The sequence below is a fragment of the Urtica dioica genome, chromosome 4 (assembly GCF_054948205.1).
Source record: "Urtica dioica subsp. dioica isolate 48M chromosome 4, U.dioica_male_clone48M_v1_H2, whole genome shotgun sequence".
Lineage (NCBI taxonomy): Eukaryota > Viridiplantae > Streptophyta > Magnoliopsida > Rosales > Urticaceae > Urtica > Urtica dioica.
In genome coordinates, this window is record NC_142759.1 from 48,715,008 (window position 1) to 48,786,051 (window position 71,044).

At 38.4% G+C, this 71,044-nt stretch overlaps 7 protein-coding genes across 7 annotated transcripts; 5 read left to right on the forward strand and 2 right to left on the reverse strand.

Moving 5' to 3' along the window:
* Positions 1-685: 685 nt before the first annotated feature.
* Positions 686-2,652, forward strand: LOC149401779 (RING-H2 finger protein ATL5-like). Its single transcript, XM_089612353.1, has 3 exons — positions 686-1,170; positions 1,651-1,748; positions 2,011-2,652. Exons 1-3 carry the CDS (start codon positions 1,012-1,014, stop codon positions 2,417-2,419), a joined length of 666 nt encoding a protein of 221 aa, XP_089468479.1. The 5' UTR covers positions 686-1,011; the 3' UTR covers positions 2,420-2,652.
* Positions 2,653-19,730: 17,078 nt separating this feature from the next.
* LOC149401780 (uncharacterized) lies at positions 19,731-21,055 on the reverse strand. The gene is made up of 3 exons (XM_089612598.1): positions 20,851-21,055; positions 20,707-20,757; positions 19,731-20,316 (listed from the first exon to the last, which is right to left on the reverse strand). The coding sequence occupies exon 3, from the start codon at positions 20,306-20,308 to the stop codon at positions 19,844-19,846; it is 465 nt and encodes a 154-aa protein (XP_089468724.1). The 5' UTR covers positions 20,309-20,316; positions 20,707-20,757; positions 20,851-21,055; the 3' UTR covers positions 19,731-19,843.
* Positions 21,056-21,151: 96 nt separating this feature from the next.
* Positions 21,152-23,347, forward strand: LOC149401781 (Protein kinase superfamily protein). Its single transcript, XM_089612597.1, has 9 exons — positions 21,152-21,373; positions 21,787-21,943; positions 22,029-22,119; positions 22,184-22,258; positions 22,329-22,417; positions 22,494-22,612; positions 22,682-22,822; positions 22,935-23,011; positions 23,114-23,347. The coding sequence occupies exons 1-9, from the start codon at positions 21,268-21,270 to the stop codon at positions 23,258-23,260; spliced, it is 1,002 nt and encodes a 333-aa protein (XP_089468723.1). The 5' UTR covers positions 21,152-21,267; the 3' UTR covers positions 23,261-23,347.
* Positions 23,348-34,079: 10,732 nt separating this feature from the next.
* Positions 34,080-34,610, forward strand: LOC149401782 (AP2-like ethylene-responsive transcription factor SNZ). The gene has a single exon (XM_089613615.1). The coding sequence runs from the start codon at positions 34,090-34,092 to the stop codon at positions 34,498-34,500; it is 411 nt and encodes a 136-aa protein (XP_089469741.1). The 5' UTR covers positions 34,080-34,089; the 3' UTR covers positions 34,501-34,610.
* A 5,493-nt stretch (positions 34,611-40,103) lies between these two features.
* Positions 40,104-42,776, forward strand: PFC1 (Ribosomal RNA adenine dimethylase family protein). Its single transcript, XM_089613614.1, has 10 exons — positions 40,104-40,390; positions 40,496-40,645; positions 40,736-40,792; positions 40,865-40,963; positions 41,292-41,387; positions 41,724-41,808; positions 41,947-41,999; positions 42,110-42,193; positions 42,302-42,412; positions 42,513-42,776. Exons 1-10 carry the CDS (start codon positions 40,169-40,171, stop codon positions 42,576-42,578), a joined length of 1,023 nt encoding a protein of 340 aa, XP_089469740.1. The 5' UTR covers positions 40,104-40,168; the 3' UTR covers positions 42,579-42,776.
* Positions 42,777-46,626: 3,850 nt separating this feature from the next.
* On the reverse strand, positions 46,627-48,539 carry LOC149401784 (uncharacterized). The gene is made up of 4 exons (XM_089610888.1): positions 48,287-48,539; positions 48,129-48,163; positions 47,883-48,018; positions 46,627-46,855 (listed from the first exon to the last, which is right to left on the reverse strand). Exons 1-4 carry the CDS (start codon positions 48,537-48,539, stop codon positions 46,659-46,661), a joined length of 621 nt encoding a protein of 206 aa, XP_089467014.1. The 3' UTR covers positions 46,627-46,658.
* A 13,275-nt stretch (positions 48,540-61,814) lies between these two features.
* LOC149401785 (uncharacterized) lies at positions 61,815-63,286 on the forward strand. The gene has a single exon (XM_089613086.1). It carries the CDS (start codon positions 61,970-61,972, stop codon positions 63,101-63,103), a length of 1,134 nt encoding a protein of 377 aa, XP_089469212.1. The 5' UTR covers positions 61,815-61,969; the 3' UTR covers positions 63,104-63,286.
* The last annotated feature ends 7,758 nt before the right edge of the window (positions 63,287-71,044 follow it).

The window sequence follows — 71,044 nt, forward strand, 5'->3', positions numbered from 1 at the left end:
TAAAAAAGAATCTATATTAAATTCACTAGTGGACCTATAAAGCGAAACATTTCATTTAACAAAGAAAGAAAAGGAATAATAATTAGTTATTATTTAAAAAAAAATTGATCCTTGGTTTTAAGACAAATCTCCCTCCTTTTATCCATCAAACTCAAGATGGATTGTTAAAAAAATCATTTTAATTAGAGCGAAAAAGCTAACGTACTTTCATTATTGGCTAGCTTTAAAAGAAATTTAGTAATCCAAAACAAGATATAATAAATATAAATGGAGAAGGGTTGACTCAAGTCTAGGCCTTATCCAAAAGTGGTATGGTTGAGAAAGCGCTAGAGACTATAGAGTGCTAAAGAAACTCGCAAGCAAAAGGAGCCGAAGATTTGTCTGAAATTTTCACTCACTCTAATTGTTTCTCTATTCAATATTTCTATCCAAAAAAAAAAAAAAAGTAGATACCAAACCCAATAATTACAAAACGGAATCACAAAAAATCCACATATTTTTACCGTTTAGTTTCCTTTTGCCGCCAAAGCTGACAATAATCCTGAATCGTCGGATCGATATAAAAAAATCTATCAATCTATTAAATACTTGTAGTTTTTAATACTAATTTTGGGACCCACTTTAATTACATTTAACCCCACATGAATACGATTCCAAAGAGCAAGAAAACGGGTTGTCTCTTCCTTTTCTCACAGCTGCAACAACAAACCTCTCTCTCTCTCTCTCTCTCTCTCTCTCTCTCCATTCATTTGTTTCCCTTCATAATCTCTTCTTAATTGGTATTATTTAGTCACTTGAGTAACCACAAAGCGATTGAAAATTCCATTTCAAGGGAATGAAGAAAATGGGTATTCTTGTAATTGTGATTCCCCTTCTACATCCAGCTTCAAATTTGGTCAATTCCTGAGGATTTTTGGATCTGTGACCTTCTCACAATCTTCTTCTGTGTATTTGGATTTGTGGAGATTTGGTTTTTGCTTTTTTTTTCTTTTTTTTTTTTTGGGTGTGAAGATGGTTGGTTCAGGTATGAATTTGATCACAACTGTTATTGGGTTTGGTATGAGTGCTACGTTTATTGTTTTTGTATGTACAAGAATCATTTGTGGGAGACTTCGGAGAAATGAATCACGTCCCATGTTTGAGATTGAATCCAGGATTGATCTTGAGCAGGTATGTTTATTATTTAATCATTAATATATATTTTCCATGTGCATAGGACAGATCTTCAATAGATATTATGAATCCAGAACTGTTCTGTTTTTGTCTTGTGATTGATATTTTGTATGATACAACTTGACTGCTTATATTTGAATGTGCTATAGTCGTTGTGATTGATCATGTGCTTGACTTTAGTTGTACTGTTTGGAGTCAGTTCAGGACAACTAAAATGGGTCAAAAGATTTTCCCTTGTTTTGAGATATTAGACCAATCTTTTTCAAATGCAAAGCCCCACACAGAAAGAGAAGGTTGACTTAGTAGAAATTGGTTTTCTTGAATCTCCCTCTCACCCTATCACCATTGTTGAGTTGAGTGTGTACTGTGTATTGTATGATAATCAATGAACTCGGCGTTTTGTTTGGCTTTCCATGGATTAGTGCTTCAGTTTGGAGCTATGGGTGATATTAAGGTTTGAGTGTTGTTTGGTGGCAGCCAGAGCACCATTCTAGCGGCCTCGAACCGGTTCTTGTGGCTGCGATTCCCACAATGAAGTTCAACCAACAGGCTTTCAGTTCCATGGACGACACTCAGTAAGCTCCAACTTTCGGTACCTAACAATAGATGACGCTTATAATGAAAATCTATCTTCTAGGTTTGCCAATTTTTACAATGAAAATTGCATCAGGTCTGAAACAAAAAGAAGTAAAATTGGATCAATGAAAAACAGCCGTTATATATTATCTTTAATCTATCATGTCATTTGAGTTTGACATAGTAGGAGTAACTGAGGAAGCGAGATTGAAATATAATAATTTTGTTTTCTTTCTCCTTTTTTGTTTTTTTGGAACGAAGGTGTTCAATATGTTTGGGTGAGTATGAAGAGAAGGAGGTTTTGAGAATAATGCCGAAATGCGGGCACAACTTCCATCTTTCGTGCATCGACGTTTGGCTCAGAAAACAGGCCACTTGCCCGGTTTGCCGTCTTCCCTTACAAGAGTCTTTGGGAGCGAAGCATCCGAGGCCGGTCGTGTTTAGGAGAGCTCAGTCTTTCGAGGATCCCGAGATCGCAAGCGAGCATTCTCAGCACAGCCATTTTCCGCCAAATGAAAGCTCAGTAATAGCCAACAACATCAACAATCACAGTCACAACCACCAAAGGAGTAGTATAGCAGAAGAGCAAGAGGAGTCTCTACCTGGAATCCACTCTGAAGTACCAACCACGTCAAGAGAACCAGAAACAACTCAAGCTAGAGAACAATAGTATCACGGTTGTTCTAAAAGGCGGAATTCGAGAGAGGACTGGGCTTTCGAGTCACAAATATTTTAATATATAATTTTTTTTTTTTTTTTCTTTCTAGTTTTTGAGTTTTGAGGTTATTGGAATCAATGGTTAGGCAGGGTGTTTCATACTTTCTTGTACATAAAGAATTTCATTGTTGTTTGTAGAGTGGCAGACTCGAGTGCTGATTTACTTGAAACAAATTTCTCAATATATTTGTGTCGCCAATAAAACACGAAAAGAATCGAGTGTGTGGAGAGAGTGGTGGTGGAATTGAGGACGTGGTATGGATTGTCCGAGCCAATGGGGCATAAGAGGCCCATATCGTTACTAGTCCCAGGCCAAGTGGAATGAATATGGATTGCCTCGTACTAATGGACCATCGACCCAAGTGCTCGTTTTCACACATAATCAATGATGCCTAGGGCAACACTAATTAGACATAATCAGGGTAGAATGAAGAGTAAGTGATGAATTATTTGATTGGTTCGATAGTCTAGCAGGCTTTACGGTGGAGTTTCGAGAAAGGAAAAGCAGAGAGGATGTCATCACAGCATTATCAAGGAAGCTTTTGAGTTATTCGACACCGATGGCTCAGGTGTGTGTGTCTTTTTATGGTAATGTTTGGTCTTAGGATGTTGATCTGTGTATATGTTTGGTATTTCGCTGTTTTAGGCATCATCGATGCCAAAGAACCGAATGTGGCAATGAAGTCTGTGAGGAAGGGTTAGTCTATGCGATTTATGGCTTGAAATAACTAACATTCCGTTTGTTGTGTTGTGACAGGGTTCTAGGATTTGAGATGAAATCCTCTCTTTTTTATTTTCCATTTGTTATCTCGAATCAATTCTCAATGGTTGGTCATATACATTGTTCTGGGTTTTTTTTTTTTTTTTTTTTTTTTCCAGAAACTCCCTTAATTATGGATCTAATATCTATGAGTTTGATAGTGTATGGAAAAATACGAGGTACATATTACCTTGGTTATGCATCTCATCTGTTTACAGTTAAAAATGTTTTATTGGTATGATGATTTTCTCTGAATTGCTTTAGTATAGCCTTTAGGGAGATTGACTTCTAGGAAGCTACACATACAAAGCTTATCACTCAGTGCCTATGAATTCATCCTTTTTTGTTTGGAAAAATATTAATTTTTAATTTCATATCTGTACATTGACCATGATAGGGTAAAAGAGTTTAAAAGCATCTGATCGGAAGTAATACGCTTAGGTTATGGTGATTCTAGTAATATCACAATAACTCTAGATGATGCTAAAGCTATAAGCTTGATATATCAAGCCCGAGGCTTTAGTTTCTGACTCGGGTCTATAAATCAAGCCATATTTCTCTAGAATGCATTAAAGTGTCACGCTTTTCATGGGAAAGTTGGGAATCTCACTTGCTTTTTTTTTCTTCATCTTGGAGACAGCCTTTGTTTTGTTTCTTTTGACTCTGATAGTTGACTCAGGCTCGTGACCTGGTAATCAAACCAACCAGAATCGCTCTGAGAAACGCAACTTTTCGCCAACCTCCCGATGAAGATGAGCGAATTGTTAGTTATTAATTAGTCTAGACTTAGTCAACAAACTATATTAGGTTTTTAATTGTACTGTTGAAGGAATTTCATGAGTTTTTGTTTACTACTGAATAGTGTTCGTGGGTTATGGCACATTAAAATAGGATGGATGTTGAATTAGTGGGTGTTAGTGGGATAATGGGTAGAATGTTGAGGGTTTGTAGGGAGTTAATTAATTATTTTGCTATAAATATGTATCCACTGTTGTGTTTTAAACCACGAGTATCAGAGTATGAATTAATGATTTCCAAAAAGCATGTCCATTCTTCTTCTTTTATTTCTTCCTAATATTTTCTCTTTTCTATTGGTGTTTTAACGTGTTGATTTAGGGGACCATATCCAACACGAATCGGGGATCGAGATCATAACATAAGAGCCATTCTTAGATACGGTACTATAGATTATATAGGCACGGTTGGAAACATACAAAAACTATTTTTTCTCTCAATGAATAGGAAAGAGCGAACCCAAAAGGAGTTGCTTTTTGTAGAGAGAATTTCAAAATGCATACACGAGAACTCGCGTCTACACATCACCCCCACAAAAGGGAGGATGTGACGGGATTTTTTCGAGTCCTACGTACGTACAGAGAGACATAAGCGAGTATTTCTCAGGTTTAGAAACATACTCTCGACTTTTCACTCATGTTTCATTTCTACAAACGCGATTGCTTGGCTCTAAAAGCCTATTCCTGGTGTAATTGGATACCAGCGACTCGGCAACTACTTGGACCAGTTTTGAACAAGAGAGAGACACGGTGCTTGGAGTGAGCTGTCAAGGAATTCCGTAAGGTCATATTTATGTTTGTAAATGAATATTTTTCTTGTTTTACGTTCGTAATATTTTTGTGAGATGAATCAATATTTATAAAGTGTACGCAATGCGGTGAAGCAATACCACATATACATTTATGCAAATTTAGGATCCTGGTATTTATAATCGCAACAAAGTAATAAATTGGAATTTTTTTTCAATATACATTCCTAATATGCCAAAAAAAAAAAAAACTAGTTAGTATCGGAAGACATTTCAAAGCGGGCAAAACTTGGTGGTGTGTAGCCACTTGATGATGCAGTGTTGGTGAATATGGTGCGAACAGGGCAATTGAACTGCCACCGAACTCGCCTTAAAATTTTGCATTCAAACCGAGCAATCAACGTCCTATCACTGGGAACCCTAACCCTCTCCAAATCCCCAATTGACTCATAAACGACACCACGTTGTAATCGTCGTCGTCTTCATGATCATGCTGTCATTTATGAAGTCGTCGTCCTCGTCTTTGGAGCAAATGTAGTCGCACATATCGTCGTCGTCTTCATGATCATCGCTGTCATATATGAAGTTGTCGTCGTCCTCGTCTTTGGAGCAAATGTAGTCGCACATGCTAATGAACTCGTGGATCGCCGCCACGGCACCAAGCCATCAACTTCGTCTTCGGAACAAATGAAGTCCATAGAGAGAGAGAGAGAATGATAGGGTTTATTGTGTTGTAAATCAATTGGCGTATCGTATATACAGGGCTTGGTCGGTGTGTATGTGTGTCGTGAGAGCAAGTGAGTGAGAGTGAGTTTATGTGTTCAACTATACTTTTTATATACTGCTAAAGCTTGGTACACTATCACTGTACCATACTTGGTAACCAATCAAATAATTTGAATAAAATAGAATAAAGTTTTTGCTTAATCTCTTTCTCTATATAACTACTTTAAAGTTTGGTACTAATCTGAAATAGTTTACGATGTTTGCAAAAACACTGTATTTTCTACAGTAACTCCTACGTGTACCAATCAATTTATTATTGCCATATGTAGTTTATGGGTGAATTTATTAGATAAAAAATACATCTGTTGTCGTATGAAAATTTGTCTTCTTATATTTTACGTATACCATGATAATACTTCTTTTCTGACAACTAAATTTTGTTCTTATTTGGTGCATGTGTATATTATCTATTCAACCACGTCAATAAATACATGCGAAGTGATATGTATTGTTATTGAACAATTTATAAAAAAAAAAAAAATGGTATCTTTCCGTCTCATTCTCCAAACTTTAAAATCTTATCCGTGCAAAAGTCATAAAAATCTTAAAATCAACCTATTGCTCTCAATAGTAAAAAACAAATAATAGTCATCTATTTTATTGTTAGTTTTTTAAATAGAAAGCTTTTGGCGACGGTGCCTTAAGTAATTACGCACCATGTATTTACAAATATGCTATTACTATTACATGTATTACATGGACTACAATAACTTGATAGACAACAACTTTACTTAACTAATGACACAACTACAAATAGTTTGTGATAAAAATCCTCAAACAAAGATATCTTTATCAAACTCGAGCTTGCTTGGACCAAGTGGTAACACCACTCCCCTCTCATAGGACGATGCGAGATCGAATCTCGACGGACGCAATGCCCACATTTAGTATTTTCTGGGTGTGTTCGTGTCGTTCTAGAAATAGATATTTATATTTGTCTAACCCTCATATTTGTAAAAATATATTATCTTGTATCATTAATTACTTATAAAACCCTCTTTAAATATATATATATATATATATATATATATATATATATATATATATATCAATATATCAAAGGTTCGGATAATGACCGAAAATTCTACATCTTCATGTATGTGGAGTATTTACACCTTAGTATTCCATACAAAGCCACAATAGTGAATTGGTATAGGACAAAAGAGACAAAACAATCATACATGAAAATGGTTGAAGAGATTACGAAAATGCGTGTCTTAAGATAATGTGTTGATAAACTCTTTTTATTTCCTAGTGTTTATTTACTATTCTGTAATTGGTTGCAGTAGTTTTTCCTCAAACGTGGCGTTGCATACAGATATATTGACTTACAAATAGCATTAAGCTAATATTTGCATCAGCTACTAATTGCATGGATTTAATTTATATTCCTTATATTTAATTCTACAAAGACACATCATATACATACATGACACGTGTATTCACTCTTTATCATACATGTGTATTATATGCAAGAACTACTGCTTCTTTAGTCACGCACGAGTTTATATCAGGGTTTTAAATTCTGGGGGAACCAGACGGGAAACGGACTGATTCCCCCTTGTTTGAACTCTCTGGTGATTCTTGGAGAACCGGACCGGGAACCAATCAGGAACCCGGTTCCCACTTTCCAGTCCGGTTCAGTGAAAAAAAAAAAAAAAAAAAAAAAAAAAAAAAAAAAAACTGGGTATAAAACCCGGGATTCCTGCAAAAAAAAAAAATCGTTAGAAATATTTCACCCCCTAAATCACAACGAAAACATTTAATGACAACAGAATGTTGTGTTTTTACGAGGGCTCTAAAATCACGATAAATGCCTAAAAAATCAGATCTACGCTTCATTAAATAAACCCAAGTGTAACGAGTGAAACCATCAACAAATGAAACGTAGTATCTAGAACCGCCCTTAGTAGACACAGGAGCAGGTCCCCACACATCATAATGCACAAGATCAAACGGAGCAAGAAAAGACGAAACACTTTTATGAAAAGGTAAGGCTAAAATTTTTGCAAGTTTACAACCACTACAGTCAGAAATATCATGGGAGTTCAAATTTCTTAAAACTCCCGTAGAAACCAAAAAAACGCAAACGAGACGCTGAAACATGACCCAAACGAGAATGCCACAAATAAAAGTCAAACGACAAATGACTCAAACAAAAAGAAGATAAATCCACACTAGAGGCAGCCACATCCGTTACTTTAAGTTCATCCAAAACATAGAGTGCCCCCTGCTTACGGCCAGTCCCAATCATCATATGAGATCGCGGATCCTGAACACAACAAGATGAAGAATAAAAAGTGACTACGAAACCAGAATCGGTCAATTGACTAATAGACACAAGATTTAAAGCAAGACTAGGAATATAGTAGACATTAGGAATGGAAATTTGAGATGTAACAACATAACCAAAATCCTCTGATGGCATAGGGTGCCATCGGCGGTCATAATGGGTATGGACGAGTGAGGGGACAAAGACACAAAAGATGAAAAATGATTGGACTATGGTTGGAAGCACCCGAATCAAGTATCCAAATGGAGGATGGTATACCTGGGACTGACGATGAGGACAAACCTTTAGAGGAAGAGGCTGACATGGCATGAGGCTGAGAGGCAAGGAACTACTCAAACATGTACAGGTCCACAGATGGGGCAGCAACGTCGTTGGTGGGCGGAGGTGTCGGACGAGATGCCCACGGAGCTGGTGCACGAGGTGCCCATGGAGCCGTCGAACGGGGTGCCCACGGAGCCGTTGGGCGAGACTAAGGCTGGGTTGGGCGTTGTTGTTGCTGCTGCTATGGTTGTGCTCTGTCCCTGCCTAACTTCGGACACTGAGCCTTTCAATGTCACTTCTCTTTACAGAAGGCACATTTATCCAGAGGGAGTGATGACCTGGGCGTACTACTAGCAGGAGAACGGTACGGGGCAGAAAGGACAACAGGCACCGCAGGTGATGGACTCTCCTTGTCAATCTTGGACTTGAGACGAACCTCTTTGGCCACCAGCTCGTTGACCACAGAATCAACAGAAGGAAGATGACTGCGGTGAAGAATCGCACCACACAATCCCTCAAAGTCATCACGAAGGGCCATCGGGAACTGAACCAATTGCTTCTCTTCACGCCGAGAGATGTAAGCCACCACTGCCTTCAATTCAGCCGACTCAATCAATGCCAACTGATCCCACAATGATGACATGACATAATAGAACTCTTGAATACTCAAACCGTTTTGCCGAAGCGCACGAATATCCATCTCCAACTGATACTATTTGGCAAAATTAGACTGAGTATAGAGTCTCTCCAGATGTCCCCAGACTTTCTTCGCAGTCTCGTACTTTGCCAACCGAACACCGATCGAGTGGGTAACAGAATTGTTAATCCACGTGATAATTTTCGCATTGTCAGCCTCCCAAACATCGATCGAAGTTGCAAAATCTTCAGCCTTCTCATCGGTAGGCTTACGACGCACACCTGTCACATAACTCCACATCGATTTTCCACGCAAAAAATTCCTCATAACATAACTCCAATATGAGTAATTTTTGCCATCCAGTTGAACATCAATTGCCTGAAGGGAATCATCTCTACGACCCGCCATATCGAAAAACACAAATCCAAACACTCCAAAAAACGAAATCCAAACAACAGAGAGGAACCCCTAAATCGAAATCCGAAAACGAAATCAACAACGCATCCAAACAATACCAAACCGACGAACATGACTGAAATTCTGATTAGTTGCAAGGGCAAGATGTCGCACACAATGTGTTGACAATGTGTCCGACAACTTGCTTGAACACAGATATGGATAAACAACAAAACAGTGCAGAAAACAAAGTACACAAGATATGGTTACCCAGTTCGGTGAAACACACCTACATCTGGGGGCACGCTGCCAGTGGAAAGGATTTTCACTATCTTGTAGTCAATAGTACACACAAGGTTTATATCTGATTACAATCAACAAATCAATAAAACCTAGAGACTATTACTACCAGTGATCACCTAGACAGGGACTCCCCCTGAATTTGAGCTCCGTCTCAATTCAACTCTTCGAGCAACCTCCTGGCTCGGATGACCTTCAGTCTTCAGCAGTATGTGAACCTTCAATCACGAGAACACAAGAACCCAACTCTCACATACACTCAATCTGTGGAACAGTGTTTGAGAGAATACACCACTTAAAACCAAAACACACAGCCTCTCAGTCCGCCGGTCTTGCACGTCTAAGAGCTCTGAGTGTTTGATCAAAAAGTGTCAAGGCTGCTAAGGGAGAGCGCATGGCTTTTATAGCAGCGGGACAATCCTGGAAGATATCTCGGGTTTCCTTACCCGGCCACAAGCGAATATCACAAAATAAAAACTCCATCAAAGCGAATATCATGCAATGAAAACAGCAGCGAAAGATATCTTGCAATGAAGGCTCCAGCGAGGCAGATATCTTGTAATGAAGACAGCAGCGAGGCAATAACACAGTAATAAGTCACCAGCAAAGCAATCTGTCAAAACTGGAAACTTGCCGGAAATACTGTCTGCACACACGAGGAAAGATGTCAAACCAGAAGTGAAAACATAACACCCGACATCTTTCCATACCACTTGCACTAAAAAATAAAGCCAACAAAACAACGTATCAACAATCTCCCCCTTTGGCTATTTTTTAGGCAAGCACTTCCAGGATCAGTTCTCATACAAGCATCATGACCAGAGAGAGAGTCAAAATAAATGACCCTCATGACACCTCTCCCCCTGATTGCCTCAAAAAGATACCAAAGGCAAGGAACGACCAACACAGAGGGAGGAACAACAGCCTGTAAAGGAAATGAGAACTAGGAAAACAACATATCATTCAACAGAAAGTACGAGAAAGCTGTCTTACAAAACATCCAAACGAAACACATTAGTCTGAAGCACACAGGAGCAGTAGCAAAAGATGTCTTGAAAAGAGAATATTACAGACCAGAAAAGAAAGAACCGGATCAACCAACAATATCATGATCATTCTCAGTGACATAATCATCGTCTTCAGTTTCAGATTCTTCAGCGGCTTCAGAAACAGGAGACCCAGCGACTTGACCTGGCTGAGAAGAGGTAGCAGAGCTCGGGGCAATAAGGTCCTTGATAAGAGCTTCACACTTGATTTTCCTGGAGGAGAGAGTTTCGATGGTCTTTTTCAGAGTCTCAACTTCTTCAAGAAGTTCCTTCACCACTTTTCTCTGAACATCTTCTGTCATGGATCTCAAGTGAAGATTGCTCGTAGGGGCGTCAGATGTCTCGTCAGAAGGTCTGACAAGATCCTGAACATGTTTCCCTTCAAATAATTTGGGACTGAAGGTAAGAGCACCAGGACGTTTACCCACCACATCTGAACTCCTCAAGATGTTCTTGTTTTGATCAAGCAGGATCCCAGTGATAAGAGAGGGAAAACCGATGGGAAGCTTTACTGCAAAAGACTTGACATGTTTTGCCAAGTGATCAAACACAAAATCACCAAAGTCAAATGAGGAGCGAGTACCTATCTGGAATATGAGCCGAGCGAGATCTGCCGCGATGCTAGACCCATGAGATGAGGGAGCCCAATTGGCGATGCCAATGCGATACATGACGGAATATTTGACAGTAAGCTCGGCTGAAGGCAAGGTTCCCTTTGAAGGCCAGACCTTGGTCTCGTTTCCAGTGATTTCTTGCACGATGATGTCCAGAGAAGGTACCCGATCAGCTGTGATGATCTTCCCACGACCCAAGAACTTGTTGATCACATCAGGAGAGATCTCAAAGCAGTGACCTCTGACAAAGACCTTCCTGAACTCTGGGTCTTCTGGAGAATCAAAGGAAGGAGAAAGATTAACAACGAATTCCTTTACCAGCGCAGGATAGAACACCCCAATACTAGTGACAGTCCTTAGCATCTCGGCGTCGTGAAGGAGCTCCATAATCGCATCAATTTTCTGCGCCTCAGGGGATAATTCCTTTTCAGGAAAAATGGCACGATGGTACACATATCTCCACTTGAGAACACCATCTTCTTTGTGGAAGGAGACATTATCCATGGGAGCAGCGGGGATATTCTTCGGGAGCTTTTGCCCTCCTACAGACCTCTTGTTTCCCAAACCAAGAGGGATAACAGATTCTTCTTCTTCAACCACCTGGTCCTCAACAACCGGAGACAAGGGAGTCTGAGCCGACTTCTTAACCCGTTTCTTAATCATGCCCATCTTTTCTTTTTTCTTTTTCTGGACCGGGATGAGGACAGCAAAAGTGCTTTCTTCCGGAGACTTCTTCTTCTTCCTCTTCTCCGACAGAAGAGTGGCTAAGTAAACATCATCATCTCTCTGAATCTTCTTCTTCAGAGATGCGAGAATGTCCTCTGCATCCTCCTGAGCATGATCTCCCTTCCTCTTTTGCCCCAGGGAAGATGTGGGCACATCTTTCGTGACATCTTTATTCAAGCCCATCATGCCTCCAATGGCATCCTCAGGAGTAGGCTCATGGACATCAGGACGCGAATTCTTATCCCTAGAACTATCATCAGGGAGTTTAGAAGCTTTAGGGTTACCTCGAACAATCTTGTGAGGACTCTCGATAGGGGACTCTCCAGACCTAACTTCTTCTTCGAGAACAGCTTTGTCATGTCTCTTTTCTGAGGAGGAACTGCTGGAGCTCGCTTCTCCTGTGATGTCGGCGATGGAAAGGGCAGCTTTCTTTAGAATTGTTCTTCTTGCGGCAGAGAGAGATGGGTTCTCAGGAGAAACCGATGACCCAGCGATCGCACCTTCGGCCTGACCATCGGCGCGTATGCTGGGTCTCAGACCTCGAACCCTAACACCATGCATGTTGCTCTCGGCCCCAGGTTTCTTTGTGGCGACATGTTTCTTCTTCATCGTGGCTTTCTCTGAGGGAGTGGTAGTACTGATCCCACTTCTTGTGCCAACCATTTTGAATAAGATTTTTGGGAAACTGCCACAAAGATAACTGTCAAAATGGGTAAGAAAGCAAATATGGGAAACAAATCTTAAGAGCGCCGAAGAAGAATGGGAAATTTCGAAATTCAAACAAGAAATAACTTCCCCTTCTTTCTCGGGAGAGTAACCGTCTGCATGAGTGCGAACATGGCATGGAGAAAAACGACGTCGCGACTTCAAGTGGGCCTTGTTCGTTCCTAGGCCCAGAGAGACAACAATTGGCATATTAGCCCGGCAAACCAGTCGAATGGGCCAACCAGATACATGGGCCCATGAGAGAAAAAACACAACAGTAACACGAACAAGAATCAGCGAAGGATTAGCACATAAGTTAAGACCAAAAAATCCTCCAATAAACAGTAATTGCTATTGATCAATAACGCATAACCCAAGGGAAGATCTGAGATTTTCAAACCGGTTAGCATCCAAAGCCTTGGTGAAAATATCTGCAAGCTGTTTCTCGGTGTGAATGTATTCGAGTTTGATCTTCTTTTCTTCTACAAGATCTCGAATAAAATGATGTCTGATCTCAATATGCTTGGTCTTACTGTGTTGAACTGGATTCTTTGAGATGTTGATGGCGCTAATGTTGTCGTAGAATAATGTCATGACATCTTGTCCAACATCATATTCAGCGAGCATCTGCTTCATCCAGAGGAGCTGAGTGCAACTACTCCCAGCAGCGATGTATTCAGCCTCAGCTGTGGACAAGGAAACACAGTTTTGCTTCTTGCTGAACCATGAGATGAGATTGTTTCAAAGATAGAAACATCCTCCAGAAGTACTCTTTCGATCAACCGTGCTACCTGCCCAGTCAGCATCACAGTATCCCACAAGCGTAGAAGAAGTATCATAGGTATACAGTAAGCCAAAGTTAGCAGTTCCTGAGATGTACCTTATGATTCGCTTAGCTTGAGCCAGATGACTAGCTTTGGGATGGGCTTGATAGCGCGCACATACACCTACTGAGTAGGCTATGTCTGGTCAGCTGGCAGTGAGGTAAAGAAGGCTGCCAATAATACTCATGTAGAGGCTTTGATCAACAGATTCTCCATGCTCATCCTTAGTGAGTTTGATGTGAGTAGCGGCAGGGGTCCGCTTGTGAGAAGATTTTTCCAGGCCAAACTTCTTCACTAAGTTTTTGGCATACTTACTTTGGGAAATGAAGATACCATCACTCATTTGTTTGATCTGAAAGCCCAGAAAGTAGTTTAATTCGCCGACCATACTCATCTCAAACTCTGACTGCATTTGTCGAACAAAAAGATCCACCATCTTGTTTGACATTCCTCCAAAGACGATATCGTCAACATAGATCTGAGCTATCATGAGATTGCCATTCTCCCTTTTCACGAACAAAGTCTTGTCAACGCCACCCCGGGTATAACCATTCTGCACAAGAAATTGGGTCAGTCTCTCATACCACGCACGAGGAGCCTGCTTAAGGCCATAGAGAGCTTTTCTGAGTTTGTAGACATGCTGTGGAGAGCTGGGATCTGTAAACCCTTTTGGTTGTGCTACATAGACTTCCTCATTCAGGTACCCATTGAGGAAAGCACTCTTAACATCCATCTGATAGAGCTTGAATTGCAGGTGACATGAGATGCCAAGCAGAAGTCTGATAGCTTCAAGTCTCGCAACCGGGGCAAAGGTTTCATCAAAGTCTACGCCTTCCACCTGAGAATAGCCCTGCGCCACAAGTCTAGCTTTGTTCCGAGTTATATTACCATGTTCATCAGATTTATTCTTAAAAATCCACTTAGTTCCTATGACATTTACATTGCCAGGTTTAGGAACCAGCTCATAGACTTCGTTTCTTTCAAACTGACCAAGTTCTTCTTGCATAGCATTAACCCAGTATTCATCATCAATAGCCTCATTAACATTCTTAGGTTCAATCTTAGAGACAAAGCAGAGATTACCAATCATCTCCCGGTAGTTAACAGGAGGTTTTGGACGAGTCTTTATTCCTTCACTGATTTCGTCAATCACCTCATGAGCTGGATGATTTTTCTGAACTCTTCGGGAAGGAATTCTCTGTTCCGTCTCAGGAGAGGATCCTTCATCAGGAACAATGTCGCTTACTTTGTCATCAGCATCAGTCCTGACATTTGGATTTCCAGTGGAGATGTCGTCCAAAGAGATTTCAGTGTCTGTCCTGACATCTGTGTTACTAGGAAAAACTTCATCCTCATCATTAGGACTGTTAGTAACATTATGGTCATCATTTATCACCACATTTATGGATTCCATCATAGTCTTAGTGCGTTTGTTAAAAACACGGTATGCACGACTATTTCTAGAATATCCAAGAAATATACCTTCATCACTTTTCGGGTCAAATTTACGCCGAGGATCTCTGTCAGCAAGAATATAACAAACAGAACCAAAGACATGAAAGTATTTCACATTCGGCTTTCTCCCCCTCCATATTTCATAATGAGTGCTGGAAGTACCTGGACGAATAGTAACTCTATTGTGAATATGGCAGGCAGTATTGAGAGCTTCAGCCCAGAAATGTGGTGGAATATCCTTGGCCAACATCATCACCCTAGCCATCTCTTGGAGGGTTCGATTTTTCCTTTCAACAATTCCATTTTGTTGTGGTGTGATTGGAGCAGAGAACTCATGAGCTATCCCTTCTTCAGTACAAAACTTAGCAAAACTCATGTTCTCGAATTCCCTCCCATGATCACTCCAGATTCTGATCACTTTGCCTATGCTCTCTCATTTTTCTCTCTGAACCTTCTTACATAGAGCTTCAAAAACAGCAAAAGTGTTAGATTTCTCACGAATAAAATCAACCCAAGTGTACCTGGAATAGTCATCCACACAAACGAACACGTATCTCTTCCCTCCAAGGCTCTCGACCTGCATCGGTCCCATCAGGTCCATGTGAAGAAGTTCCAGAACACGAGATGTGGTAAGATGTTGCACCATCTTGTGAGACGTCTTGACCTGTTTCCCAATCTGGCACTCACCACAAATTTTTCCTTCTACAATTTTCAGGTTTGGGATACCGATGATGGCTTTCTCAGAGACAATTTTCCGCATGCTTCTGAGATTTAGGTGACCAAGCTTTTGGTGCCACAGCTTGGTTTCGTCAACTTTGGTCAAGAGACAATTGCTGTTTGGTACGGGAGACCACAAATAGCAGTTGTCACGAGATCTGTTTCCTCGCATAAGTTCATCCTGTTCTTCATTAATCACTACACACTTATCACGAGTAAAGTTGACATGCAAATTCAGATCACAAAGCTGACTAATACTAATGAGATTAGCAGTAAGTCCTTCTACCAATAAAGCCTCAGTCAGACAAGACATACCAGGATAGTTTAATTTACCTTTACCCACAATTTTCGCTTTTACTCCATCTCCAAAGGTAACATGACAGTTGGAATAAGGTTTCACGTTGGTCAGGAAGGTGTGATCACCAGTCATGTGGCGAGAGCAACCACTATCGAAATACCAGTCATTCCCGGTGGATGCACTCAGAGATGTGTAGGCAATATTGGCACGATAGGAGGCATTTTTCACTCTTCATTCCAGCCGAGTAGCAGGTTGTTGATGAGATGGGACATTCCTGTGGATGGACCTTTGCTGACGGATATTCCTCCCATACAGCCGATAGCAAAAAGGGCGGATATGTCCCTTCCTACCACAATAATGGCATACCCAACGAGGTCTGTTGACAGGAGACCTGGTTGATCCAAAATGATGATGTCGAGAAAGGTCATGAGACTTGTTGTTACCAGATGGTTGAGGCATGTTTCGCGACATCTGGCTAATCTGCTTTTGAGGAACGAACGTAGTCTGGGAAGATGAAGCTCCATGGGTATATCCAAGCCCCTTCATGTTCTTCGTAGGCTTGCCGATGGTGAGGATTTTGTCAAGGCTGTCAGTCCCAGAGTTCAGCATCCTGACAGTTTTAGTCATGTGCTCGAGTTCGCCATTCAGCCTACTGACTTCCTTCTTCAGATCCACAATCGTCTCCAGGAGCCTTGCCTTATCTTCAGTCAGGGTAAGGATAAACGCACTCTGTTTGTCTAGAATCTGGGATTCCTCAACCCATTTGGTGTGCAAGGTATTGTATGCTTCATTCATAGCATCATCAGATAGTTCTTCATCTAGAACATATTTCTGAGAGCATTCACCAAATTCATTAGTAGACTCATGAGTATGGACAGAGGCAGTAAAGGCTACAAAGTTACTTATCTGATCTGAGTCGCTTTCTTCATCTTCTTCATCCGAAAGAGTAGCGTTGTATCCCTTTTTTTGTTTCTTGAGGAAGTTGGGACACTCCTTTTGAATATGACCAAAACCTTCACATTCGTGCACTGAATGCCTTTGCCTTTCCCAGATCGTTCACCACTTTTATTATTTCTGTGAGGATAAGTGTTCTTCTGGAATCGTTGTTGGAAATTGTCCTTGACATCTTGTGGGACATTTTTCCCATTCATCTGGTTGAGTCTTTTCATGACCCTGCCATAGTTTTTTGCAAGCATAGCTATAGTATCGTCAATATCATTGTCAGAGTCTGAGTATACCTGATCCCTTTGTTCATGAACAGAACTTTTGAGGGCCATTCCTCTTTGTTTCTTTTCCACCTTAGGAAGTGAGAGCTCAAACGTCATGAGAGATCCCATTAGTTCGTCGAACTTCAACGTCTTTAGGTCATGGACTTCCTCAATGGCCGTGATTTTCATTTTGAATCTAGAGCTCAAAGCTCTCAGGGTTTTTCGAACAAGATCTTCATCAGTCATTGGTTTCCCGAGAGAATATGATTCATTGGCGAGGTCACGAATGCGAACGTTGAACTCTGCGACTGTTTCATCCTCGAGCATCGTGAGGGCTTCAAAATTGGTTGTAAGATATTGAAGCTTTTGTTCACGGACCTTTGTAGTTCCCTCATAGGCAACGACGAGGATTTCCCAGGCCTCTTTGGCAGTAGTGCAAGTATTTATCAACCTGAAGACATCTTTATCAACACCGTTAAATATAGCATTTAGAGCACGGGAGTTACCAAGGGCCGCCTCATCTTCAGTGGGGGTCCAGTCCTTTTCGGGTTTTGTGCCAGTACGGGCTCCTTTGTCATCAGTCGTCATAGGAGCTTCCCACCCGTGTATCACAGCTTTCCATGTTCGGCTATCAAGGGACTTCAAGAAAGCGGTCATGCGTGCCTTCCAATATCCATAGTTGGTTCCGTCGAGTACTGGAGGGCGATTGACAGAACCTCATTCTCGGGAATTATCCATAATAGGCAATCAGAAAAAAAATACAGGAAACCACCTAAGAGATCAAGGTGCCTGCTCTGATACCAATTGAAATTCTGATTAGTTGCAAGGGCAAGATGTCGCACACAATGTGTTGACAATGTGTCCGACAACTTGCTTGAACACAGATATGGATAAACAACAAAACAGTGCAGAAAACAAAGTACACAAGATATGGTTACCCAGTTCGGTGAAACACACCTACATCTGGGGGCACGCTGCCAGTGGAAAGGATTTTCACTATCTTGTAGTCAATAGTACACACAAGGTTTATATCTGATTACAATCAACAAATCAATAAAACCTAGAGACTATTACTACCAGTGATCACCTAGACAGGGACTCCCCCTGAATTTGAGCTCCGTCTCAATTCCACTCTTCGAGCAACCTCCTGGCTCGGATGACCTTCAGTCTTCAGCAGTATGTGAACCTTCAATCACGAGAACACAAGAACCCAACTCTCACATACACTCAATCTGTGGAACAATGTTTGAGAGAATACACCACTTAAAACCAAAACACACAGCCTCCCAGTCCGCCGGTCTTGCACGTCTAAGAGATCTGAGTGTTTGATCAAAAAGTGTCAAGGCTACTAAGGGAGAGCGCATGGCTTTTATAGCAGCGGGACAATCCTGGAAGATATCTCGGGTTTCCTTACCCGGCCTCAAGCGAATATCACAAAATAAAAACTCCATCAAAGCGAATATCATGCAATGAAAACAACAGCGAAAGATATCTTGCAATGAAGGCTCCAGCGAGGCAGATATCTTGTAATGAAGACAGCAGCGAGGCAATAACACAACAATAAGTCACCAGCAAAGCAATCTGTCAAAACTGGAAACTTGCCGGAAATACTGTCTGCACACACGAGGAAAGATGTCAAACCAGAAGTGAAAACATAACACCCGACATCTTTCCATACCACTTGCACTAAAAAATAAAGCCAACAAAACAACGTATCAACAATGACAATCACTCAACCAATTACGACATCCACAAATCAAGAAAAGGAGACGAAAATACCAACGATCCACGAACACCGTGCTTGGTATATTAACTTTCTTCGATCAATTAACAAAAGCCATGAATGGAGAAGATGACTCTGATACCATGAAGATTTAGGGATTCAGAGAAAAATAGAAAGTCTGAATAATGAATTGCATTCTAAAAGAATAGAATCGTCTGAGTATATATAGCCCTAATACAATAAAAAGGTAAATAAAGAAAAAGAGAAATAATCCTAAATACAATAATAATAATAATAATGACTAATATATTATATATACGCTAATAAGAACTGCGTGCGTGAAGCAACTACATATCACGAACATATTTATAAGGTTTGGTTGGTGTACTTGAAGTAAGTTCGGCTTAAATCATAAACACGTAGGCTTTAATGTACATACAATCATACTATTGGGTCTTTAATTACGGGCATTTGGGCAAGGAAGGGCCCTAATAACATTTCTTAGTTGCAATTGATAACATTGTCCACTAAAAAAGAATTCACAGCAAACAACAACAGCAATCACAGCCACAACCACCAAAAAAGGACTAGTATAGAAGAAGAAGAAGAAGAAAAAGAATCTTTCCCTGGAATCCACTCCGAAGTACCAACTACGTCAAGAGAGCCAAAAACAACTCAAACTAGAGAACTATAGTACCATGGTTTTCTTAAAGGCGGGATTCGAGAGAGGACAGGGCTTTCGAGTCACAAGTATTTTAATATATTATTTTTATCTTTCTAGTTTTTGAATTTTGAGGTTATTGGAATCAATGGTTAGGCAGGGTATTTCATACTTTCTTGTACATATAGAATTTTATTGTTGTTTGTAGAGTGGCACAGACTCAAGTGCTGATTTACTTCAAAGTTCAAACCAAGTACAATCCATATCACCAATAAAACACAAAAAAAAAAAAAAAAAAAAGAATCAACAAGGAAAAAAAACAATTCAATCCAAATTCAAGTACTTTTTTTTTTACATAGTTTTTCTCTGTATCAAATGAAGCCTCTTGACCCAGAAAAACAATTTACTTATATGTACAATTAAACTATAGTTTGCCCTGGGAAAGGGAGTGCAAATTGGGCGGATCTATGAGACCTTCCAACACGACGAGCTTGTCCAAGAGAGCGATCTTCTCATCCTCGAGGGTCTTGACCTCGTCCTCGACTCCTTTCAAGTCGCTCCCGATCGAACAGCTCTCTTCCTCGAGAAGCAAATACTTACGCCTCAACACTCTGTACTCGTTCCCAGAGCCCGAACCAGATTCCGCAAGCGAGTCCGAGTTTGACCGCTCCGGTTGCTGGTGACCCATCGGAGAGACCTCGTTCGCCGCCGACCCTCTTTTCGAGGCTTTTTGGGCCGACTTTGGCGGGAAAGAAGAAGCTTGTGCTACGATATCGTTCTTTTTCGTCTTTGTTGAGATAGTCGTTTTCTGGGTCGACCCCTTCTTCTTCTTTTGAGGCTTCGTGAGATTCGGTATTTCTTCGGAGAATGGCATTCTCGGGTCTTGCATTTTTCACTCTTCAAAGGATAACAAAAACACAGAGTAAATTCTCAAATTGGTTACACCGTCTCTTAATCCTAAAGCAAGAAGTTTTGACGAGATTACAGTGCTTAAAAAAAATGGTTCAAGTTTGATATAATTAATCAACTTGCACAACAGATTTTTATTTACTCACAATATTCGAAGGGGGAAAAAAATCATAACACCAAAAATTATATTTAAGTCACAATTTTTTAAAATTGCTTCACTCATTCGAGCTTGTTCTCATCCGAGCACAAATTCTAGGTTTTCATTAGCTAAGCCAAACAAGTCGAATGTGCTAACGTCTAACGGATCATATTACTGTTCAAATTCAACCAAAAAATCAAAGACCTACACATATTCGCAAAAAAATCTATAGAACTGACCTTTCCCCGATGAAGAAGTAAATCGCCCCTTGTAGTACAAAACCACTATGCCTAAAAACAAAATTAGACATGAATCGTGAATGAGCCCAAAAAAATACTTGAAACGCAAAAAAGATTTCGAAGTCATTTCAGAAATTCCCTTACCGTAGAAATAATTAAGAGGAGATCGCCAAGTCCAACGATCGATTGAGTATCGCCCATATTACAAGGAAATAGAAAATCCAAGTATGAAATCTGGAATGATTTGCGATAAAGTCGCAAGTAAAGTTGATCTCTGAGAAGTTACAGAGACGAGAGAGAGAGCTCAACCGTCAACCGTTGATTAAGTCTAATCCAACGGCGGAATTGATTTCCCAGACAGAACAGAAAGACTCTTCTATCCAGATCAAAGGTGCTTTTAACGAAGGGTAAAACCGTAGTTCAGTGAACAAAATATCAACACGTGTCACATAGAGAGGACAGTTTTACAGGATTCCGCGAGACGAGAGGAGACTGAGAGTGTGTTCTCTTCTCTCTCTGTGGCCTGGCTCTGGTTGAGTTTGGGAAAAGCTCACACGTGTGATGATGGTGTCGCACGTGGGAGTCATTGCTCACGCCTCAGCTTCTCTTTGCTTCCCTTCTTCTCTGCCTCGGCTCTCCTCAACCAGACGCTACAGACCCTTCATCAGTGAGTCTGTAATATTTTTAGTCTCTTGTTTGCAATTTATAATTTCATCTTTAATGGTGTGAAGTGAACAACAACTAACTCTTTTGTTCTGTGTTAATTGTATTTGTATCCATGCTGACTTAACGTGGAAAATTCTTTTAAGACTACACTAGTAAGAAATGCTGGCCTGTATCTTTCAAAGTCCTATATGTGCTCATGATGAAGAAAAAAAAAATTGTTATGATTCTGGCTCTGCAATTATCTAATACTAGAAAAACTTACTATTAGATTTAGGGCTAGCTCTTAAAAACTAGGTTTCAATTGAGAGAATCTCACTTCTTTTAAGTATTGGGACATAGTGAATTGGTAAGATTAATTACCCTTGACTGTGATTATCCGACTTAACTCACCGGAATCGGAACCATTTTTGGCAGTGGCGGCGTCGATGAGCGACGACCCGGTCCGGGAATGGATTCTCTCGGAAGGAAATGCCACGGAAATCACGAGAATCAGTTCCGTGGGTGGCGGTTGCATCAACCAAGCCACTCGTTACGACACCGATTCCGCTTCGTTCTTCGTCAAAACCAACAGGCATTTTCTTCTTTTTATTTTTATTAATGTTTTTTTTTATATTATTTATTCATTCTCTATTTTCACAAACATGAAAGTGTTGTAGGGGTATCGGACCTTCGATGTTTGAAGGAGAAGCGTTGGGATTGAACGCCATGTATGAAACCAAATCCATTCGCGTCCCGAGACCATTCAAGGTACGAAGATAATCGATTTTTCGAGAACCTCAAACACTTGTGGTCTTAATCCTAAGCGTAACAGGTCGGATCTTTACCTACTGGCGGTTCTTTCATAATTATGGAGTTCATCGAATTTGGTGGGTCTAGAGGTGATCAGGTCAGAATTAACATTCGCAATTCATGTCTTGTATAGAAAAAATAAATTAAAACCGACCTCGTTGTGTTAGTCTGTACTTGGGAGGAGCCTAGCTGAAATGCATAGAGCTGGGAGAACCGAAAAAGGCTTTGGCTTTGACGTTGACAATACTATTGGCAGGTGAGAAGAAAAACCACGCATTGGTTTCCGATTTCGCAGTGATAAGGTTTGATTGGAGTTATTGTTTCCATTGCAGTACTCCTCAGATAAATACCTGGAGTTTGGACTGGCTTGAATTTTACGGAGAGCACAGATTGGGGTTTCAGCTGAAGCTAGCTCGGGACCAATACGGCGATAGCATTATTTACGACAAAGGTAATTTCCAGGACCGTTACGGTCGTGCCTGATGATTTGATATTGATAGTGGATCGTTCAATTCTTCAGGTCAAAGGTTGGTGAAGAGTATGGGAGCCCTTTTTGAAGATGCCGTGATAGAGCCGTGTTTATTGCACGGAGATCTATGGAGCGGAAATATCAGCTCGGATAGAAACGGCGACCCTGTTGTTCTCGACCCTGCGTGTTACTGTAAGCTATTTAAAATTGAATTTTCAAATTCAACTATTTATATTTGATCAGCGAGAATGATTGAGTTTAGTTGCGACTTAATTTAAGGATCTATATTTTTTTTTACCTATAGATGGACACAACGAAGCAGAATTCGGAATGTCATGGTGTGCCGGGTTTGGAGGTTCATTTTATAACGCCTATTTCGAGGTATAAAATCAAAATGTCTTGGACTGATTTAATCGAAACGTGGATTTGAAGTACATGTGGATTCAAGCTTCTGTAATTTATCTGGTATGTTTTCTTTTTCAGGTGATGCCGAAACAACCTGGGTTTGAGAAAAGGAGAGATCTTTACATACTATATCACTATTTAAATCATTACAATCTTTTTGGCTCTGGTTATCGTTCCTCGGCCATGTCCATTATCGATGATTATCTTCGAATTTTAAACGCTTAAGAGTCTCTTTTTTTGCTTGTATGTTTTGTATAATGTCGGGTTGTCTGGAATAATGATAGTTATATCAAGAGATGCAGTTTTTCCTTTTCCATGATTTCATTTTATCCCTAATGTCAACCTCTTGATTATGCTTCTGAAAAAAAAAAAAAAAAACCCTCTTGATTTTGCTTGAATTGTTAAAATACAACAGGAGCGAAATGAGTATCTAGTACATGTTCTGAGAGTGATGTTTGAACTTTGAAGTATGAAAGAAATTTGAGCGAATACATATAATAAAATTCAGATTTTATTTTATTTGAAAGTACGAAGTGAAAAACATTTTTTTTAAAATAAATTTACATGGGCAAGAGTAAAAGAGAAATGTATGTATATAAAAAGCAGGTTTTCTTTTCTTTTTATAGACCAAGGAATGAACTAGGGTTTGTACATAACCGTTTAGAAATTACTTGTATTGTAAATTAGTTGGCTTTTGTTCTCGAGGTGCTATAAAATGTCCTTGCTCTATTTGTAATGGTAAAATATCTTTGATGTTTATTTGGTCACGTCATCATTCCCGATACACAACATTGTGTCGTTTGTATCAGACGACAATCTTCTAATCACTACTGTCGTTTGTCTCAACACTCCCATTTTCTTCGAGCCTCCCACATGGCATGACTCCAAACTTGTTTCTCAGTGTGCTTCGTCCTCGCATTTTGAATTGGATTCGCTGAAAGAAAGACTATGTTGAAGTTATCGCACCATATGTGGTAGGGGTTTGATTTCCACCAAATCTGAGTTCCCCAAGCAGAGATCTGAGCCAAAGAATCTCTGCAGTTGTCGTTGACAGACTTCTATACTCCGCATCCGCCGATGACCTAGAGATTGTTGGTTGTTTCTTTGAAGACCAAGTTACCAGCTTCTTTCCAAGGTAAATACACATTCCACTCGTTGAGCGTTTATCGTCTGTGTCTATGGCCTAGTCTGAATCAGAGAATCCGGTGATGTTGAGCGTCAGCGACCGGTGAAGAGACAAGCCAAAATGTAGAGTTCCTCGAAGGTATCTTAGAAATCCGGTGACTTTATTAACGTTGAAACTGATTACAAGTCTTGTAATTGTGGCGTATTGAAGAGCTCCTACCAAGCTTCAATAGAGAGTGGCATCTTCAATCGGATCCCCAATGTACCGAGAGAGCCTATGATTACTAAGCATGGGAGTAGGAAAGGGATTCGCATCAAGCATCTTGGTTTCCTGGAGAAGTTTAGTGATATACTCTTGCAGAGTGGCCAAGTTTTTTTTGTTGACTAGACTCATTTAAACTACTGGACTCATACCCTGCTGAACTGTATTGACACATGGTTCAGTAAGCTTTAGGGAATTTAAAGACATGGAATTTAAAAACATTTTGTTGTTGTTGTTGCTGCTGACTATTTTGATGGGTTGGTTGAATCCAGAGGTTGAGCTGATACAGACCTTGTCTAAACCGCCCATGAAGTGATTGCCCTATTGCTCGATCCTTCACAATACAATGGTAAGGTGAAATTCAAAAAATACATTCCCAACTTGAACCTGACTATTGCCTCTGTATTCTGTGCCCACATTGAGGTTGTTGAGGTCGTTTGTGACATGATTTATTGCACCGGAATCTGGATACCAAGCTTCATCTCTTATCTGATCACTTGGTGAGAATAAGACAGCCATGGCGGAAGGGTTTTGAGCTTGAAAGCCTACATTATTATTGTTGTTGTTGTTGTTGTTGTTGTTGTTGTTGTTGTTGTTTTGAGAGTAGTTGTTGTTGCCTTCATTGTTGTAGAAGTAGCTGCTGTTAAACATGTTAAGCATTTCTGAGAAGAGTGCCCTTGTTTTTCGCAGTCTTGGCACTGAATGCTTCTGTTGGAGTTCAACATGCCGCTTCCTCGGCTACTTCCTCTACTACCACGTTGATTTGCAAAGAAGTTGTTGTTGCTTCTTTGGAAATTGTTGTTCTAGTTCGGCCTTCTATGAGTGGTGAGGTTGATACTGGGTAAGGTTGTGTCTTGAGCAGGTGTGGGATTTCTGTCAAGTCTGACCTCGAAGCTGAGAAGAAGTGCTCCTACATCGTTCGAAGTGAAGGGCTCAGATCTAGTGGTAATGAGAACGACCACCGAATCATCTACTTCCCAAGCCGGCCAAGATGTGCAAGATCTGGTCTTCTTCTTGAGCTTGTGACTTGTAGAAGCCAAAAAGTCCATGCATGACTTCATTTTGTGAGATATTCAGGTCTAAACTTGTAGCTTGTATTTTAGGATCTTTGCTCTAGATTCACCGATAAAGGCATGTGCTAAAGTTGTCCAGACCTCATAGGAAGTGTTAAGACCAATAGTGGTGGCCAAACCAGCTTCTCTAATAGAGGCAAGGAGTCAAGAAACTAGAAGCTGGTCTTGGTGCTCCCATAAGTCAAATGCTGGATTGGTTAGGTTGTTGATGGTTTGAGGTAATGGTTGGGTTGATCCAGTCAGGAAACCGGTGAGACCACGGCCTCTAACAGCAGCAATGACCAACTTGGCAATGACTTGTTGTTTCCAAAGAAGGTAATTTGTGTCTGAGAGTCTAATGGTTAGGACCTGATATCCATAAGAAATGTGTGTATATAAAAAAACAGCTTTATTATTAAATGTTCTTTTCTTTTTATAGAGTAAAGAATGAACCATTAGGTTTTGCACATAACCAATTAGAAAACTACAACAATTTATGTATAAAGAATGTATTGTAAATTAGCTGGCTTTTGTCCTTGAGGTGCTGTAGAATGTCCTTACTCTATTTGTAATGGTAAAGTATCTTTGATGTTTATCTGGCCACATCATATCATTTTTTATACACAACATTGTGTCGCTTATATCAGACGACAATCTTCTGATCACTATTGTCGTTTGTTTTAACAAAGAGTTAAGAATAAATATCACTTTTGCCCCCCTTTAGTTTGCCATATTTTTCATTTGAATATACGAACTCTCAAAACGATTATTTATATGTTTAAACCTTTTTTTAACAAGTTCAATGCTTCCGTCAATACTGCTGTTAACAAGTTTGTTATCTTGGCACATGGTCGACCACGTGCGTGTAAAAATAATGTGAAATTACGTAAATACCCTTATTTACGAGTAAACCCTTAATATTATATCTTTTTCTGTTTTTTATTTATGTATTTGTTACTGTTTGTATTTCAAATTGAGTTGAGCAAGATTCAATTTTGAATTTAAAGAAAATGGTTGGAATAAACATTTTAACGAACCATATGAAGGATGAAAGATTTCATTTTTATCCCAAAAATAGTCTAGACTAACAATTTTGTATTCCTGCAAAAACGAACTCTAGCATGCACAAATACTGTACCACACTGTCGACTTACATAGAAAAAAAAACTGAATTATTAACATTTATTCCCCGCAGAGCCATTACAAGACTCGTGTACTTGACATAGAGTAGAAACCTCGAAGAACAAACATGAACAGACAAAAAAAAAATGGAACTTTAATAGATACCTCGACCTTCCTGACTTTGCCGACCAAGCACACCGCCACCTTGGATTATTAGGGCTTCGATGGCGCTCTGTTCGATGCCACATATAGGGTTTCGTTTTGGCCACGATGCAGAGTTGTAAGGCTTATGGATTGGATTAGGGGAATCCTGGGAGACGTGGAAGGAAAATGAAGATTAGGAGATGCAAAAAGTTTCAGGAGATAATCGATTGGGTCATCTTTCTTCTTTGGATTCGACTCTTCTCAGCTGCGTTTGAGTCTCTTCGATCTCGGATGCGATTTTTGATCCCATAAAGGGATTTTCACACACATCTAACGAATGATGGAGAAGATGAAAATAACCCTAGAAACACTTTTTAAAAGATATTGAAAGGGGGAGAGGCCGATAGCTGGTCAAAACCAGCACCACCACCATTAGCGGCGAAGGACGACGAAGCGGCAGAGAGCGCGACAGCTACGAACATAGATCATACACTTTTGTTCATCTCTCTAGAATTGTTTTGAATTCTTTTCTACTTTTTTAAAAATTTATTTATGATGTTAATTAAATTGTGTTATCAATTGCAAAATTATTAAATTGCCCTTCATGATCTTTTCACGTGAGAAAATCATGTTTATTTAACGGGAAAATAACACATTTATACCCTATGTTTTAGTGAAATGTCGAGTTTAACCCTCGGTTTTCAAAAATATCGAGTTCATACCCTCTGTTTAACTAAAATGACAAAATTATACCATCTGTTTAACTAAAATGACGAAATTATACCCTGAAATGAATAACAGCGTCACAAATCTCTCTTTCATTGATATTAACTCTTATATAAGAAAAATCAAATCAAATCTAAATCAGTGCCTAACTTCCAAATTCTCAATTTTGAAATAAAAATAGCCTTAAATTGAAATTAAATAATAAAACTCATACCTCAAGAAATGACTTCATTCCGTATTCGAATTGTAACTCTAAATCCTGGATTCTCTGTTCGAATATGGGATTTTGATGACTATCAACTATCGATGTTTACCTCTTTGCCTCTTTCTGTGTTCTTCACGATTAAGAGACTGTTCTTTATTTTTTTAGTTTTTAAATAAATTACATATATGGCGCGAATGAATAAAGATAGTTTGTGTTTATATATAAATATTATAGTCAACGTCAATGAAAAGTCAATAAAAAGAATATTCGTGACACTGTTGTCTATTTCAGGGTATAATTTCGTCATTTTAGTTAAACAAATGGTATAATTTCGTCATTTTAGTTAAACAGAGGATATGAACTCGACATTTTTGAAAACCGAGGGTTAAACTCGACATTTCACTAAAACACAGGGTATAAATGTGGTATTTTCCCTTATTTAACTGGTATAATTTTGAAAACATTGACGGGAAACTGTTATAAAAGAAAGTACAAATATGAAAAAAAATTCGTTTTAGAGTTCGAGGACCAATTTGAAAAAGTGACAAAATACAAAATGCAGGAGCAAAATTGTCATTTATTTAAGAGTTAATTTATTAATATTAAACTCGAGTCCCTTTCCTCCTTTGATTTGAACTTTGAAGGTCGTAGTTTTTAATTGAATTAATGACATTTTTGGCCCTTCGTCTTTGACCTCTTTAACACCTTGGTCCCTGATGAAAAAAGTCTGCAGTCTTGGCCCATTATGACCAGACAATTTTCATATTTGGTACTTCTGTTAATTTTTCTGTCCAAATTGCCGGATAATGGTCACGTGCAAGTCACGCCTGCGATACAAGGAGGGTAATTATGTAATCCCGCTAAGAAAGGTAATTCTTTCGTGTAATATTGTGTTTTTGAAATTCAAAAAAATAAAATTAAATGTAAAAACTGATTCGATAATTACCCCCAAAAAATTCACAGTGCAGAAATAAAAAATCGCTCGAAACCCCCAAAAAAAATTCACAGTGCAAATCGCCGAAGACACGACGAACTATGGGGCAGAGGAAAGGTAAATCGCCGGCGAAGAAAGGAAGTACGACATCGCCGGTGAAGAAAGGACGTATGAAATCGCCGGCGAAGAAAGGAAGTATGACATCGCCGTCGAAGAAAGGACGTACGACACCGCCGGCGAAGCAAGCCACTTCGAGGGAGAAACGCGAGTGGGATAAATCTCGAACCCCGATTCAAGAAGCGGCTTATGGTAAGCTTATGGTTTTATTTGTTCTTTATTGTTTTGTTGTTATCGAAGGGGATAAATCGCAAGTGGGATATGTTTTTGCAGATGGGTAGTGAGGGTAATGGGACCACTAGTGTTGTGGCTTCATTTTTGTTTGATTTTTTTTTGTTTCCGGTCCTTTTGTGTTTGTTGTGGTCCCGGTTTTGTCGGTAGAGTTTGGTACAGGTAAGGGTGGGTGTGGGGTTTTGAGGGTATTTATGTAATGGGTGTCATGTTTTAAATGGGTATTTATTAGTTTACTTTGTACATGAAAGAAAGCTTTTGTTGCCATGTTTTTGTTTCAGAGGAACTTCTAAACAAGTTCTCTATCAATGTCTACCATGGAGGTGCGGTGAGGTTTGACTGTGGATATGGTTTGGACAAATACGAAGGCGGCACTGTCAGTCAGTTTATGTTTGTAGATATAGACAGAATTTCTATTCAAGTGTTGAATAATATGATGACAAAGGAACTTGGTTACTCAACTGGTTGTGATTACTACATGGACGCGCCTGAAGGTAAGGTGATTTGGATTGAGTTGGACGGTCAGTTGCTGGAACATGTAGCTGAAAATCTGAAGACAAGCTGGGAGGTCAATATTTATTGTAATCATCCAGTTGCATCACTACTTATACAAAACAGCGTTGGTGAGGACGACGAAGACCACCATGACGACGTTGTGGCTGAGCAAGAAGAGCAAGAAGAGCATGAGGACCCGGGTCCTGAACCAGTCATTACTGACCATTTATCTGATCTCGTGGCCAGTGATAGCGACGCACAGGGTGACTTTGAGGAGGAAGACCGTGAAGAAGTTGATGAGGAAGCACAAAATGAGTTTGGTTTCGAGTTGAGTGACGAAGAAATTGAAGTGGATGGGGGCAGCTGTTGACTTGGGCCTAGCAGGCGTAGTTAAGAAAGGGAAGGGCGTTCTAATTGATGATTCTGAAGATGATAGCGACTACAACATAGACGCTGACATTGGAGGCAATGGATCGGACTCAGAAGACAACCCGGCAGAAGAGGTTTGTGATAAAATATTAGAATTCAAAATATTATTGCAATTTTCTCATAGTTGGTATTCAAAATATTAACATTCTTTATTAACAACCAGGCAGAAGAGGTTCGTGATGGTGTGAAGGGCAAGCAGAAGGCACACATCAAGAAGAAGCTGCCACGATTTCAGGAGTTCAGAGAAGAAATTGATATGCGTCACGTGATACTAAAACTGGGAATGTCATTTCCTAGTTCTCATGTCTTCAAGCAGGCAATCAGGCAACAAGCTATCAAAGAGGGCAAAGACGTCTATTTCAAGAAAAACGAGGCCCAAAGGGTTAGGGCAGCGTGTAAGAACTCACATTGCAAATGGGTGTGTTATGCATCAAGTCTGGGAACAGGTGGTGCATTCCTTATCAAGACGTATGAACCAAAGCATACATGTCCTAGAGTGAACGTTAACAGATTTGCTACAGCTAGTTGGCTCGCGAAAGAGTATATGCAGAGCTTCAAAACTAACGACTCGTGGTCCGCACCAGAGTTCATGAACCGTGTCCAGAAGGACCATATCCTTAAGTGTAACGTGATGAAGGCATATAGGGCAAAAAGGCATGCAACGAAGGCTATTGAAGGGTCATATAATGAGCAGTACGCTGCATTATGGAGCTACGCCGCCGAAATCAAGCGGTCAAACCCAGGGTCAACTGTGAAGATTGAATCCGAAGTCGACAGTGAAGGACAGGCAGTGTTTCAAAGGATTTATATATGTTTTGAAGCATGTAAACTTGGATTTAAACAATGCCGCCCTTTGATTGGTGTTGACGGATGCCATATCAAAGGCCAACATACCGGTCAGTTACTTTCAGCGATAGGAATCGATGCCAACAACTCGATGTTTTCTATCGTGTATGCTGTTGTGGAAGCTGAATGCAAGTCCTCTTGGACTTGGTTTTTTGACCTACTCAGGGACGATTTGAGTCTCAACAACGGCCACCATTGGACGTTCATTTCTGATAAACAGAAAGGCCTTCAAGAGGCGTTGAATGATTTGTGGGGCGAGGGCTCAGTGCAAGGTGAACACAGGCACTGTGCACGTCATCTCCAAGGCAATTTTACGAAGGTCAAGTAAATGACATTTATTATTTGAATATTCTTATTATTTTCAATAAATTCTGTTCTCATGTACTTCATTTGGCACTTTACTGACTTGAATGATAATTGACCAGGTTCATAAGGGAGCATTTTTGAAAGCGAAAATGATGGCCGCGGCAATGGCTTATTCTCATGCTCGGTTTGAGGCAGAGATGGACCTAATCAAAGCTGAAGATCAAGACGCGTACGATTGGCTAATTGCAAAGGGTCCTCAATACTGGGCAAGATGCAATTTCAGGTCAGCTCCTAAGTGTGAAATAGTGTTAAATAACCTATGCGAAAGTTTCAACGGAACTAGGGCCATGCTTATGGCAAGGCAAAAACCAATATTGTCACTGTTGGAGTGCATTCGGATGTACCTACTGCAAAGGTTCTCCAAACAGAGAACAGCCGTTGAGAAGTGGCATGGTGAGCTTGGACCTAGAATTTTCAAGATCCTCGAAGCAAACAAAATTCTATCATCTGAGAATATTCCATACTGGGCTGTTGATTCTGATTACCAAGTCTCAAACATGTATGGAACCATGTACGCCGTGAATCTGTCTACACACTCGTGCTCATGCAATAGATGGAATTTGTCAGGTATTCCTCTGCTCTTTGCAATGTTCAGTGTAAACACTCTTACTCTTTGCAATGTTAATTAAGTTTGTCTCTAATTCTATGCAGGCATTCCTTGTTCGCATGCAATCAGTTGCATCTGGCACCGACAGGAAGATCCTTTGACATATGTCTCTCATTGGTACAAGAAACCTTGTTACGAGAGCACATATGTTCATCATATTAAGCCAATCAACCCTCTAGAGCAGTGGCCACGTACTGGACAACCACCACTGGCAATGCCTCCAAACAGAGTCAAACCAGGAAGGCCAAAGAAGCTTCGTCGACTTCAACATGACGAAGTAGTCCCTAGGCATGGAACAAAGATGACGAGGAAATATGTTCAGCCAAAGTGCACTGAATGTGGTCAACCGGGACACAATGTGAAAACCTGTTATAGAAGACAGAAAGAAAATGAGGTAACGTAATTGAAGGTTTCTTGTTATGTCTCTTGTTATAATCCGACATTTTTGGTTTTTTCAACGACATCGAAATGGACAGCGAGGACGCCCATCACGTCAAGGACGAAGGTCACAACCACCCAGTCAATCCAACCGGCCACCTATGGCTTCTCAACCATCCCAACCGCCCAGTCAATCAAACCAGCCACCTATGGCTTCTCAACCATCTCAACCATCCCAACCATCCAGTCAATCCAACCAGCCACCTATGGCTTCTCAACCATCCCAAGCAACTCGAGGATCACAACCAATCCAGCCAACAAGGGTATGTTTATAATTTGAAACGTAGTTGTGATATTTGAGATAAGGACTGACATGGCTCATTTTGAATGTAAACAGAGAAGTCCGCGGTTCAGGAGTCAGAACACAAAGACCAACGTCATGCAACCGCGGGGTTTATTCAGAGACGAGTAGATGCTGTTTTTAGGACTTAGATTAAGCCTGTCTGAAGTCCTTATTTTGAACAATTTTTTTGGTTTAATGCTTTGATTATAATCAAGCATGTATATGTTGTAAAAAAGGCTCTAAACTTGTGGCAACCTAGAAGTACATGACATAACTTATCTCATTTTGGAACTTTAAAACAGATGTATGACTATCATGATTTGTCTCATATTATATGACATAACTTACTATATATTGAATGTTACAATTTTGTCACACATAGTTGAATCAATACATTGGAAGAATTTACATTGTTCATCAACTGCTCAACGTACAAAATAAGACTTTCTCATAGATAAGTTACATAACCAAAATAAGTTACAACATAAGACCTGCTCAAAGATAAGTTACATAACCAAAGATTTACCATTGATAAGTTGCATAACCAAGCTAAGTTACCACAGTCACTTCATCAACAACACAAACACAATCAATAAAATCAACAGAATTATTCGCTTCAGGAGTTTCAGTTCATTCTTTTCTTCGATTGATAGTAAATGTTCTTGAATTGCTCCTAATTGTGCTTCTATTGCTCTTAATTGTTCTTCCACTGCTCCTACTTGATCTTCTTGTAGTACATCGGCAACCTCCGGGAAGCTATTTTCTTGCGAATTTATCCTCTTCAAAAGCCCGGGAATAATCATTTTTGATCTAGCACAAATAGGAGGGTCGACCCACTCAATAAATCCACATCCATTTTTCTCCTGGTATAAAGTTCACCAATTCAAACATTGAAAAATCTCAAACTCGAAACAAAATCCAGAATAAATCCATACCTTATAATAAGGACACCCATAAAACTTTTGCCCAGGATTTTCCGATGTCCATGAAGTATACTCGACTCCGATATGACCGCATTTACACGCCGGAACTCGTCCACGACGCTCACTTGTCACCTTGCCGGAGTTGTTGCCTTGCTTGCGCAAATTCCTCCGCGACGATGAACTTTGACTCGACTCCATCGATCTTCCACGCTTGCCAATTCCTCCGATCCGCTGAGTCACGAATCGCACTTCTCTCTCGAATGGTTTTCTAGGTCGGGACTTTCGATTTCGGGTTATTTGATTTGGGGTTATTTTCTTGTTCTATTAATTTAGAATTCATTAATTTATATATTCATTTAGTATACCATTTTACTCTATTCTTTTTCATATACAAACAAGGGCAAAACGATAATTACCCTCCTTGTATCGCAGACGTGACTTGCACGTGACCATTATCCGGCAATTTGGACAGAAAAATTAACAGAAGTACCAAATATGAAAATTGTCTGGTCATAATGGGCCAAGACTGCAGACTTTTTTCATCAGGGACCAAGGTGTTAAAGAGGTCAAAGACGAGGGACCAAAAATGTCATTAATTCTTTTTCATTTCTCCTTTTTTTTTTTTACCAAACGGATATCGCTCAAATTCATATTCAGTTTTCTTAAGTTTTTATTTTTTCAAATATTTAGACCATGATAATACCGGTCATCACAAATTATAAAACACATATACAAATTTAATAATTCAGATGACGTCATCATCTTCCACACCCTCGTCGCTGTCGGAGCTTATTGCGTCAATGGAGCAAGCAACCCTCGCAGCCAAACAGCTCTCCAGCGACCCGACCCGGATCCACCAAGCCCAGGCCTGCCTTCACCGAGCCCAGGCCCAACTCTCCGCCTTCCTCTCCTCCGAGCACGAGCCTATGCAGCTCGAAGATCCGCCAGCGACGGAGAATTCCGTTCAGATGGTTGACCGCGTGGAGGAGAAGATGCGGAGCTGCTTCATTCGCTGCAAGCGTCCCAAACGGAGACACTCTCCGGATTACGGCGGCGCCGAGGAGGAGGCGATCCCCGGCGGCGGAGAAGGGGAAGAGACTCTCGATCCCTACGCGACTAGATCGAGGTCTTTGGAGCTCGTTTATCAGTTTCACCTTTGATTACCATCGGATTTTTGTTGTTTGGATTGTGAATTTTCGGTATCGTGATATCATAGTTATCTATGCAATACAATTTCAATTCTTCTGAGTCTGGGAATGAAATGTGACGCACAATGTATCAGAGTTCACCAAAACAGCGAGTTCACCAAAACAGCTCGCTCCAGCTCAGCTCGCTCAACTCCTCAGCGAGCTTCGCTCCAACGAGCTCAACTCCTCAGCTCGCTCCACTCCTCAGCGAGCTTCGCTCCAGCGAGCTCAACTCCTCAGCTCGCTAGCTTGTACGGCTTTGTATGCTGAGGCTAGTCTTTAGGCTAATCTTCCTTTTTTGTTGTTTTACGCTTTTGTCCCTACTTAACAATATGTAAGTGAGGGCTTTTTAGTCTTTACGGATCCTTTGTTACCGTTAGGCTATATATGTTTGTTCTGAGTTGTTTTTTGAGTTAATGAGAAAATTATTTTTCTTTTCTTCTTCTTCATCGCATCTTTTCTCTCTGAGAAGTTTTTCCCCAAATTCCCAAATCTTCGATTCAGATCTTGAAATGGTATCAGAGCGACTTTCGCTTCTCTGAGATTGATCGGAAATCCAGTCCGTCCTCTTCCTATTACATTGCTTTCTTCCCTGGTGTTCGACAATGTCGACTGAAGAATCTTTGACCGGAGAACTATCGGCGATGGGAAACACTACAAGGAAACCTTCGAGCGATGAGGTTATTGATCCCTACTTTTTGCATCATTCTGATTCTTCGGGGATGATCTTGGTTACTCAACCAATGAATGGCGAGAATTACCATTCTTGGAGCCGATCGATGAGGATGGCGCTATCGATCAAGAACAAACTAGGTTTCATTGATGGATCGATTGAGAAGCCAGAAGGATCGAATCTCAATCTTCTCAATGCCTGGCAAAGGAACAACAACATTGTCTCATCACTTGGATCCTCAATTGCTGCACTAAAGAAATCGCTTCAAGCGTGGTCATCAGCGATTCAGCAACTGACATTTGGAAGGATCTCCAAGAGAGGTATGAGCAGAGCAATGGCCCTAGGATCTTTGAGCTCAGGCAGGAGATTATGAATCTCGTTCAAGATCAGAAATCTGTTGGCGTATACTATACGAAACTCAAGACTCTCTGGGAAGAACAGAGTGTCTACAGGCCTCCATGTGTTTGTTCCTGCGGAGGATCAAAAGAACTACTCAATTTCATGCAGAATGAGATGTTATGAAGTTTCTGATGGGATTGAACGATTCCTTAAACACGGTTCGTGGTCAGATCCTTCTTCTTGATCCTCTACCACCGATCAACAAGGTCTTCTCCATGATGTGCCAAGATGAGAAACAAAGATCAGTGAGCCTTAACAATCAGGCTCATCAAGATCAATCCAATTCAGTCGCCATGGCTCTCAACGACCAGAAGAAACCTAATAACAAGAAAGAGCGCCTCTACTGTACGCACTGCAAAATGACAAATCACACCGTCGACAAGTGTTACAAACTCCATGGCTATCCTCCAGGATACAAACCCAAGGGAAAGAACCAGTTGAATGTGGCTGAAAGCGTGACTGAAGGAAAGCAAGAATCAGGTGGAGGCACTATTGCAAATCTGACAAATGAGCAGATCCACCAGATCATCAACATGCTATCGCATCAAATTACCGCACCAACACCACAAGAAGGTCACATTGACATCAACATGACATCTTTCCATACAGGTTCTTGATGTTTAAACAAAGGTTCAGGTTGTATTACTCACTCTAATCTCAATTGGATTGTGGATTCTGGAGCTACACGTCATGTTTGTACAAATAGGGTTCTTTTCTCTAATATGAAATCTTTGAAGAATTCCACTGTGACTTTGCCTAATCACACTGTGATCCCTGTGAATTATTATGGTGATGTCATTATCAACATGAATCTGATGCTCAAAGATGTCCTGTTTATTCCTGACTTCAAATTTAATTTGATTTCAGTGCATGCTTTGACATTAGATTCTTCAATAATGGTGTCCTTTACACATAGTGTTTTCTCTATACATGATATGTTGAAGAGGAAGATGATTGGAAAGGGTGAGGAACATGAAGGACTCTATGTGCTAAGGAATGATCAAGCTACACATGTCAACAACATCACTGCTCAGACTTGGCACAAGAGACTCGGCCATCTCTCTTACAAGAGATTGGACTCTCTAAAAACTGTTCTCTCTTACTCTTCTTCAAATAAAAACCTTCCTTGTCACATTTTTCCTTTAGCTAAACAGCGTAGATTGCCCTTTATCTCTAACAATCACATGTCAAACAAGGCCTTTGATCTTATTCACTGCGATGTTTGGGGTCCCTATTCAGTGACCTCACACTCAGGATATAGATTCTTTCTTACTCTTGTGGATGATTGTAGTAGGTTTTGTTGGGTTTATCTCATGAGAAATAAAACTGATGTTCACTCTTTGATTCCAAAGTTTTGTGCTATGGTCAATAATCAGTTTGCTTGTACTATTAGACAGTTTAGATCTGATAATGCAAAGGAGTTAGTCTTTGCAGATTTTTTCTCAAAACAGGGCATCCTACATCAATACTCATGCGTTGAGACACCCCAGCAAAATTCAGTGGTGGAACGTAAACATCAACACATTCTCAACGTGTCTAGAGCTTTGTATTTCCAAGCACAAGTTCCCATTGAATACTGGTCAGAGTGTATTCTCACAGCTGTCTATCTCATTAACAGGACACCAACTCCCTTATTATCAAATAAATGTCCTTTTAACATTCTTTTTGGTAAAGAAGTTGATTATCGTTTCATGCGAGTTTTTGGCTGTCTAGTGTTTGCCTCTACTCTACAGGGACATAAGACCAAATTTATGCCAAGGGCAAGGGAATGTGTCTTCATGGGATATCCACCTGGGGTTAAGGGATATAGATTACTAGATATACAATCTAGAGAAGTGTTTATATCACGTGATGTTATTTTCCATGAACATGTCTTCCCTTTTCACAGCAAAAGAGTGAAAGACATGATCATTGACCCTTTCCCTAATACTGTTTTACCTATGCCTGCTATCGTTGAATACTCTAACAGTGATTATGAGACTGTTAGGCATTCTGAAGAACAGCTGCCTCAACCAGATCCAAAGAGTCCAGATGGTCCAGCTGACAGTCCTGAAAATGAACAAGTTGACATGGATCAAAGGACTCAAACTCATGAGCATCTAAGAAGATCAGACAGGCCTAGAATGCCTCCAACTAAACTGAGAGACTACCATTGTAGCGTTGTTGGAGCAAATCCAGGTGTTAAAGCTCCTTCTCCTCATCATATTTCTCATGTTTGTAGTTATGACTCACTATCACATAGTTTCCAGAATTATGTTCATTCTGTTTCAGATAACTATGAGCCCCAGTATTATCATCAAGCTTGCAAACACAAACACTGGCAACAAGCAATGGTAGAAGAACTTAAAGCTATGGAGGACAATCATACCTGGTCTATAGTAACCCTACCTCCATCAAATAAAAGCATTGGATGTCGATGGATTTATACAAATAAGTATAACTCAGATGGGACATTATCAAGGCATAAAGCCAGACTAGTAGCGAAGGGCTACAATCAAAGAGAGGGAGTAGATTATATTGACACTTTCTCACCTGTAGCTAAGCTTACTACAGTCAAAACCTTGCTAGCTCTTGCGGCTTCTCAACATTGGTTTTTGGCTCAGCTAGATATTAACAATGCTTTTCTAAACGGTGATTTGTTTGAGGAAGTCTATATGGACTTACCTATGGGGTATGAGAGACAGGGGGAGCAACAACATGGTGCAGGGAAGACTGTATGCAAGTTACACAAGTCGATATATGGCTTAAAACAAGCCTCTCGACAGTGGAACATCACTTTCACACATGCCATATGTGGTTCTGGTTTTATACAATCTAAATCTCATTATTCTTTATATACTCGTGGTTCTGGAAATGATTTTGTTCTGATTTTGCTCTATGTAGATGACATTATTGTTGCAGGACCAAATCAGAAAATCATTGACTCAGTGAAGGCCTATCTTCAGTCCAAGTTCAAACTGAAAGATTTAGGACCCTTAAAGTTCTTTCTTGGATTGGAGATAGCCAGGTCTTCTACTGGCATCATAGTGAACCAACGACAGTATGCCTTACAAATTCTGGAAGACTATGGTTTTCTAGACTCTAAACCAGTGTCTACACCCATGACACCTAACATGGTTTTGAATTCTGAAGATGGTGTTCCTCTTCAAGATATTACTCATTATAGGAGTTTGATTGGTCGTTTGTTGTATTTAACAATTACTTGTCTTGATATCTCTTTTACTGTGAATTCATTGAGTCAGTTTTTACAGGCACCTCGTGACATTCACTTGCAGGCTGCACATCGACTCTTGAGATACATCAAAGGTTCACATGGACAGGGATTGTTCTACTCTTCAGCTTCATCTACACAGTTGAAGGCCTTTACAGATGCAGATTGGGGCACGTGCACGGACACAAGACGCTCCATCACTGGATTCTGCGTGTTTGTTGGTGATAGCTTGGTGGCATGGAAGTCCAAGAAGTAAAGCACAATGTCGAGGTCATCTGCAGAAGCCGAGTACAGGGCATTAGCCTTTGCCACCAGTGAAGTGCTTTGGTTGCAGCAACTGTTACGTGATCTCCAAGTCATACAACGAGGTCCGACAGTCTTGTTTTGCGATAACCAAGCGGCGGTGTACATTGCCACTAATCCAGTGTTCCATGAACGCACAAAACACATCGAGATTGATCTCTATTTTGTGCGTGATCATGTGCAACGTGGAGAAGTGAAGTTGTTGCCCATTCGTTCTCAGCATCAACTAGCGGACGCTTTCACAAAGCCTCTATCTGCCCCAGCGTTGCGTTCTACTATGTCCAAGCTTGCACTCAAGGACATTTTTCGTCCAGCTTGAGGGGGAGTATCAGAGTTCACCAAAACAACGAGTTCACCAAAACAGCTCGCTCCAGCTCAACTCGCTCAACTCCTCAGCGAGCTTCGCTCCAGCGAGCTCAACTCCTCAGCTCGCTCCACTCCTCAGCGAGCTTCGCTCCAGCGAGCTCAACTCCTCAGCTCGCTAGCTTGTACGGCTTTGTATGCTGAGGCTAGTCTTTAGGCTAATCTTCCTTTTTTTTTGTTGTTTTACGCTTTTGTCCCTACTTAACAATATGTAAGTGAGGGCTTTGTAGTCTTTACGGATCCTTTGTTACCGTTAGGCTATATATGTTTGTTCTGAGTTGTTTTTTGAGTTAATGAGAAAATTATTTTTCTTCTCTTCTTCTTCATCGCATCTTTTCTCTCGGAGAAGTTTTTCCCCAAATTCCCAAATCTTCGATTCAGATCTTGAAACAATGCTTGTTCCTCCTCATCTGAAGTTCTTTGGCAGCCAAATAAATAATTAAAAAAAAAGTTTTTGGCAGACCAAATAATTAGTCGAGAGATAATGCTTTTTGTCTTTACTTTGCTAAATTTTTTAAGGTCGTTTAAAACTACCAAAGGAAGAAATAAAAATAAAAACGATTTTTTAAGTTAAAAAAAAAAAAAAAAAATAGAACCTTTTTTTATTGATCGACTGTGTATGAAAAAGTCTAAACTTTATCAACTCGTAACGAATTATTGTGGGACTACAAAACGAAGAAAACAATACAGATATGTCTTTGCTGCTGCAGAATTTCCCGCCAATATCTTCAACGACGACGCGGAAGCCATCACCGCCGGCGCACGGTATCACCGCCGGCGCACGGAGAGTCGCAGCGAGTTCTACGACGAGAGGCGAGAGAGGAGGGGCGAGACGAAAAAGCCCCGATGACTACCACGCCACTCTCAAAGCTCTCAATTCCAAAGGCCGTTTCCCCAGAAAATCTCTGGGTCAGGTGACTTTTGTGTTCCCTCGTTGAGGCATTTCGTCGAGCAGTTAGTAGGCATAATTATTACCCCAAGCAAAGCTTGTTATGATAATGTGTGTGTATTATGGGCAGCATTATATGTTAAACGGTGAGATCAACGAGCAATTGGCCGTCGCAGCCGATGTTGGGGAAGGTGATTTTGTGTTGGAAATCGGTCCCGGAACGGGCTCTTTGACTAGTGTTCTTATTAACGCCGGTGCTTATGTACTCGGAATTGAAAAGGTTTGTGTCTCAACTCTCCGTCCCAGTTTTTATAATCTTGTTACAGACTCATTTTTTTCCTCAGCTGATTGCGTTTTGAGTAAATATCAGGATCCACACATGGCTGCGCTTGTGAGTGAGAGATTTGCAGATACAGGCCGATTCAAGGTATCAGAAGAAAGATTTAATGGTGAAATTTGATTGGGATTGATTCTCTAACGGAGCTTTGGAAATCCGTAGGTGTTGAATGAAGACTTCCTCAAATGTCATGTTCGCTCTCATGTCCAGTCAGTACTGGAAGCTAGGAATTCATTGGACGCTAATTCGAGACTTGCTAAAGTTAGAAATCTGGATCTCTTTTATTTTATTTTTAATGCTGTCGAAAGAAATCAATCTTCTTGGATAAGTTTAACTACTAAGAATTCATAAAATAGCCATGTAGTTAGCAGTTTATGAGCGAGGTTATTTCTTTGTTCAAGCTTTCTGTGCTTCTTATAGCGTAATGTATCGACATATTTTTTACTTGATAGACATGTAGAGAACAGGGAAAAGAAGATAGATGGGGTTTACTGTCTTCTTTAAACTTATTGGGGTGATATCTTTGCGCGTATATAGCAAAAGAAATTCACATGGTAATTATTTCAAATGATTTTTTTTTATCTTGCAGGTTGTAGCAAATATTCCATTTAATATAAGCACAGACATAATTGAACAACTACTTCCAATGGGTGACCTTTTCTCAGAAGTGGTTCTCTTACTGCAGGTTCTTTCTATTCGAGGTTTATATATATCACTGTTTTAGGTTTGCTTTGATTCAGTTTATTGTTAAGCAGTTTCATTGCTTCTTTATGCCACCCGATAATTCGAGGCTTTTTTTTTTTTATGTTTCTTTCGAATCAAATTAAAAAGATGGCTTTTTTTTTTTTTTTTTTTTTTTTTTTTTTTTTTTTTTTTTTTTTTTTTTTTTTTCGGGAAACAAGTCTAGAAAGTATGCAATAAGAAGAATAAGAAAGGGTTTGAAAATGGAGTTGCAAAGTCGGTTTTAAACTAAAATTAGAATCTGGGTTCATAACTCGGTACATGCTTGTTACGATTTCAGGAGGAAACAGCTTTGCGCTTAGTGGAATCATCTGCGGGGATTCACGATTACCGATCGATAAATATCTTCATCAATTTTTATTCAGGTAGTTCTAAATCATGGCATTTTCTTTTAGTTACTTGTAATCAACAACATGATGTGCTGATATTCTTAGGTCCCACTCTGCATCTTTTTTTAACTCCAAAATGGGTTTTGATTTGTGTTATGATTTCCTTCTTTACAGATCCGGAGCTCAAACTTAGGGTTCCAAGGACAGACTTCTTTCCTCAGCCCAATGTAGGTGGTTTGTCTCACAAGTAAACTTGAACAAATTAATTCACAAAATAAACTCTGCATTTGCTTTTAATTCGAAAATAGACTGAAGCGTTTGTCTGACGATCATGAAGGTTGACGCTGCTGTAGTCAAATTCAGACTCAAGAAAGTCGAAGATTACCCGTCCGTAGCGTCAACCAAAAGCTTCTTTTCATTGGTCAATTTCATTTCTCACAATCACAATCGAGATTTTACTCGTATACTAGTTTTTTACTCCTACTTTCTTTCTTTCTTTCAAATCACTGTCGTTTGTTTAATGAAACAGACGAGCTCTGCTTTCAATGGGAAACGGAAGATGCTGCGAAGATCGCTTCAGCACATTCGACCGCCCACCGAGATTGAGAACGCTCTTGGAAAGATCGGTCTCCCAACGACGGTATTTATTATTATTAATTTTTTTTATATTAAATGCTTTCTTGTACTTGTTTAATTAACTCTGATTGGTTCTCCATCTTTCTATGTTATTCCTTTTGCAGTCAAGACCTGGAGAGCTTACCATGGATGATTTTGTGAAGCTTCATAATGTGTTAATGGAAATCTAACTCGAGATTATTTATGTAAACAAAAACAAAACAGAATAGGCCCGGCAGAGTGTAGTGTGTATCATTAGAAACTAGTTGATGAACATTCTTATTGTTGAAAAACAAGTAGTGTAGGCATAGGATGTCGAAACGTTCGTAGTTTCTTCACCTTTTCTTCAATGCAAGTTATTTGAAGGCATAGCATAGCATGTTATTCTCCATTTTCGAAATGCAAGTTATTCTTCAATGGAGCGACGAGGAGGCACCACATATCCCGCTTTCCACCTTGAGGAATGTTGGAAATACATTGGCCTAAGCCTCCGTTTAAAGTTTCCCAATATAGAAATGAGATTTATAGTTATATAGCCATATAGAAATCAAGAGTTTGCACAATAGCCAAAGCTGAGTTAATTGTAGTTAACTAATCACTTATTTTATTAACAATTAATCGACAATTTTGCCCAAATAATTTTCGCTCATTGATAATTAATGGACTTTAGTTATTTGAACAAAATTGTCAATTAATTATTGTTAATAGAATTAGTGGCTATTAACTAGAATCAACCAAACGTTATTATTTAGCAATCAATAAGTTTCATGTGGTTTAGTTGTTTATAAGTTTCTATAGAAATTAGATGGCCAAAATGTCTTGTGTCACAAGTAGAGAGAGAACCTCATTCATAGGAGATATTTTCTCAACTGACATATTTTATCTCACGGTTGAGAGAATTTCTCAACTTCCCTAACTACCTTAGGCGTTCACAACCTTATCAAAACCATAGATTTCATCAAGACGAGTTTAAATAATTTCCTTTTTATCCTAGTACTAGTTTATTTAATCTAGTCATTTAATTACTCGCCGCAACACTTTTCCAAATACAAAACAAGATAGTAATCATGCTATGAATGGGAGTAAACCTGGCCTAGCGGGAGTCCCGCGTCTCCCGCTACCGCCATCCGTCCCACTCCCGTTAATTGGCCAAACGGGAGTCCCGTCCCGTTATGTAGTGGGACGGGAGCGGGATTCGGCCTAACGGGAATTCGGGACCCCGTTAGGCATAAAAATAATAAAAAAAATAACTTTTTAAAAGAATTTAAATAATTAAATAGAAGGATGTAATTGTAAGGAATTTAAATTAAGTGGGCAGAAATGAAGATTTAAATGAAGTTAAATAATTATATACAATGACTTATTTGTACGTTTGGAATAAGAGAACTAATGAATCTAACAAAGCTTTGAGATTCGATATGACTAAAAGATTGATCGGTTGATACAAAATATTCAACTAAATCACGTCTAAATGTTAAAGGATCGATGTTACTTACTTGGGTTGTAGAGGCTCCAGATTGTGTCCCCCCCTGGCAGTGTCTGTGATGACTCCACAATAGCGACGTCTCAACTCTAGTGTTATGAGCGCTAAAAATTTTGCCACAAACGTGACATTTTCCGGCTTTTTCACCGTTGGCAATCACCTCTTCAAAGAACGTCCAGACAACAGACCTCGCTCGACGTCGTGGTGCTTGTGCTTGTTGAGGTTGTTGTTGTTGTTGCGGTGGTTGTTGTTGTTGTTGAGGTGGTTGTTGTTGTTGTTCTTCTTCTCGGGCACGTCGTTGTCGTCTTTGTCGGGTATCCTCCTGTTGCTCACGTTGTCGAGGTCGTGGAACTTGAGTTCGAGGCTGAGGTGGTGGTGGTGGGACGTCTTCTTCTTCATCTTCCTCCTCCTCGTCATCATGTTGTTCATTTGGATCTTGGGTTTCGTCGTCGTCTTCTTCTTCATTTGGATTTTGGGATTCACGATAATGTTGCTCGAACACTTGAAACTCTTGAAAAGCGACTTCGGATGGCGGTATTTGTGCTTGATATGCTTGCTCGGGATCCATTTGAGGATAATATGACATTTGAGTAACTATGCACATTACTTACAAAATGCCCCTAAACACCTTCTCAGATTTGACTTGGGGGCAATGGACCTAAGAACTCAAACTCCGAAGAATATTTATAAAAACAAAAACAAAATTCGCTTAATTAATTCTATTGTTATTCCACTATAAATATGCTACTAAATTCTTGATGTTACTATCATTTTATACTCAATATTTGAGTTTGTATTGATATTTAGTACATGAGCATCGATCCTGCAAGTTTCACTCATGTCAAGAAGAGTGTATTTTACCATTATATCCTTTGAAATATATGTGAGTCCTAAGTACCATTCACTTTCCACAAAGAAAGATTTGATGGTAATCATTGCACAAAAGTGCATGCAATCATTAAGTTATGGAACTATTCATGAACAAGTCAAAAGCCCTAGAATATGACCTAAAAGTATAGACCTACGTCAGATCAAATTTCAAATGACCATCAATGTGGCTTCAATATATATGTTGTTTGCCACGGTTCCCTATAATGGATCATTTATGGTATGATTTTATTTTGTTAAAATATTGTAAGTGATTTAAGAATATTTGCAATAAATTGTTCAAGAAATCCCGGTCATTTAAAGTCACTTGTCTTTCCCGTGAGAACAAAACTCAAAATATTCTGTTTTCAGTTCCGATATCTTCGAGAATATATGATCATATTTAGTTTCTTGATATAACAAATTTTCAAAAGATTTTATATTGCTAATCTAAATTAAACTTGTCAAGGGTTTCTTTTTGGTTATGCATTGCTTGGATTTTAATCTCACGCATCTACTTATCTTTGGATCAATTTTTTTGTTTTTTGGAGATCTTAATTGATAGCTGGTTCAAAAAATTGCTTGTAACTGTTGTGTTTTAATTTTACACAGTTGGTGAGTAACTTGTGTTTGCATTCAATGCTGAGAGGATTGTGTGGAAAAGAGAGATTTTCTAATATGAAGGAAGCAAAGATTGATATTCATCTGAGAATTTGGGGAGACGGCAGTTTGAGAAGCAGTCTGCAAACCCTGAGTCATTGTACTTCTGATTGATTACTAGTAAATTTATTTTCACCACCGGGCTTCCAGTGTCCTCCAGATTAGGTGCTTTATCACTGAATTGGGTTATCAATTCTTTGTTTCTTTAATTGATTTCTGCTTTTTTTATTGCCTCTTAATTGATCTTTCATAAATAGTTAGTTATTCATCTGGTTGTTCTAACCAATAGTTGAATAACCATCTCATTACACGTATAATAATTTAACCCTAAATTGTGCATCCTATAAATGTAAGTCCATGCCGTGTATAAACTATCTGCACTGAATTCTCCTAATAAGTCTAATAACACCTCGTGTTTCACATATGTGTTTTCCTGTTTATCTTTCAGTCTTACATTAATCACATATCATGTTTAAGCGCTTTATTTGGACTAATTATTTCAAACTCTAATGTAAATTAACATTAAATCAAGGTAATACAGAATGGATTAAATGATTTATTATTTTACACAGGAAATAAAAGGCTCAATGCTAATGAAGAAAAATGTCTACTCATTTTATTAATTATCAAATACAAATCAAGGATTTACGATAACCATCTTCCGTTGGCCTCATTACAATCAGACTACTGAACAACAATTTACAGTTATTTTTGTAAATAATCATTGAAAAATAGTCATTTTTAAAATTTACCCTAAGGCAATGTGAGAATTAAAAAAATATTTCGATCCGAAATTGGATTCAAGTTATAGAAACCAGCATATGGGCCAAAAATGATGCCACAAAAAAAAAATGCATGAAGGTGCAATGCAACTACTAAAATTTTGAGGGGCTTGATGAAAAAAATACCTACATTAAATTTAGAAGGAGAGAACATATCCTTTCTCTTCAAGTGTTCAAATGTTCAAAGTTGAAAGGATGATAGCTAGTCCAATATTTATATTTATAGCAAATTTGGTCGTCATCGATTACTTCTTCAAGAAATTTCAAGCAAAATTTAACCAATGATTAGCCTCTCATCATAATTTGTAAGACAGACAAACGTTTGAAAGTCATTTGGTATAGTAACACCCATCGGTATAACAAGGAAGAAAAACAAAACAACACTTGGGTCATGTTTGATTGGTGCTAGTTCCAATTCCATAACCATGGCCATGGGTAAAAGCTCAAATATGTTATTAGAAATTCCAGACCAAGACAGATCAAAAGAGGCCGGCTATGTCCTCGTCGCGGAACTCCACGCTTGGAATGTTGCTTGATTTAACGATCATCGACTCCTCGAGCTCTTCTCCTCCATCGTTGTTTAAGAGAGTCGGAAAAATTAGTTCTGGTTCGGTATTAATTAGGCCATCCACATTGTTCTCTCCGGTACTATCCACTACTTCCAAGCTCTCCGCCTCTGTATATAGTATCATATTAATTTCTTCTCGTCAAAATTACCTAAATCTTATTTACGCAACATCCTTTTTTGGTTAGAGAAATTGCCCCATTTGCCACCAATGTTGACATCTCATAGTGAAGGGCAAAAATAGATGTCAACATTGTTGACATAGATGGTGGCATTTTGGGAAAAATTAGTCTTTTGGTGGAAAGTGGGAAAATGTTATGAAATTGGTGGCAAATGGGGCAATTTCTCTTTTGGTTATGAGGTACAAAAAAAGTTCAGAAATTATATAGCTACTTATTACTTAATTAATAATACTATTCAAAACTTCCCCAAGCTTTTTGTTTTTTTTTTAAATTTATTTACAAATATACATACACGATCATTATGGTATAGTAGAGAAATAGACTCCATAAGGCAAACATTTTTTTTTTTTTGAGAAATTGCTCCATTTGCCACTAATTTCATAACATTTTTCCACTTTCCACCAAAAAACTAATTTGGCCCAAAATATCACTGATATGTCAAAAATGTTGACATCCATGTCAACAATGTTGACATCTAATAGTGAAGGGCAAAAATAGATGTCAACATTGTTGACATAGATAATGGTATTTTGGGCCAAATTAGTCTTTTGGTGGAAAGTGGGAAAATATTATGAAATTGGTGGCGAATGGGGCAATTTCTCTTTTTTTTGTTTTCTAAATAAATGGAGAAATTGCCCCATTTGCCACTAATTTCATAACATTTTCCCACTTTCCACCAAAAGACTAATTTGACCCAAAATGCCACCGATATGTCAACAATGTTGACATCTAATAGTGAATGGCAAAAATAGATATCAACATTGTTGACATAAATAGTGGCATTTTGGGCCAAATTAGTCTTTTGGTGGAAAATGAGAAAATATTATGAAATTGATGACAAATGGGGCAATTTGCCTTCTAAATGTGACTATATTGTATATAATTCTAAAACGAAAGTCCAATTTTTTTAAGCAGTAGAATTTTGTTTTTAATTCTTATTATTTGCAAGAATGTACCTTGCGAAGCTAGCTCTGAAGAGAAATATGGCTCCAAACTTGATTCAGCAACATCTCTTATGACCACCGTTGGATTGGAAATATGAGACCTCTCTACAAAGAAATCACTTTCCTCCTCGAATAATGGTGATCCCGTCTACTTTGTAAAAAATATAAAAATAAAATATATATAAAAATTAAGGAAATAAATCTTCATGGAAGCTAGTGAATTTTAATACAAACTCAAAGCAAATAATAGAAACAAACCTGGCGAGAGATACTCATGGCGCGAGGCTTATCAGCTAAACCAACAAAAGAAACAGATTATTAGTTATTCGTTACACAATGTCATGCATGTGCATGGGCTAAAATTTTACATCATAAGTTTTATGTAAAAAAAAAATAATAATAATAATTCTCTTGACCATCCATGGAAAGGTCGTTTCCTAGGCTTGGCGTTGCCTGGTCAACACTACTGGCCTCCGTGGACTCTACTTCCACGAATCGAAGCATAAAGTCGATTTTATCCTTTCCATGTTCATTATCAAAGGAATATCTCCTCAGACTAATCTTCCGAAGAGACTCTAAATCGTCAAACTTGACAGGTTTTATTACTGTGTGGTCCACCAAGTAATCAAGCTCTTTCAACTTCAACACATCACTTTCATCACCAGTCATTGCTTAATTCAAGAGAAGAAGAAAAATAAACTATCAGTAATTAACAGAGCAAATTATATCAGTTATTTGTACTTCGGTTTTTAAGTACTATTTTTTTTTTTTTTTTTGTTCCGTCCACTAAATATTTTGTTTCAACGAAATTCTGCTATTATTCAATAGAATTTTGCACATTTCGAACACATAACTAATTTTCAATGCGTATTTTATTAGTTATATTAATTTTTTTTTAATATTACACTTTAAAAAGTAGTTCTATATTTTCATGCGATTCTTCGTTGCAAATTTAAAGAGACTCAATATGGAAAATAAAATATTCAAAAAGTTGAGAAGCGGCAATGCCAAAAAGCATTTATTTATTGATTACTTACTATTGGAGATCATGTGTGACGTGGCAGGTTTCATGTGTAGTCTTGGTTTAGCTGATTGTAGTCTCGCTTATTGTACTCTGTAAACACAAGGTATAAATACCTTTGTGTCTTCATGTATTGAATCAGATCTGAGAATACAATCTTTCTCATCATTCTCTTTTCTCTCACTCTCTAAACTCGATATGGTATCAGAGCCATCTCCGGTATCGGAATTCTCTCTGTAGATCTGATCGATTTTTTTTTTCCGATCATTCTTTCCTCTGATCTATGGCAAGCTCAACGACAGAGCTCGGTGAAATCTCCGATCATGGAGTCTCCTCTCAGCGATCTGGTCCAGTTATCTTCAACAACAACATTTCAATCAAGCTTGATCTGAACAATTTTCTTGTGTGGAGGAAGCAGATTCTCTCCACAGTTCGAGGTCATGACCTGGAGGAATTTCTTCTAGGAAACTCTACAATTCCAGAGAAGTATCTTCACCAAGGCGATGAAGATCTCGAACAAGTGAATCCAGAGTACAGACTTTGGATACGACAAGATCAGTTACTTGTCTCATGGCTCCTTGCGTCCATGACGGAGAATGTGCTTGTTCGAGTGGTGAGCTGCGAATCTTCATCTCAAGTGTGGAAAACTCTTGAGACCTACTTTGCTGCTCAGATCAAGGCAAAAATTGCACAGTTCAAGCTTCAGTTGCAACGAACGAAGAAGAATGATTCAACGATGAACGAATATTTGCTTCGAGTTCGCAAATTAGTAGATCTACTTGCTCTGGTTGGCTTGAAGTTTTCTGTTCAGGAGCATGTGGATGCTATTTGCGAGGGATTACCTGATGAATATGAGACTTTTGTGCTCACGACGATCGCTCGAAATGATATTCACTCCGTTGATGAGATAGAAGCACTTCTTCTGTCACAAGAAGCCAGAATTGAACGCAAGAATGATAACCTCGATGTTCACAACTCCAGATTGCCTGGAATGAGTGTCAATTACTCGTCTGTGCCTTATTCCTCTGACTGGCGTCGTGGCGGTGGAGGATATCGTGGATCTGGAGGATATTTTGGAGGAGGTTATCAATCTGGTCCACAATCCTTCTCTAGAGGTGGTTATTCTCAGTTTCAACCTCATTTTCGAGGAAGCTCTCAGAATCGAGGTGCTTATTCTAGAGGAGGAGGTTCTAGAGGTCGCGGAGGATCTGGCAGAGGTTTCACCAACAATTCTCGACCGCAGTGTCAAGTTTGTGGCAAGCTTGGTCATCTTGCGCTTCAGTGCTTCTATAGGTTCGATGAGACCTTCAAAGGACCAGCTCAGCTTGTTACTTCAGCCAACCAAGGCCAGTCTAGTGCAGCGCTACAAGGTCATGTTGCAGCTCTCACTATCTCTGCTGAAGATGCACAGGATTCGAGCTGGTACAGCACAGGTCCTTATGAAGGACAGTGGTACAATCCTGATGGTGAGTGGTATCCTGATTCTGGAGCCACGAATCATGTGACAGCTGATGCACAGAACTTGGAGAACAAGATGGAGTACTTTGGACCGGAGCAAGTTCACATTGGAGATGGTAAGGGTTTGCATATTACACATGTTGGACAAAGTTCATTTCAGTCTCCTTTTACATCTCAAACTCTCAGTCTAAAGTCTCTTCTCCATGTTCCTGAAATCACAAAGAACCTTCTTAGTGTGTCTAAGTTTTGTGTTGATAATGGTGTTTTCTTTGAGTTTCACTCCTTCAATTGTTTTGTCAAACATCAAATTTCCAAGAAGGTTCTATTGGAAGGCAGGCTTAAGGACGGACTTTATGTGTTTGACAAGACGCAAATTAGGCTAGGAGAGCTACCAAATTCGTCTAGAGTCACTGAGTCTTCCACAGTTCAGCAGTCATCTTTGTCTGGTACAACAAAACAGTCATCAATAAATTCTGTTCAGTCTTGTAATGCTTTGATTTCTGCTAAGTTGCCAAATTCTGCCTCTTACAAGTTATGGCATTATCGTCTAGGACATCCTTCTTGTAAAGTAGTTCAAAAGGTCTTACATCAGTGTCAAATTCCATGTTCGATAAATAAAGAAGATGTTGATATCTGTCGTGCTTGTTGTTATGGTAAAATACACAAATTTCCTTTATTATCTTCTGAAACCAAATACACTGAACCACTGCAACTTATACACACAGATCTTTGGGGTCCATCACCAACACTGTCTAGGAATGGCTATAAATATTACATCTCCTTTGTTGATGCCTTCTCTAGATACACCTGGATATACCTTCTCAAAGCCAAGTCTGAGGCTCTAGAAACCTTCAAAATGTTTAAGTCACAAGTTGAACTTCAAACTCCCTATAAGATCAAGTGTGTGCAATCTGATTGGGGAGGTGAGTTCAGACCTTTCACTCAGTTTCTAGAGTCATCTGGTGTGCAACATAGGTGTCCTTGTCCTCACACACATGAGCAAAATGGTTTGGTTGAACGTAAACATAGGCATATTGTGGAGAATGGTCTCACTCTTCTCGCTCATTCTGGCTTACCTTTTAGATATTGGGATGAGGCATTCAGAACAGCTGTATATCTTCACAATAGACTTCCTACCCCTATTCTTTCTAACAGCACTCCCTTGGAGACTTTATTTCACCAAAAACCAAACTATAGTCTGCTCCGGGTCTTTGGTTGTGCCTGTTATCCAAACACTAGGCCTTATAATCGTCATAAACTATCTTTCAGGTCCACTGAATGTGTCTTTCTTGGTTTCAGCTTGAATCACAAAGGCTATAAGTGTCTAGATGGGAAGGGTAGGATCTATGTCTCTCGTGATGTTATTTTTAATGAAAATATATTCCCTTATACAAAGCTGTTTCCCTCGGTCAGTGTTGTTCCTGATTCAGTTCTACATACTGGTCCTCCAATATCCATTCCTTGTGTCTCTCAGCCAAAAGAATCTTCTATTCTTTCTCAGTCTCAGCCAAATGAGTCTTCTGCTCCTCTTCTTCTTCCTTCCCAGTCCAGTCCACATGTGCATGTGCAAAACCATTCCACTCCACCTGTGGTTTCTAACTCTGCAGGTCCATCTCCTGTTGGTTCTGTCTCTGATGTAGTCGCTCAGCAGGATCTACAGTTGCATTCTGCACCAGTTGTGCCTATCAATGATCACCCTATGATCACTAGAGCCAAGTCTGGGATTAGTGTACCTAAAGTCTACTCTGCTACTACTGTCCCTGGCTCTGTGGGTGAAGCTATCAACAACAGTCACTGGCTCTCTGTTATGAACTCTGAGTATCTAGCATTGATGAGAAACGAGACTTGGTACTTGACAGACTTACCTGCTGATCGAAAGGCTATTGGTAGTAAATGGGTATTTACTATCAAGCAGAATCCTGATGGTTCTCTAAATAAGTACAAAGCTCGTCTAGTGGCTAAGGGCTATACTCAAGTGCCTGGCTTTGACTATAATGAGACGTTTAGTCCTGTGGCCAAGCCGACTACAATCAGAGTTATTCTCTCCGTTGCTTTGACAAAGGGTTGGACTGTGCGGCAGATCGATGTGAATAATGCATTTTTGAATGCTGAACTCACTGAGGAAGTTTACATGACTCAGCCACAAGGGTTTGAGGATCCTAATTACCCTCAACGAGTCTGCAAATTGTTGAAGTCGATCTATGGCCTAAAACAGGCTCCGAGGGCGTGGTTTGAAAGATTACAGGGTGCCTTGTCTCAGCTAAACTTCACGGCCTCTCGGACTGATCCTTCGCTGTTTATGAGAGGTACTTCTCAGTCACAAGTCCTGGTGGTTGTCTATGTGGATGATATCCTTGTTACAGGATGTTCTAGTGCTGAGGTTGAGATGGTGATTAAGCAATTGAGTGCTACTTTCTCCCTTAAAGATCTTGGTGTCTTGAACTTCTTTCTTGGGATTGAAGTCATCTCATCGGCTGATGGTATGCTTCTGTGTCAAAGCAAATACATCAAGGATCTACTTTGCAAGGCCAAGATGCAAAATGCTCGCTCTTGTTCCACTCCAATGACCAGTGGTCTGAAGTTGACTGGTTATGGTAGTGATGTGGTTCATGATGCACAATTGTATAGGAGCATTGTTGGTGGTTTGCAATACGTGACTATTACCCGTCCTGAGCTCGCTTACTCTGTCAATCGAGTATGTCAGTTTATGCACTCCCCTCTTCAAGCTCATTGGGTTGCAGTTAAGCGCATACTTCGATATCTCTCTGGCACACTGGATTATGGGCTACAGATCTCTCGTTCGGATCACTTCAATGTCACAGGCTTTAGTGATGCTGATTGGGGAAATGATCAAGATGATCGTCGTTCCACGTCTGGTCATTGTGTTTTTCTGGGTAGTAATCTCGTCTCGTAGAGTTCTAAGAAGCAACATACTCTTTCTTGCTCAACTGCAGAGGCTGAGTTTCGCAGTCTTGCTGGTGTTGTTTCTGAGATCACTTGGCTTCAGTCCTTGATTCGTGAGCTTGGTCTTCCACAGTCTCGTGTCCCAGATGTTTGGTGTGACAATGTGAGTGCTGTGATGTTAGCTGCGAATCCAGTTCTTCATGCTCGAACAAAGCATGTTGAAATGGATCTATACTTTGTTCGAGAAAAAGTTTCTCAAGGGCTCGTTCAAGTCAAGCATGTCCCGGCTGTTGACCAAATTGCTGATGTGTTGACCAAACCTATCTCCAGTAAGGTTTTCACTTCCTTACGTTCCAAGCTCAAAGTTACCTCTAAGGCCACTATGAGCTTGAGGGGGGCTATTGGAGATCATGTGTGACGTGGCAGGTTTCATGTGTAGTCTTGGTTTAGCTGATTGTAGTCTCGCTTATTGTACTCTGTAAACACAAGGTATAAATACCTTTGTGTCTTCATGTATTGAATCAGATCTGAGAATACAATCTTTCTCATCATTCTCTTTTCTCTCACTCTCTAAACTCGATACTTACCAATGATAGGCAAGTGATAAATTGTCTTGATTTCCCGAAAGAATTCGTTGTCGTCCGTTCCAGGCAAACGCAATTGAGCAAGAACAAGCTTAAATATGTGCTTTCTTTGCCTTATGGTTGACAAGGCATTCTCATGCGTTTCTGCTGTTGAAACTGAAAAATGAAAGAATATATATAGTTGGCAAAACTCATAATTTTAATTTTTGAAGAAGAAGAAGAAGAATGTATTTTAGTTGTCGAGTAACTACATAAATTAGTTATTGCGAGCAGAGCATTGATCACCAGAATATTCCATGAAACAATATTAATAATTCACTCATTAGTCCTGAAATTTTAGTGCGAGTAAATTTATTACTAACATTGTTATGAAGGTTTTATGATTGGATTTTGATAATTAAATGCTGATTTTTTTAATGGAAAGGAGAAAGTGTAATGTTCAAGAAAAAAAGACTATGTATAAATATATACCAAAAAAAAAAAATTAAATTGGGATAAGATCCTAACTGCAAACATACAAGCCTCGCATGCACAAGACAAAAAATGAAAGATAAATCTATTTGGCAAGAAAAATACATAATTGTCAACCAAAGTAAATTAGAAACATTACCTTGATACCCCTGAGAGAACAACATTCTCGAGATGATGGCCAAAGAAGCTGTATCATTGTCAACGACCAGAATACCACATTTTTTCTCCTATAAAACAAATGATGATCAAAAGATTATCAGCTTAGAAAAAAAAATGTATTTGTACGTGTAAGAGAAAAGTCTTGGTAATTTTACTTTAGTAATAGAAGTGGCACTGCAAGAGTTAAATATCCTTGTACGACACTTTGATTAGCAGTATATTAAAGATTTAATACATTTGGGTAATTCAAATATCATATAAACACAACCTGGTATCAAGTAAAATATGTGGTGCGCTAGTTGGTATTAAGAATCAATTAATCAAACAAAAAAAATGAAATAGAAAAAAAAATAATAATATTCAAATAAAAGTTAAATAAATAAAATAAAATAAAATGCTATTTACAACCTGTAAACTATGAACTTTGCGAGTTTTGATGGATTTTACGGTACCACACTAATTGTGAAAGTAATATGAGATTTTATTTCAAAATTAATTGAAGAAGAGAAGAGTAACTCATGACTTTTATAAACGTTGTTAGTTTTCGATCTGCAATTATTAATATATCTCATTTAAAGAATGATTCATCATTTTAGAATGAATTCCAAACAGATGTTTATTAGGATCTTATACTGTGAAGTATTATGAGTTTTGTCTCATAACTAATTGATAATGACTAATGAGAGAAGTAACTTAAATCCATAAAATAAAGGATTTGCATTATGTATAAACTATGCCCACTTAGATACAAAAACGAAATCGTGGTATTAAATCGTTTAACCACTGCCATGGTTGATTTATATAACTTTATTTATATGTTCCATTTTCATTCCTCAAATATTTATGGCGTCAATCAATTTTCTATAATCTTAAGCAAAAAGAAGGGATTGTTAGATAACACGTATGCGTGAATAAACAATATGAAATAAGAGGGGGAGAAAAAATCTCTGCTTGTGCCTTCAGATTATGACTAATTTTCAGATGTTTGCTTCCCAACAACAATATATCAATAAACTTTGGTGATAGGAAAAAATAAACTTCATCTTGGTCGTCAAACTATGATTTTCAACCTCAATGAAAAGAAATGGGTCTGCATCAAACTTCTTGTGCATTTTAGCAGAAGTTATGAAGAAATATTAGGAAAGAGATATATGCACTTACCATTCGGTGCTCGGTACCTGCACTTTGATACCGCTCTCCTTGCTTAGGACCTCTTGTGTGCAAACCGTTCATCCCCTTGGTTTTCACTAAAGAAATCCGCCGCAGATTCCTAAGTTATGTCGTCATATCCTCTTTAGATTTTAGAATTTATACAACTTTAATTTTGGCGTGCTCGAAAATGTCATTTTAGGGTTAGCTTATTCCTCGCGTGATTGTCACGCGGATAAAATGGTAGCGTGTCATTATTGTGCGAAATTTACAAATAACACACGCGTGTCATTCTATTATATACTAGTATAATTATATGATTTTTTCCGTACTTTTAAAACGCACATTTTGCGGCCATTAACATTAATTTAAGACACTACCATGAATTTAAGTTGATTTGCTATATTTTTTTTTTTTTTTTTAATGAAATCAATTTTTCACATCTCTTCGAGATTTTTTTTTAAGAAGTTCATTCCTCTTTTCTTTTGTAATTTATATAAATAAATCAAAGTTTTGTGAAACATGCTGCTCACAAATTAAATTCAGGACACAATTGTTTTTACCATTAAAAATATGGTAATAAATTATTGGATGATTTTTAAAATAAAATCTACGAGAAAATAAATACATAAATAAAATATTAAGAGGGGAAAAAAATCTAAAACAAATTATTATTCTAGAATAGAAATATTCATTATATATTGAAAGGTACTAAAGACTAACATATGTCTCCGTATATATTGTATAAATCTTCGTGTATACAAAAAGTCCAAAAACTGGAAGCAAAAGTGCTACGTCCCACCCATTTTACGTCGCTTCATAATGGTGTTTTTATTTACAAATACCGGTAAGACTCTTTGATGATGTTTGTGTTGAGGATCAATCATAAAAGTTCATCACATGCTCCGTTTTACAGGTACAAGTCACAGCTCAGCCGTCGGATCATAAGCCGGTCAGTTACTTCATGCGCACGTTATCAACGACTGATATTAGAAGTTAGTTTTGTGGCTTAATTGGCTTGTATAAATAGAGGAGAATGAAGAAAAGTCTGTTGTGACTTCATTCTACTTTATAATTGGGAAACACATTTTGAGAGATTCTTTGTATGGAAAAGAAAGGGAAAGTGGGAGAAAGTGTGTAAAATCAAACCAGATAGTTGATTTGATCTTCGTTGCTGGATGTAGGTATATTGCCGAACCAGGGTATATCGTGTGTCATCAAATTTCCGCATTTGATTTGTTTGACGTGGTTTTGTTCTGTGTTGCATGAGTGTGAAGAAACTTAGGGTTTTCAAGTTCTTCACCTACGAAAATTACAATAATTGGTATCAAAGTCTTCACCGATAAATCCGGTCATCATGATGGGTCTCACGAAGATGGAGATCAAGTTCTTCAATGGCGAAGGAGATTTTGCGTTGTGACATCAAAGAATGAAGGCGATTCTTGTTCAGATGAAAATCGCAAAGACGATCGATGAAGAGGCAAAGTACACGACGATGTCAATGATGTAGAGAAGGCAGATATGACTAAGCTCGCCTACAGCACTATCATTCTTTACCTTGGAGACAAGGTTCTGCGAGAAATCACAAAAGCCAAAATCTCCATTGACGTGCGGAAGAAGCTTGAAAGCCTTTACATGAAGAAGTCGATGTCTAATCGAATTTATTTCAAGGGCATATTGTTTGGATTCAAGATCCATGAAGACAAACCCATTGAGGATTATCTCGACGAATTCAATCAAATTGGCATTGATATTCCGAACATCGGAGTCGATACTCCCGATAAAGATCAAGCAATCTTGATTTTGAATGCTCTTCCATCTTCTTACTTGAATTTTGTCGATGCGATGAAGTACAGACGATCGGCGATTACCTCCAAGGAAGTTCATATCTCATTGAAATCAAACGCTTTACAGTCCAAAGGAGACAAAAAAAAAAAAACCAGCAGCAGAAGGATTGTGGTTCGTGGAAAGCCTGACAAGAGATTCACGAAGAATTCGAAGAAAGGAAAGCAGAAAGTCGAAGATCTTGAGATGCCCTTTGTCTACAAGTGCTACAATTGCCACAAAGAAGCCACATGAAGAACCCTGAGAAGAAAGATCATGGTGCATCTGCATCAAAATCTGGAAAAGCCTTAGTCGTTTAGAACGATGGCTATATATGACAGTGCAGAGGAGTTGATGGTCACACTAGAGCGTCCAAGAACGGAGTGGGCTCTTGATAGTGGATGTTCTTTCCACATGACACCCAACAAAGGATGGATAGAGGATATTACAAAGATAGATGGTGGAATTGTTCTTCTTGGCAACAACAAACAATGCCACGTGGTTGGAGCTGGATCAATGGGACTCAAGAATCACCTTGGAATAGAAAAGATCCTAAAGAATGTCAGGTACATGTATAATCTCAAAAGGAATTTGATCTCTCTTGGGACTCTAGATCAAGAAGGTTACATGTTTAAATATGAGAATGGCATTCTAACTGTATCTAAGAATGAGGGGGATGTTTTGAAAGGTGTTAGGAGAAATGGTCTCTATTTTCTTGGTAAAACTATTGCTGGTTTAGCTGCTAGTGTATCAAAAGAAACTAGCTCATGATTGTCGCACCTGAGACTAGGGCATGTCAGTGAAAATGGAATGTCAACATTAGCTAAACAAGGGTATCTTGGTGATGCTAAGATAACTGCTCTAGATTTCTATGAAGCATGTGTCTATGGTAAAGTTTGCAAGGCAAAGTTTAGGAAGTGGGTGCATAGATTTGATGTTGTTCTAGACTATGTCCACTCAGATCCTTGGGGGCAGCCAAAATGCCCTCTCCACTACGACAATTTCCACAACATTAGTTAACCTTTCTCCATTTCCTAATTATGAAAACACCGAATATCAACCCGTCCCGATCCAATTTTTTCATATCGACCTCCAAGTATCCCTCTAAAATTATTCAAATTCGCCCTGGTATCCCTTTTTCGACCATAATATCAACCACAAGTATTTTTCACAACGGTCACCACCTCATCGTCCACATCAACAACATCATTTTACACAACAACCTCCACCACCTCCTCATGGCCAACCTTCTAGCTCACAACAACATCCACACGAGGACCCTCACTTAATATATCAAGAACAATTTTGTAGATTTCAATACGAGTCACCTCATCCACCACCTTTACACGAGTAACCTCCTCTACCACCTCAACGCTAGTCACCTCCTCCACGTCAAGATCCATCAAATCCCAAAGACAAAGAAAACCCACAAGCTGAACGACCAAATAAAAAAAATCACATTCCAAAATCTGGAAATACTTCCAGGAGATCCACGATGATGAAGGAAAAAATGGTCAATGCAGCAAATGTGGGAAGCTCATCAAAGCTGACAATACGCAACACGATACTTCATATTTGCGCCACCATTACAAGATGTGCATCAAGACCGGATCTTCTTCATCTCATGTAAATACCCACGATCTCGATGAATATAGAAAAGAACTTGTTAAATACATAGTTTCTAATGACCAATCATTTTTTCATGTAGAAAGTGAAGGCTTTGGTAGATTTGTGAATTATTTAGTTCATGGCATTTGATTAATTTCTAGAGCTTGCCTCATGTTTGCTAAGTTTAATGCAGCACTGATGTCTGATATTTGGTCGAAAAACGCCAAAATGGAGAAGAGTGGAACCTACGTAAGATAATCATTTCCATAACTCTTGACAATGCCAGAAACAATGACTCCATGGTTAGAGCTTTACGACTTAAGATACCCAATCAAGACTCTCTTTTACACTCAAGATGTGCTACCCATATCATAAATCTTATAATGAAAGCCGGATTTAGGCATTTCAACGAGTGTATTAGTAAGATTAAAAAAGCCATAGCTTGGATAAACAGTTCAACCCAAAGAGTAGACGAACTCAAGAGGCGTTTTTTTATTAACGGTCTTGACGAAATGAACTTCGACAATGATAACAAGATTAGGTGGAACTCAACATTTTTAATGTTGAATTCCTTCTTGACCGATAGATATGTATAGGTTACCTGTGAATATGTGAACATGTACGGAGGCCATAAGATAACCGAAACAGACATCGCAATGGCTAAGTGTTTTACTCATTTTTTCACGTTTTAACGATGAAACACGAGCATTATCCGCCGTTTACAAACCCACATAATTTTAGCACTACATACTGTTACTGGAATTGCCGAACATCTTCACGATTGCAATCACTTTGAAATATTTCAATCGCGTATCGAATCTATGAGAGCAAAAAAAAAAAAATTAAATATTGGGGAACTTCAAAGATTCCTTACTTATATGGTTTTGCATGCATTCTAGACTCTCGAATGAAATTTGAGGGTTATCTTACATTTTTACATTATTTAAAGCGTCATATTGGACAAGATTACGAGGCACGTGATCATACTAGGGTCGTGGAAGAGTTTTACTCTTTTTTCAGGTTTTACCAACGGCAATATTCTTCAACTTGTCTCGAATCGAGTCCACCCCGACACGCCTCAACAAGTAAATGAATGTTTCGAGATATAGCTGGTTTTGCCCGAGGCGGAACTTCATCTCCAAGATCGTCACCACACCCCCCAGCCACTGAAGAGACGTCTGAACACGACGAGATCGCGTTATACAACTTCCAACAATTTGCCTCCATGAACAAAGACGACCTCAACTTGCTGGCATGGTAGAGGCAACTCAAAAACATGTTTTCGATATTCTCCAAGATGGTCTGAGAAGTAAATTCAATTCTAGTTTCATCGGTGTCATCTGAATCTGTATTTAGTAGCATCATTCACGATCGAAGGCAAAGTTTGAAACTCAAAATGGTCGAGACACTCACCATTTACAAAGATTGGTGACAACATAAATAACGTTCTCAAGAAACATTTGTTAACATTGATCTTGTTGATAATTTTGATGTAAACTTTCAAAACATGAATATTCATGAAATGTAGTATTGTTGTAATGTTTTACTCATAATCTTGTTGTAATATTTTTACCTATTTTTTTAATAAGGTTTTTACTAAGATGCAATTCAGTTTACATATTAGTCTATTCTTTTAAAACTTTCCATTTGATTTACCATTTAAATTTGATTTTTTAATTTTCTATTACATAATGAAAATTAGCGAAAATGCTGATTTCTATTAAGCTTAATGGATATACCACTTCCGTTTACTTTCGGAATGCAAAAAATTACATAATGAAAATGCCACTTTCATTAAGCAAATGGAAGACACACTAACAGAAGTGATATTTTCACTTCCTTCCAATGCTCAGGATTATTAAGTATAATGTATACCAATTAATTTATATATTAAATTGATTTATTTTTAGCATCTATCATTTCATGATAGACAGTATATTATATTTCAATAAAAATAAAATAGAAAGAGAGAAAAAAAATGACGAACATATATAAATTTACATATATACATTATTTTGCAACATTAATTTCAATAATTCTTTTCTCTTATGCATAAAAATTGAAAAAGTAATTTATTTAAATTTATTTGTTGTTGAAATATTTCGCGGTATATTTCGCAGAACGCAATTTATTACGCGATACGAGATACCGAAATGTTTGTCAAATATTGCGGAATATTCGAAATCAAAAGTGCGATATGGTTGCGGGATGCGAGATTTCAAACTTATTTTATGGTACTGCATCTAGTTTTAAATCCATGGCAAAGAGAAAACGCAGACGTGTCCGATTATCATATTCAGAAAAGTTGGCTATGTTTGGTAAGCAACTCAAAAACTGTTTTTTAGTTTTTGAGTTGAAAAAATTGAAAACATGTTTGGTAAAGTGTTTTTGGAAAAAAATTTCAAAAAATTTTGAAGTTGTTTTGGAAAAAAGTAAAGTAAATTGAAAACAAATAAAAGGTGTTTTTGAAAAAAAAATTCTTCTCTTCTCTCATCTTTCTCCTCAGCTTCTCTTTTCATTCTTTCAAAAACAAAAATGAAAACTATACCAAACACTTTTTTCAGTTTTTTCACTTTCTCAAAAACAAAAATGAAAACTGTACCAAACAACTTTTTGAAAACAACTAACAAAACAATTTTTCAATACAACTACAAAAATTAGAAAACAGAAAACAAAAAACTTTTTGAGTTAATTATCAAACACAACCTTTTAGTGTTCCGATTTGTTAATTACTCAAAAATCACCCACCAAACAGAGGTTATCAAAAACCTTGGGGTTTTAGCGACGAAATATACCATTTGGGGGGTTTACCGCTTGAAACTCAGGATTCTCTCTCCACATCTCAAAATCATTATTCCGGCTCGTGAATTCGACCGCAATAATCTGTGAGTTCGTTCCTTTCCTCTCCAATTTCCAAAACCATGTCTAAATTTCTCTTCAGAGCCATGGTTGTAAGGGTTAGTTCTCTGGTCTCTGGGCAAAACCCTAATGTTAGTTCTCTGAGTATGAGACGGTTCTCAGTGAGTTTGAAATACGATAAAACGAACTCTGTTGTTGTTTCTTACCTTACGAACTCACTTGGCTTCTCCCATGAAATCGCTCTATCGACTTCAAAGTTTGTGAAGTTCGATTCTCCTGATCAACCGGACAAAGCCGTACAGTTCTTGAGGAGTTTCGGTTTCAATCGAACACAAATACTGAAGCTTGTGGAATCATATCCCGGTGTGCTGGTATCGGATCCAGATAATACTGTGTTGCCCAAATTCAAGTTTCTGAGAATAAAAGGACTCTCAGAGGCCGAAATAGTAAAAATGTTGTCTTGGTCACCTGGTATATTGAGAACCAGCTTGAGCAATCGGATCATTCCCTCGTACGATAAACTTAGGATATTTTTGCAATGCGATAAGAGAACACTCGAGACTGTTAAACGATACCCGGATATCCTCTGCCATCCCTTCGGGGATATCGAGGCTAACGCCGACATTCTGCGAGAAAACGGAGTTCCCGAAATCAAAATAGCTTCACTGCTCAAGTACCACCCAAGATCCTTTGTTTCCCGTTCGGATCGGTTTCGAGAGGTCGTTTTGGGAGTTGCGAAAATGGGGTTTGATGCTTCGACGGCGAACTTCACTGCCGCGGTGAGGGTGTCGCTGGAGTTGGGAAAATCAAAGTGGGACAGAAAAGTCGAGTTGTTTCGGAAGTGTGGTTTCTCCGAGGAAGATGTCATGGAAATTTTTCGCAGAGAGCCACGTGCCATTTCGTATTCCGAGCAGAAGATTTCGTCGGCCATGAAAATCTTCGTGGAGAAGATGAGTTGGAGTCCCTCCCTGGTTGCGGCGTACCCGAAAGTATTCGGGCTGAGCTTGAAGAAGAGGATAATCCCGAGGTGTTCCGTCTTCAAGGCTCTGCTCTCAAAAGGCTTGGTCACCGACAATGTCAGCCTAGCATCGTTATTGTCGACTTCCGAAGAAATATTTCTGGACAAGTATGTCATGCGACACAATATATTTGCTCCGAAGCTGTTGGCACTGTACCAGAAAAAACTCAATCTTTGAAATGGGATGGGCTCCCGAGACAAATCGGTAACTACAGAGAAGCAATTATTTGCGGTTTATGTTAATCCTGATCAAGCGTTTGCCATTCATATTTGTAAACCTTTTCCTGTTCATGTTGTGGATTCTAAATAGTAGACGCTAAAAGTAGCATGTAATCACTATATTATAATGAAATAAATGATTATCGACAACAAATATGTATTTATTTTATCCGATGTGTACCTGAAGTTAGAAGGTCTGGCTGGCGAGTGATTCTTCCCGGCTACAAAGAGTGACCACCAGGGATCAAGATAGTTCACGAAACCTCTACCGAGCAAATGAAAGAGTTCATCAAGGGTTTGGTGACCCGAGCTAAGACTATAAGCCACTTAGGATTAAGTATCAATCCGTAATTAATTTAAACACACGTTGTTCCTGCGAATATTTATTATAAGTAGTAACATCAATTATTAAAATCAAGAGTTGGAGTCATTTTTTCACTCCCGTCCAATCCAAAGACTAAGAACGTCGAGAATCTTTGGACTTCCGTTGACAAGTTAATAAAAGAACGTTGAGTCGAGTATGATTCAAATTTTATTTGTCAGTGCAATCATCGTTCTTCTAGCACAAACAATAAACCATCGAGGTCGACCATATCCATTAATCTCGGTCGATTTATTTTTAACTTTTAAAACACACCTTTGTATATTCTCCATGTTTACAGAAAATAAAATGATCACCTTTCTTTTTTTCTTTTTCATTAATCTAAAAGAAAATTAAATGATAATCTGAGAAAAATCATACGCTCGTAATTTGGAACAAGCCAGTTGACGATGACCAGATAATTTTTAGCATAGATTCACGAATCAACCGTGTCAACAAGAATCCGAATAACAGGTGATTAAACCAAATATTCTCTGGAAAGCTAAATGAATTTAACCCAACAAAAGGTTCGAAAATTTATATATAAAAATTACAACATAATATTAAATTTCGTAATATAAAACTCAATAATCTATCAAAGATGAACTAAGGCTCTGATACCAGATACTAAATTTATTACCAGTGATATCGTAGTCTTCCTCAACCGTATTTCCCTAAATCGGATGTGCTCTCTCAGTTGGAGAAGAGAACGACTATTTTCTGATACGGTATATTAGACACCATAATTACTTTATAGAGTTCTAATTAAGGTTTCCATAAAATCCTAAAAAGCCAAACTATCTGGCGTATACCTATTTGGCTCATATTTCACGTAAGAGTCTAATTGAACTTTCAAATTAGATCACTTAATTTAGCTCATAAATATAAAATAATTATTAACATAAACCCCATAATTAGATAATTGGAATCGCACATATTTCCTCGCTCGGTGAATGATCCGTCGAAACCCATTGCTGTCGCTTAGGTGTCATCAACCTCAGCCTACCAATATTGTGTATAAAAAAACATTCGACAAAGATAAATAGAGAAAAATACAGAGAATTTTTTTTATATAATACGTAAATATAAAAACAAATGATTGTTCGGAATTTGAAAAATGTTATTTTCAATAGCGTCGACATTAAGACTTTAACTTGAGATCCTTGGCTGGTCTAGAACAAAACGCGCCATGAAGATTCTGTATAAAAGAAGCAATGGCCATTCATATATAAGTCGGATTGACGTAGCCGGTGCCGGTAGTCAAATGGGCCCTGTACTAGCCATATTTTCTTAACCGAAGACTCAGCCCTAAGGTTATTCGGAGACGGTAAAGGTTATTCGGAGACGGTAAAGGTTATTCTTGATCAGTACACACTATTTCGGGGCAAAACATAAATTTCTATAATTCAATCATGCGCTTTACTCTGAATATCATGCAGGAAATTAGAGACCGTCTCCGTGCGATTTTTGTTAATTTCATTTCATCATACCATATATTTTTGTTAATATCAATATATTCACACTTTAATAAGAAAAGTTCAATAAGGAATCAAAGTCACATAAGCACACACCTCATCATATTCCTTGTTGGCATAATTATGTCAATAATTTCAAAAATGTAGGAATAATAAAAAATAAAATTAAAAATATTATTTTTCCAACAGTCAACATGGTGGAGGAAATTCGGGAGAGATCTTATATCCACGGACTCAAATCACCTTCTATCGGCGTTGCGGTTCTCTTTGCTCCCTATCAAATTATGAACTCTTTATTTTCTCATTGGAGGAGATACAAGGAGAGATTACAACCATTGTTGTTGATCTAGCTCAATATTTATTTAATACTTTTTTTTAACAAAATTTAAAGAAAAATGACAAAGATTAAATAAGTGAGACTAAAATACTGCTTCCAAAGATTGTGGGAGTCATTTATAACAAACTACATGTATTGAAATTTCTAGAAACTAAACGTAGGAACTTCAAATAGTAATTATTGATACCATTGGGTTATATTAATTTAATGTCGGATGTGTCTAAAACAAAATAGTGATCGATCGTGTATTCATTTATTCTTCAATGAAGAAGGTTAGGGGGTCTAACTCATACAAACCAAATCAAGGACACAGGACATAACAAACACCAGTTACAATAATGTAAACATGCTCAGATAAATAATAATTCTCAAATGAATACCTCCTCAAAGGATGACTACAACATTCAACAAATAAAAATAAAATAAAAACAGAAAAAGAAGATTCAAGTGTGAGTTATATTTTTTTGGTTTGGAGGTTGCACAAGATTATAAGCGGTTGATGAGTTGCGACTTGGAATTTGATGAGCCAAGAGGTTGAGTTCCAACTCCAGTGTCTTCATCTTGGAGCGGAGATCATCCAAGATATGGTCGTGCGTCTCTTCTCCTTGCCAAAGTAGACGAGATTGAATGCGGCGATCCAAGATTGCGAGTTTGGATTCCATCCTCTTGTGGGTCAAGCGGAGAGCCAAGTGAGATAAGGCGTTGGGGGTCAGCTTTCGAATGATGCCTCGCGTGAGGCGCTTCTCGTTGATTTGGGCCTTGATGAGCTCAAGTTGTTGGGGTGTGAGGAACTTTGGGCCTGCCTTGACCAGCTTCTCCACGACCCGCTTCAGCAGCACCGGCAGCATGTCCGCCTCGAATAGCTTCTCTTCCCGTTTTAACTCATTCTTTTCCTATTCGCTGCTTATATTTCGGCTCTTGAAATTCCTCTTAGTCGCTGGCAACAGCTCGCAGAAGCCGTTGTTGAGGACGTGGTCACGTGGAATGTCGGACTCGGCGCACGCGAGGATGCTGTAGTTGGACTTGTTCCTCACGCGTAGGTAATCTGGTAGTCTGTTAGCATCATCACAATCATGGTGATCGCTGGTTTCGGGTTGTTGGAGGTATTGTAATTGGAAGTGCTTGACAAGCTTGGGTTGAGACTTGAAAACCACGTGGCGGAGGTGGTCGAGGCTGGCTTCTTTGTCTGCATTGAGGAAAGGATCGAAGGAGGCCATGTCTCGGAGGAAGGTGGCGTAGGACTTGGGTGATTCGCGCTCCAGCTTCTCCAAGAACCCACCGCACTTCTTCACCGCCCATTCCATCGCATTATCGCTCGCCATTAGATGCGTAGGTTCTTCACAACAACGAAAGAAAAATCAGAGTGTGTTTCTTCAGGTGCTTACGTACGGGGCTTTATTAAATAAGGGAATAGAGTAGGATTCGGATTAGGAATCAGTGTTTAAAGCGTTAAAAAGGCTTTGCTGATCTAACTTCTATGGCCAAGTAGCCCAATTATCTTGGGTCTATCACGTTAGCGCATAACCAATCAATCGTTGGCACCAAAATTGATTAAATAGTATTAATAATTATTATTACTAGTCAATCTAAATTATTTAAGCAACTTTTATTCAAACGAATTACCTTTTTTGTCTTATTATTTTTCCTTTTCTAATATTTTAAATCTAATCTGAGTTAGTTGAGTTTTCGCATATATATGCATTTACGTCTAGCTGCTTTTTTTTCGTGAGAGAATGAACGAGAATCAGAAGTACGAGTGGGGCTTTATTTATTATAGAAAATAGGGAAATGACCTCAATTAGTAGTAGTTTTTATACTTTTGATCAAAATAGTAGCAATTATGTTTTTCGACACTTTTACGAGTAACGGTAGACTTTTATATCTACAATTGTTGCTAATTGTAAACGTGTAAGTCTACAGTTTATAACAACTGTATATTTTGATATCTACAGTTACTAGTAAAAGTGTCTAAAAACATAGTTGCTACTATTTTTGTCCAAAGTATCAAAATTACTACTAATTAAGGTCGTTTCCCTAGAAAATAATGGATTTGAGTAGGATTAGGAATCCGGACTCATGAAGTTAGGGAATATCTTAAAAAGGCTTGTATATTTAGCCTGGATTTTGTTTTAATTTTATTAACGAGCAGCTGATCTGGGCTCCAAATAGCCCACTAAATGGAGACAGCCCAACACCCCCTAACACTTTAAAGTAAATAATTACGTAATTATTTAACAATGATGGGATTTCTGTTTAACAATGGGATTGCTATTTCGCTTTTAGATGTTTTTATCATCTGAATTTATTTATATCTTTGGTAAAACGATGGTTTCAAATATAAGTGATTTCTAGTTTATATCTACACTTTTAAAGAGCCTCGTTGTGATATATTTTTTAAAGTAAAAATGGTACAAAATAGACATTTGAAACTTATTGATTAGCAAAATAGCTAAAATTTTAACTTTTCAGTAAAGTAGCTGAATTTACGTTTTCAAAATTTTTTGACATCTAAGATTAAAATTTTTTACGATTATTTTTTTTAGGGAAATTGGCTTAAGGCCTGTCATTGTGTCATATCAGCCTTGATCAAAGAAAATAAAAGCTCAGGTGGAACACTCTCCTCTCAAATCCAGTCTGCAGAGGCTCTTGCACCCCTTTTGTCAAACAGTGGGCAATAATATTACAATTCCTCGAATGATAACTGACATTAAAGGTATTACAACCACTGTTGTTGTTCTATCTCTTTATTTATTTTATATTTTTTTAACAAAATGAAAAAAATACGTGAGGGTAAACTAGAAAATTGTGGGAGTCATTTACAATAACCTAACACATTTCTAGAAACTAAAGGTAGGAACTTAAAATTCACATAGATCCCCAAAATATATACGTGTAATTTTCTTTATAGCTTTTTTGATGTGAGGAGGATGGTTGAAGACTGTGGCATTTTGAAATATATTTGAATAGTATTCACTTTAATTATCGAAGAAGTTATATTAATTTAGTGATCCCATGTGTCTAAAACAAAATAGTGATTGTATATTAATTAACTCTTCAATATTAATGAAGAAGGTCATACAAACAAAATAGTGATTGTATATTAATTAACTCTTCAATATTAACGATATTGTTGGAAGTGCTTGACAAGGTTGGGTTGAGACTTGAAAACGACGTGGCGGAGGTGGTCGAGGCTAGCTTGTTTGTGTGCATTGAGGAAAGGATCGAAGGAGGCCATGTCTCGGAGGAAGGTGGCGTAGGACTTGGGTGATTCGCGCTCCAACTTCTCCAAGAACCCACCGCACTTCTTCACCGCCCATTCCATCGCATCATCGCTCGCCATTGCTGTGTGTACGGAACAGACTAGTAATGATGGACCCACTGTTGAAATAATAAATTGATTTTGAGTTTATTAGTTTTGGGCCTTATGAGTTTTAAGCCCAAATATGTGTTGTAGTAAGTCCATATTCTAGAAGCCTATTCTAGAGAAATCCATAGACTACTCTAGAAGATAAGGATAAGATAGGAAATGTGGAGAAAACTCTAGAGAATTATTTCTAGCCATTAGATTAAATTTGTGGTGGCAAAATCCTATCCATTGATTTAGGAATGACACTAGTATAAATAGGGATGATGTACTTGAATTTCCATCAAACCAAAAAATAAAAGTTCTATTTTCTACGAAGAAATTCTCCACCTCTCTACTTTATGCCGTGAGAGAATGAACGAGAGAACTAGAGGTACGGGTGGAACTTCATTTATTATAGAAAATAAGGGATTTGAGTAGGATTAGGAATCCGAATTTACGTAAATATGTTAAAAAAAATAAATGCATGTGAAGCCATGAATATCATGGGCTTTCTGTATACCCAAAGCCCACTATAAAAGGAATTTTCAACGGAAGTTCTTTTTATTGATTTGCTATTGTTTTATATATACCACCTTCCTTTAAGTAATATCGGTTTGTTTGTTTATAGATTTTAAATAAATTAAGCATCATTCTTTTATTAAAATATAAATTACAACTTGCAGTAAAAAATAAGCCAACACATAACGTAACAACAAGTACCATAACTTCTAAAATCTCAAATTTGAAATAAAAGTAGCCTGAAATTGAAATTAAAGAATAAAATTCATATCTCCCAAGAGATGACTTCATTCCGTGTTCGAATTACAACTCTAAATCATGGATTCTTTGTTCGAATCTGTGATATTGATGACTATCAACTGTAGATTTTTACCATTTACCTCTTTCTGTGTTCTTCATGACTAAGAGATTGTTGTGTGTGTGTGTGTTTTTTTTTTTTAATAAATTACAAATATGGCGCGAATAAAGATAATTGGTGTTTATATATATATATATATATATATATATATATATATATATATATATTATAGTCAACGTCATGAAAAGTCAATAAAAAAAATATTCGTGGCATTGTTGTCTATTTCATGGTATAATTTCATCATTTTAGTTAAACACATGGTATGAACTCGACATTTTTAAAAAATAAAAGTTAAACTCGACATTTCATTAAAACACAAAGTATATATGTTTCATTTTCCCTTAAAACAACAGTTTAAATGGCACTTAATTGTCATATATAACATAAAGTCATTTATGATTAAAAAAAATGCCATATATCTAATGAAATTGGAAGATTAACACGTATATACTGCAAAAAAGGTTAATATGGCTCAACCACGATGACGATAACAAAAATAACTACTGTCAGAAATAAGGCGCTCACAATAACGCCGTCTATCGAAAACAGTTTGTCAATCATGTTAATTATAATAGTGAAATTTGGTTGAACCAAACCAACCCGATAGTGTTAATTATATAATTTTTGTAAGATTGCAAATATTTTGTATGTACTATTGTTAAAAAAATAATATTTTGTAATAATATTATAATTAAATAAAAAATACTCAGTATTATACTTTATTATTTACGACTACATGAAAACCTGGTAATTAAAAATATGCGTAATTTTCATTTTAATACGTAATTTTTTTAAGGGGCGGCTAAAGAACTAGCCAAAATGACACCCCTACTTTAAAATTATAGCCAAACTATTAACATATTTAGGAAAATAGCCAATTTATCATGACAACATTTCAATATTCCAATTATACCCTTAGGTTAATATTATTAACTATCATAGTAAATAATATCATCTATAACAAAAAAAATTAGTAAATCTAATTAACAATAACAAAAACTATATTAAATCTTATTTGTCGTAACAAGAATAATAGTAAATCTTATTTACCGTAACCAGAACAATAGTAAATATTATTTACCATAACAAGAAAACAATAAATTTTATTTACCGTAATAAGAACAACAGTAAATATTATTTACCGTAACAAGAAAACAATAAATTTTATTTACCGTATTAAGAACAACAGTAAATATTATTTACCGTAACAAGAACAAAAGTAAATTTTATTTACCGTAACATTTTGTAGTTAATCTAACAGGAAAAATATCAGAGATGAGGACTAGTTAATCTAACAGTAAATACGATTTACTAATTATTTCCGTGAACAATCGAGGACTAACAATCCGACAGTAAATCATATTAACCATTGAGTAAATAATTCGTTTCTATGGTAAATATGACTAGTTAATCTAACAATAAATACGATTTACTAATTATTTTTATGAGGTAGATACAAACACAACTAAATGTTTTTTTTTAGCATCGGGACTACAATAATTAG

Bases quoted from the DNA above. Each gene is read 5' to 3' on its own strand.
- LOC149401779 (XM_089612353.1), top strand. From the start codon at position 1,012: ATGGTTGGTTCAGGTATGAATTTGATCACAACTGTTATTGGGTTTGGT. The intron at 1,171-1,650 runs GTATGTTTATTA...GTTTGGTGGCAG, and splicing joins CCAGGATTGATCTTGAGCAG to CCAGAGCACCATTCTAGCGG. The intron at 1,749-2,010 runs GTAAGCTCCAAC...TTTGGAACGAAG, and splicing joins AGTTCCATGGACGACACTCA to GTGTTCAATATGTTTGGGTG.
- LOC149401780 (XM_089612598.1), bottom strand. From the start codon at position 20,308: ATGCAAGACCCGAGAATGCCATTCTCCGAAGAAATACCGAATCTCACG.
- LOC149401781 (XM_089612597.1), top strand. From the start codon at position 21,268: ATGATGGTGTCGCACGTGGGAGTCATTGCTCACGCCTCAGCTTCTCTT. The intron at 21,374-21,786 runs GTGAGTCTGTAA...CATTTTTGGCAG, and splicing joins ACGCTACAGACCCTTCATCA to TGGCGGCGTCGATGAGCGAC. The intron at 22,120-22,183 runs GTACGAAGATAA...TAAGCGTAACAG, and splicing joins GCGTCCCGAGACCATTCAAG to GTCGGATCTTTACCTACTGG.
- LOC149401782 (XM_089613615.1), top strand. From the start codon at position 34,090: ATGACGTCATCATCTTCCACACCCTCGTCGCTGTCGGAGCTTATTGCG.
- PFC1 (XM_089613614.1), top strand. From the start codon at position 40,169: ATGTCTTTGCTGCTGCAGAATTTCCCGCCAATATCTTCAACGACGACG. The intron at 40,391-40,495 runs GTGACTTTTGTG...TATTATGGGCAG, and splicing joins CCAGAAAATCTCTGGGTCAG to CATTATATGTTAAACGGTGA. The intron at 40,646-40,735 runs GTTTGTGTCTCA...AGTAAATATCAG, and splicing joins ATGTACTCGGAATTGAAAAG to GATCCACACATGGCTGCGCT.
- LOC149401784 (XM_089610888.1), bottom strand. From the start codon at position 48,539: ATGACTGGTGATGAAAGTGATGTGTTGAAGTTGAAAGAGCTTGATTAC. The intron at 48,164-48,286 runs GTCAAGAGAATT...TTGTTGGTTTAG, and splicing joins AAACGACCTTTCCATGGATG to CTGATAAGCCTCGCGCCATG. The intron at 46,856-47,882 runs GTACATTCTTGC...TACTATATACAG, and splicing joins TTCAGAGCTAGCTTCGCAAG to AGGCGGAGAGCTTGGAAGTA.
- LOC149401785 (XM_089613086.1), top strand. From the start codon at position 61,970: ATGTCTAAATTTCTCTTCAGAGCCATGGTTGTAAGGGTTAGTTCTCTG.